Source organism: Malus sylvestris, chromosome 7 (assembly GCF_916048215.2).
Source record: "Malus sylvestris chromosome 7, drMalSylv7.2, whole genome shotgun sequence".
Taxonomy (NCBI): domain Eukaryota; kingdom Viridiplantae; phylum Streptophyta; class Magnoliopsida; order Rosales; family Rosaceae; genus Malus; species Malus sylvestris.
In genome coordinates this window covers 10,678,729-10,750,480 of record NC_062266.1, presented here as the reverse complement: position 1 = coordinate 10,750,480, position 71,752 = coordinate 10,678,729, and the positions used below count along the sequence as shown (strand labels likewise).

Sequence of the window (71,752 nt, the reverse complement as noted above, 5' to 3'; positions counted from 1 at the left end):
CGTTGGACCCTCTACTTCATTTTCATGCATATCAAATAAAGCAAGAAAGAAGTACTTCAAAGTAAAGAAGAGTTTATGCTCTTTTACAACATTTGATCAAAAAACAAATTACTTTAAAGTAAAGAAGAGCTTATACTCTTTTACAATATTTGATCATATCAAATTACAACAAAAATCTAATATACGGCCTTTCAGATAGTTCAATTATCGTAGGCTTAGGTTCATAATCACCCTTTCTTTAATTAATTAACGCTTTAACTAATTAAACTTGAATGCAACATTTTCATTTGGTTTTTGTATCAATAGAATTGATTTAAATGGAGCTAAATGAAATGAAAATCCAATTCTCATTTAAAGATACAAAACAATTTTGTTCTCAACTAATTTGGGCGGAAAAACAATAACCTCAACTATTGGGCTATATTGCAAAACACAAACTTTTGAGGTCACTTTGTAAAAACGCAAAAGTCTACTACTTCATGTAATTACAACTAGAACCCAAAAATTTCATCAAAATACAAAAACTTCATTAAAGGAGCAAAACATTTTGTCCTTTAGTGATTTTGGGCCTTTACGTAAAAACGTAAACTTTTGAGTCAAAGTACAAATACACAAAAGTATCAAAACTTTATGTAATTGCATAAAAGCCCCAAAAGTACCCTACTTTATAGGGTGGCCGGTTTGGGTATTGAAAAAGGGGGAAGTAGGCTTGGTGAAAATTCAAAATTTTAAAGAGTGGAAAAAGGTGAGAGGGATGGGTGGAAAAGTTGATTGGTATGGGTGTTGATTGAAATGTCATACCATTTATTACAATAAAGTCACACCAACCACCATAAACAAAACTTTATGCATAACATCAAACACTTTGAATCAAAACAGCAAACTTTTTTGTTCTTGGTAAGAACTTCAAGAACTCTAAAGAACACACATGAAAACTCATAAGAGCTCCATGAATGTTTTCACTCAATAAAACTCAAATTTTCACTACACAAAAGAGGGTTAACATCCTAGGGCACTTAGGGGTTCCAAAAGTCACTTTAAAACTCTTTTAACAAGACAAACATGAACCAAAAAATCCACCCTTTGGATTTGGCCGAATTTCCCAAAAAACATGGCACCAAATTTTAGCTCCAAAATTCATGCTCATTTGAACTACATCTACAACATTTGAGATGGCAAATTTTCTAACAAAATTTACATTCAAAGAAGCAAGAATAAAGCTTGTAACAATTACAACATTCAAATCATAAACTATGAAAATACAAAACCCAAAAGGATTCACCAACTACTAGACCTAGGCTTTGATACCACTTGAAGGAAATTTTGTGAAAGGCATGTTCATTTGAGCAATATCTATGACATGCAATTAACAATTAAAGGCGGAATCATGCTTGTATGCACTCAAAAACAAAACATTGCCCATGAAATTCAAAGCCTAGTAGAAGGGTGAACCAAGACTCAACTCAAGAACAAAGTGAGTTGAGAAATCTTATACCTTTGTTGATTCCTCTTTGCATAAGCAAAGGCTAATCACCCAAGGAGAGGGCCTTCATTCCTTGCTTCTTAGCTCCATGGATTTCTTGGATGAGGATGGTTGGAATGATTCTCCAAGTTCCCAAAGTTGAGAACCTCTAATTTTTCCACACCAAGGAGAAACTCGAAGAAGAGATGAGTGACCTTGGAGGAGGGAAGATTGCTAGCTAATCTCCTCCAAGGGGGCCGGCCTCCTAGAGAGAAAGGGAGAGACATTGTGTTCTCATCTTTTCTCCAAAAGAAAACCCTAATGAAGAAAATGCTATAAAGTCATATTTATACCTACCCTCATTGGAGTGGCAAACTTGTAATAAGTCCAAAACCTACTCCTTTATCAATATGGTCGGCCATAGGGTTTTATTGGGTTGTTTGGGCCTTTGTGAATTATTAGTCATTAAGTTGTCATACAACTTAAGTCAATGGGCTTGACGTTCGAAGCCCATTGGGCCTTGAGGCCCAAAACTAACCCGAAGTCTTTAACAAACTTTATTCGTTTGATTAATTAACATATTAATTAATCATTGCCATAAATAATTAAACCATTTAATTATCCTTACTCATCTCCGTTGTTTCTTCAATCTCTACCTTACACGGTGTACGATCCATTAGGTTCCTTTTAGCGAGGCAGTGGGCGATTAGAACTCTTTCAAATCGATTGTGAATTGAAACTTACTTTCAATTCTCCCTTTAGTGATTATACACGTTTAAGGCTTCCATAAACCATGAGTGACACCTAGCAGTATGTCATGGTTACCCAAGCTAATCAGAAGAGGTGGAGAACCTATTCAGTTTAGGATTACAATGCAATACGGTCTTTCTCTAATACAATACTCTTGATCATATTGTTTGGTTTGATAGTTTATTCATGTCTACTATCCAATGCGATTCATTTACTTATATGATTACCTTGAATGTGATTTGGAACGACTTCCTTAAATTTCATTCATACTCTGGCCAGAGATTCTTAATCATATCATAGAGTATTTTCCCTCAAACAGTTTGAAGGTTAGAGATCCCTTGTTGCGCATTCACTTGCCTCCATGGCTAAGTGGCTTAACCCTAACTATGTCGTGGACACCCTCGGATGGAGTGACTTTGACATAGTCAAAGATCAAGGACCTAACCACAAGACAACTATGATGCCTCAGGTTAAAGGACTACTTTGCATTATCCCAACCATGAGTTCTCATGTGACATGAGTATGAGAACTCCTTGTTGATCGCGTTCAGTGAACTCATTCTCTATTGAGCACCTACATACTTGTCTTGGTGTCAATCACACCAATGACTTGAGACTAGTCATTCTCCCTAAGAGAAGACATAGCACGTACTGATCTTAACGGACTGTCAATGCCCAATTGGCAATCCTATGATCAGGAACCTTTAGGATATGTATATGAAAGAGAATGGTCTCATGAATCTAACTTCTTTAGATCGCATTCTCCCAATTACATATTTCTTGGACTTATTGTTTAAGCGTATAACATTTATATGAGACGGCTTCAAACAATAATCTTTGCCTTTTAAATTAAACTATGTTAGTTTAACATATGAAATGTCCGTAAAGTATCATCATATGATTGGTTTTAGGGCACATTTCCAACAATCCCTTTCTCCAAGTCGTAAGCGCCTTACCTTTCAATATAATTTCTACAATCTTTTTCTAAACACTTCATGTTCTCATGCCCCCTAACTTCAACCACCACTGAATTATAACCTTTGTTAACCCTTATTCCGGCTTTATCATTCACTTCAAGCTTCTTTTTTACAGAAGAACTAACTTCCAGAAAACACTTCCAATAATGAGTTTTTGTTGGACTCAACCCATGATTATGATCAAGCTTTACATAATTCACTCGCCACTTCTCACCCAAGTATAAACATGCCCTTAGTTGAGTCTTGCAATCATTCTTTATACTTGGATATGACTTAAGACGATTACTTGAAGTACTTTTTGATGTACCTGATCGAGCGCAACACATAGTAATATACCTCAATTTTCCATCATCTCCCTTCGTTGATGATCTTTTTATCACTGGAAATCCTGATTGTCTCCCATATTTTTTGTAATATGTAACCACTTGATCCGCGTTGTCAAAGATCACTGGAAATCCTGATTGTCTCCCATATTCTTCCACATTCATTGTGTTCTCCATGTTAGTCCCATTATTTTGCACTGCATGAACCCCATTGCTTTCTACTTCAGTGGCAGCAGAAGTTGCTTCAATTACATCATCTTCTTCAATACTTTCATTAGAAGTTTCTATTGTATGAACCCTATCGCTTTCTGTTTCATTACAAGAACTCACTTTAACTACATCATCTTCTTCAGTAAATTCATTAGAAGAACTCCTTGTTCCTTAAACATAAAACATAATTATACAAGTTTATATATTACACCACACTATCAATGTAAATACACTAGCCATATGTGCAAGTCTCTTAATTCTAGTGTATGCACTGCAATGGTTGAAAAAACAAACCCCACAACAAAAAATCTTTTATCCCTAACACGAAGTGATGTATAATGTCGATCACAATAATATAACAATATGAAATACTATTTCTTTCATCTTTGCTGTAAAGGTTCAGTTTCTCAAGTGATAAGAAAACCTAATTTGAAAGTGATCAGAAAGCCTAATCTAAAAGTGATAAAATGTCTCTTTATTTGTTTGCCATTAATAGGGTCTCTAATGTATTATTGAGGACCTAAGCCAATTATAGATACTAAGATAATAAAGTCGCTAATGTTTTAGATGTTTATTCATCTCTGATCCATCTTGGCATTAATAAAGAACATAATAAACAATAATCAAACCACGAAACGTATTGTGATCAATGCCTACTGAGGGTCACCAAATCTTGGCTTGGGTTTCGAGTTAATTGACCTATTTAGTGACTTTCTCCTAGCAAGACTCTCATTGCGGGTGGGAATCTTGGGAGGCTAACCGGGATTGGCTGTCGAAAATTCAGGTGGAGGGGAGCTCACTAGGACTGACTTAGAGAACCCACATTTGGACTCAACTGATGCTTTGGCGGGTGAGCCCACTTTGCTTTTGCTTGGGAGTTGAATATTCTGAGTCATTGAAGGGAGATCCTTTTGCTGCATTGATCAAACTTCCAGTACAACTTCACCGTTGGAAGAAAACTTCTCCGACATGCTTACTTCCCCGCCTTTCAAAAGCTTTTCTCTCTCTATGACCTTCATTGAAACCCTACCACATCAAACATTACAAAAATCTTGCATTAAACCCCAACTAAACAAAACACCAAAATCGGAATGGCATTGAAAAATGCGAATTTTTCAAATCCTTTTTTTAGATAAATCCCAAGTTCCCTCTTTTCTTTCAGGATTAATCAAATCTTTATTTTCCTAATTAAATATTGAAGATTTATATCGATGGCTTTCTAACAACACCATAATAAACTAGTTTTGATCAAAGTCTACAACATTAAACATCACAAAAACGCTTTCACTAAACCCCCAAATAAAGAAATGATGGTACACCAGAAACAAAATTTGCTTTAAAAATTATGACTTTTCAAACCCTTTAGGTAGCTATATCCAATCTCCATCGTTTTAACCAAAGATTGAAACTTTACAACAAGTAATCTACTTCTGTTAACGTAATTGGAAAAGAAGTTACCTTGGCGCCAAAAAGATCAAATCAAACAGTACAAAGTGTCTAAAACAGTAAGAAATACTATTCTTATTCACCTAAAATATGTAAATAATCAGACTCACCACACAAGAGCTATTCACAGAGCAGAGACAGTACCCCACCAAGGAAAAAAATGGAAGATCGTTCCAGCAAGTTCTTTGATTCGGTAGTGGAAGAAGAAACGGGAGAAAAACAGGATTGAACGGGGAAGCAGGGAAGGAGAAGACTCCTCGTATGCCACAATCAACATTTAATTTTATTTATTTTTTAATTATTGGTTTATTAAATTATTTTTAATTTAAATAGAATTCTGATTAATTTAAATGATGTGGACAACCACATCAGATGGTATATCCAAACACTAGTCACTTCCAGGGTCCCCGGTATATTGATAATCTCATCTTGAGACTCTTGATGCTCTGTCAAGAAGTCGGCAATTGCTTGGCCCTTGACTGCTTTTTGGGGTACATACTGAAAGCTGAACTCTGATAATGCTAGAATCCACTTCCCAATCCTTCCTGTTAGCATTGGTTTTGACAACATATACTTTATCACATCTGTTTTGGCAATGATGTGCACGTGACAAGGTAATATGTAATGCCTCAACTTACTAGCAGTGAAATACAGAGCTAGGCACAATCTTTCTATTGAGGAGTATCTTATTTCTACCTCAGTCAGAATTCTACTGAGGTAGTACACCGCCTGCTCCTTCCCACCTTCATTGTTTTGGGCTAGTAAACTCCCGATTGATTTCTCTGAAGCAGAAATATATAGTTTTAAGGTTTTCCCCTTTAAGGTGGTACCAACACTGGTGGAGAAGTTAAATAGGCTTTGATGCTGTCAAAAGCCTTTTGGTGTGGTGGTCCCCACTCAAAATTCTCTTTATCCTTCAGTCTCAGCAGAGGAGTCAGCGGCTGGATCTTGCCTGCTAAATTGGCAATGAATCTCCTTAAGAAATTAATTTTGCCTAGCAGTCTCTGAAGTTACACCTTGTTAGTGAGTGAAGGCGACTCCATTATTGCCCGAAACTTGTTCTTGTCCACTTCTACACCTCTTTGATGAACCAGGAATCCCAAGAAGTTGCCCGTTCTCACTCCAAACGCGCACTTCTTTGGATTCATCTTTAGTTTATGGATCCTCATCCTTGTCAAAGCTTGTCTAAGGTCTGTCAGATGCTGCTCTTCTGTTTGGGATTTCACCACGATGTCATCGATGTACACCTCCATGTTATGGCCAATCAAATCATGAAAGATGGTATTCATCGCCCTTTGGTAGGTTGCACCAACATTCTTGAGCCCGAATGGCATGACTAGGTATTCATATACCCCCACATGCCTGGGACACCTAAAAGTTGTTTATGTATATCTTCCTGGGCCATCTTTATCTGATTATACCTGACATTTCCATCCATAAAAGATAAGACTTTGTGTTTTACGACTGCATCTATGGATAGATCAGCCATGGGCATGGGATATTCATCTTTTGGTAAGCGCCATTAATATTTCTGTAATCAACGCAACATCGTACTGCTTTTGTTATGGCTTTTAAAATGGGTACAATATTGGCCAACCACTCTACATATTTGGCAGGTCTAATAAATCCAGCTTTTACTAGTCTTTCAATTTCTTCTTTGACCTTTTCTTCTATTTCTTTTGACATCCTTCGTGGCGCTTGCTTAATAGGTTTATATCCCTCCTTGATGGGCATTCTGTGTTCCACCAAGGTTGAATCTAAACATGGCATCTTAGTATAATGCCAAGCAAAACAATCTTTAAATTCTTACAAAAGACAGACAATCTTTGCCCGATCATTAGTGTCTAACAAGCCACTGATTTGTATAGGTCTTGGATATCAATTTGTCCCCAAGTCAATGACTTCCAAAGGATCCTGAACTTCTGGTGGTGGCTTGTCAGGTTCTGCGCACAAAAATTCGACTAACTTCAGGCTTTCGAGCAAGTCGTCTGGCCCATCCAAGTCATAAATGCACTCGGCCATTCGTATAGCCGCATCCAGTTCTTCTCCGCAAAGCTCTTCTTTACTTTTATCCTGGCTGGTCGGAGTTCCTAGCTGCCATTCCTGCTCTTCTTTTTCTAAGAGCTCATTTTCTTGCTTTCTTCATCTCCCATACACCAACAGTCTTTTGATCAATGACCTAACTGCCATTACCTGATCCTTTCTCTTTTGCTCTGTCATTGATGGTGTTGGGATGTTGGGACGATGCAGGGTCTATCTCATTCTTCTCTAGTGAGGAGCATTCCTTATTCTAAGAGCTTTTGGGCCGTCACCTTGGTAGGGCGACTGTTCTCATCTGCTCCTGAACATTGTAGAATTCCTACATTGGGATTGTAGAAACTTGCCTCCACAACATTGGCTATAGGGAGAAATGGCCGTGATTCGGCCTCCACTATCTCTCAAAAGCATGGTCCATCCGTTCCTGCCTCATGGTAAACAGCAACTTGCTAATATAGAGTGGAGGGTATGGTGAAACTTTGGTGGATCCAATCCCTTTCGAGTAATGCTCCATAGGTGGAAGTGCAATCCACCACAAAGAATGCCAGCATGATTTGCTTGGACCCCAAGTCCACTTCTAAGGGCAATATCCCATGAGTTTTGGTGATAGCGCCCAAAAAGCTCGAAATCGTGAGGTCCGTGGGAATGAGATTTTCTACACATCTCCCCATCTTCTTCATTTGCTTGGCTGGTAATACATTAACAGCCGCTCCACTATCAATCAAAACCCTTTTGAAGAGCACCCCCTCCAAATGAGCTGTAACATATGTTGGCTTAAGATGGTTGGCTAGCAACATGTTTGGGAGGCTGAACACCATTTTATCTGTATAGATCCTTAATGGACCATCCTTAGATGTCTCAGATGATTCAGCTTTTTCCAACTCTCCATCTCCAGCTACTTCAACACTAACATAAGCCATCATTGGCTCCGCTGTCAAATAGTCACCTTCCATAGTGGCGGGCTGATCAGGCTCGGCACCAAACATAGCGGATAACACATACATTATGTTGACATGAAAATTGCTAGGCTCTGGAAAATCTTCTTTCTTGCTCCCGATTTGGCCCATAAACTTATCTAACCAGGCCATCGCATATTCTGGGAGTAGTGGTTCTGGTGCCCCCTCCTCTTGATTTATGCCTGAAACTGGTATCTGCTTTGGCACTTCGCCAAAAGGATCCACCAATGATATAGAAGGGAGTCTCCTTTCAGGCGAAACAGTTCCAAAACAAATAGGTTATGTCCTCCATCCGGGAGTTGGCATTATTATCATATCTTCTTGAGCTCTCCTTAAGATCCTGCTCTTGCTGTTATGTGAGAAGAAGAACTTCGGTGCAATGTGCTTAGTGTTGTCTCATTTGATGTAACCTTTCTTGAGTTGTTATATGCATGTTGCGTTATCTTCATAGATCATCATCGAGACGTCAACAATGGGGTAAAGATCGCAGGAGCTTCAAATATGGTCCACAACTGCTCTCAACCAAAAGCATTCCCGAGTTTCTTTATGAAGGACAATGATTTCAACATGGTTAGACAAAGTGCCAACTAAGGTCTGTTTAGTTGACCTCTAAGAGATTATGGTACCTCTAACGATAAAGACATAACCTGTTTGAGAACGCACCTTGTGCAGATAAAATAAGTATCATGCGTCGACATAACTAACAAGGCAAGAACCGACTAGAGATAAAGGGGTGTGGCATCACTCGATGATCCGTAAGGAGAAAACAAGGCCAAATCCATAGTATCCTTGAGGTAATAAAAGATGTCTTTAACACTAGTCCAATGTCTACATGTCGGTGCATTTCTGTATCTTGCCAAAAGATTAACAGCGAAGGAGATGTTAGGTCTAGTGCATTAAGCTAAGCACAATAAAGTACCTATCGCACTTAGACAAGGAACTTCATGCTCCAAAATCTCTTCATTATCCTCCTTCGGATAGAAGGGATCTCTTTTTACATCTAGTGATCGAACGACCATAGGAGTATTCGAAGGCTTCGCTTTATCTTCGTTAAAGCGGCACAATACCTTTTGGATGTAGTTTGATTGATATACTAAGATTCCATCTGAATGATGCTCTATCTCGAGACCGAGATAATATCGAGTCTTTCTTAGATCTTTCATCTCAAATTCCGACTTTAAGTGTGCGGCAGTTCTCTCGAGCTCTTAAGGAGTTCTGATGAAGTTCATGTTGTCACAAAATCGAAATGTGACTTCTTAATGAACACACAAGGGCACCATTTGTTGTTCACATATCCCTAACTAGTCAAATACTTACTCAAACGGTTATACCATGTTCTTCCGGATTGCTTTAAACCGAAGAGTAAACACCACAGCCGAATTGAGAGCGTGTTTCAAGGTTTGGAAATATTTGATCTAGTCAATGTAAGTCATTCAGAAACTTTCATATAAATTTCCATATCAAGATTATCATAGAGATATGCAGTTAGTACGTCCATCAGCTGCATACTCAGTTTTTTTGAAACTACCAAACTGATAAGGTAACCAAAAGTAATCATATCCATAACATGTGAATAAGTTTCGTCATAGTCAATCCTAGGTCATTGTGAGAAGCCTTGAGCAACAAGACGAGTTTTGTAATGCATAATTTCGTTATTCTCATTACGCTTCCGAGCGAAAACCCATTTGTAGCCAACGAGCTTTACATGTAGAGAAGTAGGAGCTACAAGTCTAAACATCTTACGTTTCGCAAGCGAATCGAGTTCAACTTAGATTGCTTGTTTCCAATTTAACCAATCATTTCTACATCGACATTCATCAACATAATGGGGTTCAATGTCATCGCTTAACATGATCTCAGTAGGTATTACATATGCTAATGCATTGTCGATGATTATCTCATTTCTACACCAAACTTCATCTAAGCTAGCACAATGGACCGAAATATCACGATTCTCAGGAGGTGGATTCGTCTATTCAATGATGCTTTTGTAATCTAGAATTTCCTCATAAGTAGGTGACAGTCGGATTCACAGTAGGCTCAAGAGGAGCCTGTGTCGTGGGTTTCCTCTTCTGGGGGTGTGAATCGTTTGAACTAAGTGGTCTGCCAAGTTTTTCTATAGAGGCAGAGGATTGGCTAGCTGCTAATGTACATGGATCGACCAAGGTGGTGTCTCGGGCTTCCGTCGTACATTTGGTACATCCATCTTTGCAGGCACATTCGCAGTTGAAATATGTGATCTTGTCACTCGCACTAGATCCGTGAAAACATATGGCATGCTTTAAGCTATGCTCTGAAGATCTAATATGCGATGCACTTCAGTTTCAGATTGAATGGCGTGGGGATCTAAATGAGACAAAGTGGGAGTCGTCCAAGATAATTTGTATCGTTCTTCAGGAACGGTGACATTCTTATCTCCCCCTAACGACATGAAGACTATCTCAAAGAAGTGACAATCCATGAAATGAGTGGTAAACAGATCGCCTGTCAAAGGTTCTAAGTAACGAATAATTGAAGGAGAATCATTTCTAACATAGATTCTCATCCTTCGCTGAGGCCCCATTTTTGTACGTAAGGACGGGGAAATCGGCACAACCAAAAGACGCGCAGATGCTATATGTCGGGTTCGTAACTAGTAACCAACTGAAATGCGCTATATAGTTAGGTCACAACAGGCCTCAGGTAGACCAATATGGCTGCGTGCCATATTGCAAAGCCCTAAGCAGCAATCGGGAGCTTGGTACATATGACCAACGATCGAGCAATCATTTGTAAACGCTTAACGAATGCCTATGCCAGGCCATTCTAGGTGTGAACATGGGGTACTAGACGTTAAACTTCAACCCCAACTGACATGCAATGGTCATCAAAAGTTTTAGATGTGAATTCTCCAGCATTATTCAATTGAATAGATTTGATCGGATAATCAGGGTGGTGAGCCTTGAGCTTGATAACCTGAGCCAACAGTTTAAAGAATGTAGCATTCTTTGTGGACAACAAGCACATGTATGACCACCGTGTGGAAGCGTCAATCGAAACTATAAAATATCTAAATGGTCCGCAGAGAGTGTGAATCGGTCCATAAATGTCCCATTGAACCCTTTGTAGAAAAATATGATGATTCGAACGAATCTTGTCATCAGAAGGCCTAATAATAAGCTTTTCCATGGAGTAGGTTTGACATGTGATTCCTTGAATCGAACCTAAACTTTGGGTTAGTGGATGCCCATGTGATGATTTAGGGAAACGGCCCATGCTGTTCATCCAGGGTGTCCCAAACAATCATGGCAAAGTGCAACTTCATGCGCAGTCCTAGAGCTGGCCACATAATGGCTTTCTATAGGGCGTATGGTCGTAGTATACAGATTACTCGGGATACGTTTCATCATCTCTATAATACACTTCGGCCATATTCGTAGGAAGTGATGCATATAAATTCAACTCCATTTTCTACATAAGTTTCAGCGTGGTAATTATTATCTCTAATGTCTTTGAAACTCAACAACGTTCTTCCAGATTGTGAAGAATAAAGTACATCATCAATGGTCAAGATTGTACCATTGGGACAACATTATACATATCTTACCGTATCTTTCGATCAAGTTGGATGAGCCTCTCTGGGTTGTCAGATGTGCATTCTTAGTTATGAAGTTAGTGAAATAGATGCGTTCACTATGTGTGGTTGCACTATCTGCCAGATAACTAACTTTCCCACTAGTCATACCTAGAAACAAAAAATAATTTGAATCGGTCACATGCATAAAATTTGAAAAAAAAATATCCATTCAAAATAATTTAAGTATTCAAGGATGGTAATTAAAAAAAAAAACTTAATACCCAAAAACAAATCACCAAAAAAAATCCAAACATAAAGGAAGTTGTTCAAACTTGAACCAAAAAACAAAAAGGGTTTGGCCACTAGGTGGAATTCGACCCCAGGTGTTCTAAAATGCAACTAAAAATAGTTTATGTCTAAGATTCTAATCTTCCATAAAGGTAATAGCCTCTTGAAAGTCAGAAACCTCCATCCTTGTACTTTCCGGTTCAGCCACTTGCACAAAGTTTAATTAAAACTTCTTACGACGAGATGGATTTTAGCTACAATCTTCTGGGGAGCACAGCAAACATGGGACCAATGGTCCTTTGAACCACTGCAGTAGCACATGTCTACATCTATAGTTTCAGGTGCTTTGCCCTTATTTTTGAAGTTTAGGGCTTAGGAGCCAGTTAGGGTGCTTCTAGGCTCAATTTCTTCCCTTAGATGGGCCTTGGCTCTGTTAACCTTGACATGGTGGCTTCTGGCCGCCCTTACCATGCCTATGTTGGCCTTTTGGGCGTTGGTTTGTGCTATAATGTGCTACAGGCACAACAATCGCCCCAATAGGCCGAGTTTGATATTTTTCATCAATAGTTGACTCTGCTTTTTAGCAAGAAGTAAAACAGAGATCAAATCCGAAAACTTAGTGAACTTCTAAGCCCTATATTGTTGCTCCAAGACAATATTGGTAATAGAGAAGGTTGAATAGGTTTTCTCTAGAAGATCTTCTTCAGTCAAGTTCTCGTTACAAAACTTGAGAAGTGATCAGATTCGACAAACTTCAAAATTATATTCATTCACGGACTTAAAGTCTTGGAAGCGCAGATGTTGCCAATCATGTCTTGCTTCAGGCAAGAAGATGTCATTTTGGTGATCAAATCGATCAGCCAAAGTAACCCAAAGTGCTCGTGGATCTTCCTCAGCAAGGTACTCGATTTATAGTGCATCATGAATGTGTCTTCAGATAAAGATCATGGTAGTGGCTTTCTCAGCTTCGCCAACCAGGTTGCCGTCTCATCTTCAATGGCGGGACACAAATTCTTTGCAGTGAAGGGGAGCTTCATATCTTGGACCCACTTGAGGTAATTTCTTCCATAGACCTTTAAAGTGGTGAAGTTGAGTTTGTTCAAATTCGATATGTCCCTGTCACAAAATAAATGGAAAAAAATCAATCCATTCACATAGGAGGAGAACATTCAGGTTCTAATAGACGTGTATTGGTTTAAATATACATGAAAAAACTTTGAGTTTTCATAGGTGACATTTTTAAGGAAAACTTCAAGTTTTCAAACAAGGCATGTTTCTAGAAACTTTAGGTTGCAAAAGAATTATGAACTTCAGGTTCATATGTTCCTGCAAACAAACACAAATATATTCAAAAATATGAAACAAGAAAAATATGCAAATAGATTTTCAGGTCTAGAATTATAATTGAATTATTTGGACTTCGGGCCAAAATTAAAGTGTGGGTGAAAAATTATGAAACCCAAATTGTCTAAAAATAATAAACAATTAAGCTTGGGGCCCAAAAACAAGGACATAAAGGTCACATATGGGCTGAGCAGATTGGATTGTGTGGCCCAGGCCCAAAAATTGAGCTGGGTTGGGCTCGAGCCTAACATGCAGGCAGGCCCAGCACCACAAAATAAATGGGCTGCAGGCGCAAGCCCAAAAGCATAGGCCTAGAAAAGGCTCTGATCTGGTGCGATTTGTACACGAGTACACCAGTGCATGGGCTGGGATCCAGTGCAACGCAGACAAGGTAAACCGATGCACCATCAATAGGTTGGGATCAAGTGCGACACAGAGTATGGGAACCAAGACAGCTATGCAGGGATGGGTTCCTCTATTGCGCGAGGCACGAGAACACTATGGCCAAAGAGTGTCGGTGTTGGGCCGAGGGAAGCTCCAAAGCCCAAAAGGCTAATGTGTCACCGAGAACAGGCTAAGCCCAAGTGGGCTTGAGTTCATGATCTAGACACCCCAGTGCGAGTTGGGTGAACGTCACCGAAGAAGAAAACCCGAGCCACCTTTTTAGGCGGTTGTGTCGTGGCACAAAAATCACGGCAAAAGAACCGTGGGTTCGTCAGTGACCCATAAGGGTGGATGGAAGGTGGAAACTCTTAATGTTTTAGAAACCCTAAAAAAACTGAATCAAAATTTCAAAAAATCCAATGAGATTCAAAGGAATCTCTGTCAATCGACATCAATGGACGAACTTTTGGCTGTTATGATGGTGACCTAAGGTCAAGGTTGGGCTGCAGGGCCACTTGTGAATGAGAGTATGCCATGGAAGGCATCAGGTGTTTTCTAGATTTCAAACCAGGAGCCAATGGCTCCGGCCCTCATGGCTCGCCTCAACCACACAAGTTGAGGGCCTAGTGTTGGTGGCTCGATGCGGTGCAGCTTGAGAGCCAGCGGCTCGCAAAATGGGATTGTGACGAGATGGGTTTTGTGATAAACCCTAATTTTAATTTTTTTTTTCTTAATTCCCAAAATAATTCAATGCATATTCAACATATAATTTTTTGCATGAGCAGATATATGATGCAATTCATGGCAATATCAATTCACATAATTCAACAATTATGGATATAATGCATACACAATTTATGAAGAATCTAAAATTCGAAAAACGTAAAGTTGGGTCATGCATTATGGTGAATGTTCATGCTATCAAGGCTGCAAAAATATCAAGACAAAAATCGTTGTTTTGACAGAACCTGATTACGTTATGATATTGATGAACTTGTTTGATGCAGAAAACTTCCACGTCAAATTCCTAAGCGTAACGCTATGAGCGTACTGATAACGTGTTATGGCTTATTTTAATCTGACAGGGGAGAGTAGGCCGGCGGCACAAAGAGAGAATAAAGATAAAGATGTGTTTGTAGGGTTGTGTAGATGATTTTGTTATTCCCCTTATTCAGTGTCTTTATTTATAGTAATAAAGGAAGAATTCTTCTCCTCTAAGGAATACAAGTCCTAATAGGAAAGAATAACTAGAATAAAATCTAATATAGTATTTACACAATCACACTTAAATAAGAAGTTTATAACAAAACTAATCAACGGGTTCTTACGATAATGACCCGATTAGTTATCGTGTTGACCCAAAACCCGTTATTTTTGTGTCGTTTACGTCTTGTGTTAACAGGTCGTGCAAGAAATTATCAGGTATACTGGTAGGTCAGCTACCAAACAAGGCCATTATCTTTTGTATATGTATGAGAGTTGTTACTGGCACTCCAAAAAGTCATTGTGCACTCCTTGATATTTGAACAAATGCGTGTGAAGTCTAGTTTTATTGTTTGGCATCCCTTGTCAAATGTTGTAAATTATACCGCACATGCTCTAGTTAGATTTAGGGTTAAAATGCTACTTTTGGGATAATGTTGCTGGAGATATCATTTCAAGAGCTTAACTTCTTTCATCAAAGATTTGTTCATTCATATGCATTTCATGCCATTATTTCCAGTACATTATGTCTAATGGTTCTATCTCTTTAAAACTTCTCGCTGCTTTCACACGAGCTGGGCATACACATTAAGACAACCCACATGGGCCATCTGACAGCTTTTCCTTAAAAATGGCTTATTAACCCTAGATCTTTGCACATGACACATGGATTTTTTGTCCCATTTCTTGCTTGAACATCAAGCCCTCTTTAAAAGCTAAATCTAGGGTTCATTTGTGTTTGGAGATGAGATTGGAAAAATTATAAGAGCTTTATTTTTCATCTCCATCTCATAGCTCCTAGGCGCATCAAGCATTTTTATGGGTAATGTTCTTCATTAAATATTTATAAATCTATCTTTGAAATTGCTTGCTTAAATCATATCTATATGTTCATTTGTTTTGGCTATGAAGTTTACATTTTTTGAAAAGAGAGTTTTTAGCTTTGAGCTACCTCTTGTGTTCTTCATTGAAACCCTAGCCATAAAACCATGTGCATGCATCAAACACCCAATCATTGCATATTAGGTAGCATTGTTTCATGTTAATTTGGTGGTCAAGTTCTTCAAGGTGAAGAGTTCAGGAAGAGTTGTCATCTTATGAAGATTAGAGACAACTCCATTTCAGTGCCACAAGGTGAAGAGCTCAAGAAGAGCTCCCACTTTGTAAATAATAAAGTAATTTGTCTTGTGTAACGCAAGGTTGCACAAAGGCAAAGTTGCTCCGTAGACTAGGTCTAGGAATTGAGCTTTGCATGGTATTTTTTAAGAATCTTGTTTACACTAGTGTGTTGGACTCAATGGTGAGTCCTCGATTTTTTAACCCAAAGATAGGTTTCCCAAACCAAAAATTCTTGCGTTCTTTATCTCTTAAACTTGTCCACATATCTTATTTACTTGCATATGTTTCATGCATCCTATATATTGTAATTTGATATGTGTTAAAGACTAAGTTTACACTGCATATTATGAGGAATGAATTGAATTGTTGTTGACTAGGAGAACTTGTTGTGAACCAAGTTTGAGTCATAGATTTACGTTTGATTCACTGACGAATCTGTACTTAGTTGACTGGTGAGCTTGACTAGTCAATCCAACATACTTTAATTCATAATTGCTTTATCATTGCTATTTGCATAATGAACAAATATGTAAACATGTTCAAGTTTAGGAACTATTTTTGTGAAACTAATCTGGGTATACTCTGATTAGTTAAACATATTGGTCAATTAGGGTTTGTTTATGCAACTGCACTTTATATCACTGAGTAACTTGTAACTAGTTGACTAGCTCATTTGACTAGTCTACTGTGCAAAGTTTAAATTTTTATTTGCAAGATATTCCGCCTTATACACAATTTCAATTAGTATTAGAGTTTGCTTTGGATACACATAGAGTGATCTCTAGAGTTAATGTTATTGGGTGGAATCACACCATGGAACAGTTTACACTGCTTGAAGTGAAAAGTTTCAAATCTTCTTGGTTACTCAGGTTTGATTGTTGTTGATTTTGTTTTACTCTGGATATAGAAGATATAGACTGAAAAAAATGGGATGGATGTTGTTTTCCAAGGGGATCAAAAAGCTAAAACTATTAAAAGGTCAAATGATTTATCATCTGAACAGAAAGGAATTGGTTGAAAATGATGTCACTCTCGAAGATCATGTCAAATAATTAACAGTATATGAACCATTCTATGATGATAGTGAAGTGATTGATAATGTTGTTGCTACTCTTGAAGCCCATGTTCTGGACATGAAGAAATCTCAAGAAAACTTGCTAAATAGATTCCTTCTTACATGTCATCACTATGATGAAGTGGGTCATATTCTTCCAAAATATTGGATGCTTCAAACTGGAAAGAATGTCACCTTGAAAGGTTAGGTTGATCAACTGGTCATTGAAGCTAACAAAATTTCACAACTTGTTTAGTCATCTAGTTTGAATCATGTGAAGCCAAGTGCTAAATGGATCAAGAAATTACCTGATAAATGTCTTGTATTCCTCAACGCACCTTCAATTACCAAACTGAATATGTGACATCTTGACAGTGGGTGTTCTCATCATATGACCCGAGACAAAGATGCCTTATTGTCTCTTGCTCCCTTTAATTGTGGTGACGTTGTGTTTGGTTTTGAGGGCAAGTCTTAATTAACTGAAAAGGGTGTTGTCAATATTCCTGATCTTCCTCAGCTAAAAAATGTCAGCTAGGTGGATGGATTGAAGTCATGCCTAATCAGTATTAGTCAGTTGCGTGACGAAGTGGGTGATGAAGTGAGTTTCTCCAAAAGAGGTTGCCAGATTGTTGATTTAAATGGAAAGAATATACTTGTCTTTCCAAGGTCTAAAGGCAAGTGCTACATCTTTGATGCTTCTAAATTTGGTAAATTTTCAAAGTTCAGCCATTCAATTGATGAAACAAGTGTGTTGTATTATAGACGACTTGGTCAAGTGAACTTCAAGGATCTACAAAGAATATTCAAGAAAAAAAGTTGTTAGGGGGTTGCCACATCATTCTATCTTTGACTTTTGTGTTTGTAGATCATGATTATTGGGGGAAAAAACTAAGGTAGCCCACAAGAATGGTCTAACTTTAGAACATCCATGCCTCTTTTCAAGTAGTACACATGAATCTTGTTGGTCTAATTCTAACTTCTATCTATTAATGGGAACAAGTACATTATACTAATTGTGGATGACTACTCTTTGTTCACCTAGGTGTGAGTTTTGAAAGAGAAATCTAACACTTCACATAAATTTCTCACTAAGTACAATGTTACACTAAAGGAATCTAATCTGGTCTTCCTACTTTAATCAGAATATGGACTAATCACCTGTGCAGGAAAAGCCAAATCATCTTGAATGAAATGTTGTCTGATCTTTTGCTAATCACCCATCAATCATCAATTTTACCGGCACTAAATGGATATTCATCAACAAGTCTATTGGGTCAAGAAATGTAACCACAAATATGGTCAGATGTATTACTCAAAGTTACTCTCAACTTGAAGGTGTTGACACTGATGAAACATTCGCTTTTGTTGCTCAAGTTGAATATGCAAATTTCCTTCATGCCGAGGGCATTATGATAAATTCCGGTCACAGGGAGAAGTATAAGTTGTTTGATTCACAAGCTTAACCTAAAGTATTTTGTGCTTCACACACTAAAAGCCAAGTAATATTTGTTGCCCACAAGCTCATTCTCAACCACAATAAGTACAAACACCTTTTGAACAAGCTCATGCTTGGTAGAGTCAGTGACTCAACAATGTAAAACTTTTGGTTGCAAACTGTGCATATTTGCTTCAAATGATTTTTTTTTTCTTTTCGTTTGGGAAGTATTTAGACAGGTTAGCTTAATGGTTTTTTTTTAGATTATATTTTGTGCAACTGATCTGAGATCATATTTTGATGGGTGAAACTTGTGGTTAGGCCAATTTCAATAATAAAAATATTATGAAATAGACTAATCATGTTTCCTTTCTGTTGTAATGAGTGTCTTTCAAGTGCAAAATTTCAAGCCAATACATGGATGCATGCCTTACAAGTGAAATGACTATAAGAACAAAAATGTAACCCTTATTTTGGTTGATATAATGACTTTGTTGCTCGGAATTTTTCAATTTGTTGAAGAAATTATTTTTAAAAAGGCCCAAAAGTCATGAGTTTGAATTGGAGTTGTCACACATGGAATTGAGATTGGTTTAGTGTGTAGTTTAGAGGTAAATAGATTTGTAAACAGTAAAATGTCTAAAATACCCTTGATTTTAACAATTTTTTAATGAAATGGAGTGAAGTGAGACCAAAAGAAATTGAAAATATCTACTTTAGGGAGAAAAGTGAAACAAAACCAATTTTATGGGATAAATTAAGACTAAATGACTGTTTCAGGGTTATTTTAATTGATAGGCCCATTATTTATTACTCTTCGAGCAAACAGAGTTCCCATCTCTCGTGTATGCGTTTATTATGTGGTTATGGTTGATGTGAAAATTGCACAGGACGGGCCGGGTTGGATAATAAAAAAAGCTTAGGAACAGGACCTAATCGAGCCCATCTGAAATGGGCCGATTCCTAAGGGTCCACGAGTCCAGTTTTGGTTTTTTTTTTTTACATTTTTGTACAGATTGCAGAAACTAGAGGTCTGTGACTCTATACTCCATTGTTGTTATGTTAAATGGATGAAATGAATCACCTGTTCCTTTCTTGCCAGTCGATCTCAATTCAAATTTTGAACAAGTCACATTAACAGGATGAGGTTAGCATGGAAATAGAAAACTTATGTTCAATTTTCTCTCTTTTCTCAAATAGTTTTTTTATTGTTGTATTAGTATTGTATTTTAAAGAGTTAAATTGTTGGGCAAAGGAAAGAAAAAAAAAGGAAGAAACCTCCTTGTTTGGGTTTCTATATCATGGACTTCAAGAGTGTGCTGCAAATCAAAATTGAGGACCAAAATTGAACAGCAGATAAACAATAATTAAATGAACAAACAAGACAATGGAAAATACAAAAAAAGAAGTAAAACTAGTTATTGTTGTAAACACCATGCACAAAACCCAGAGAGCATTTCGCAAACTCGCATGCAAGTGCAAGTGAAACATCAATGAAAATAGACACACGCAGAGAAGCAATTTCCACCCAGGTCTTACAGATTGAGATCTCAGATTGAGGAGCAGTTCCCTCAAAATTTGTCTACTGCTTCATTACCCAAAATCCCTAAATCTAGAAAACCCTAATTTATTTCAATTCTAAATCCCTAAAATTAAATACTTTTTTTTGAAGATTTGGAACATAGATGGACTGGTCAAGAGGAAGATATCCAAGACATTTGAAAGAGGCTGAGGGATGGAGGTATCGAGTCAGAGTCAACCACGAGCAGCACAACTACACAAGCCACAATCTCATGATGAAGACGAAGAAGAACGGATTGAGCTGGCCTAGGAACACGATCGAGAAACAAGTCCGAGAGTTGAGAGGAGAGTCTGACTCAACAGCTCCATCCCACAGCTCCTCTCAACTGTATTGGGTATCTTCCTCCTTCCCACCACTTGATCGTCCTAAGTCTATGGATACGGTCCGGAACGGGTACCCGGATTTTTAGATATTTGGACCCACCCCGCCCTGCCATTACATGGACCCGCCCTGTATCCGGCTGAACTTGCCCCAACCCGTCCCGACCCGCGGGTCCAGGACCCATTTGCCCACTTATAGCTAGCATATAGATATCACAGCGAGTCTCCATTCATATTAAAACCAAGTCTATAACCCCCAATTCTTGAAATATTACTACAGTTATGGCGTAAGGATATATAAAAAAAACATGAATGCCGTCATTCATCGGAATAAACTATTCAATGAGTACTCATGCAATGCATATATGAAAGTTTGGAAATTAATTAAAGATGTTAACTAATTGTAAATTGGACGGCGAACCCTCTCCTTGTCAAACCTCTTGCACCAAAGGGGCCTTCGGTCGATCCTAAACTTAACTTCTTCTTCCCCACCAAGAACTATCTCCGTCATCAGAACTGAACGGAACACAATCCTTCCAAATAGTGGCGGCTTCTCTTCCCTCGTCTCTGGCCGATGAATGTACACCCTCTCAACGCACCATCCTCCATATTGCCTGCAAAATAATATCAAATTTGTGAGCCACGTGATGACCGATATTTTCTACTCAAACCAACCTATGAATTATTCTATGATTTCTTTTTACACGTGTCGTGATAAGGAATGCTAATTATCTTCTTCATTTAAATACGTTGGTCTTTCTACTATAATTATCGTAGTCAACAAACAATGAATCTTTTCTTGCAAAAGAAACCCGTGAATTATTTCTATAAATTCCTTTGAAATAAATCTATGAAACAATTTTCCTACCTGGCTAATCGACAAACAATGAATGAAAAAAATCAAACTTTTTCTTTAAAATAAAAAAAAATAAAAACAAAACTTTGGATTAAATTATACGGGTTTATTATATGTAAATATTCATTACAAAATTATGCACTTTGCTGCCAGTCCAATCTCCATCGATTATGTTCCCTAACTATTAATTTAATCCACTAACGATATCGATACAATCATCATGGTCAACAAACAATATGAATCAAATTTTCTTACACAAAATTCCCATATAAAATAAATGTATGTATAACAACCACTAGAGGGTTTCCCACACAAATAAAGAACAACTACTAGAGTTATAAACACAAATCAAATTTTCCGACAAAACAAAAAGATAAAACCAATTAAATGTTTCTAAATTCAAAAATATTGTATATGATTGAAAAAAAAGAAAAAGATTGTACATGAAATGATTCTTTAGAAGACAAATATTAAGAATAATACAATAATACTTACTCAGTGAAAAAGTTGATAATCTGCCTCTCAGTGAGAGGGTACCCGTTCGAAAACGTGAAGAAACAGCACCTGTCTTCTTCAGGTGCCATGTTCAGAATGGGGTGCCATTCCTCGGCGAACGGATTCAGGTTGCTACGGAGTGGAGCATCAGTTTGATCCGGTAACTCAGCCTGATCATTTCTCACCACCCCAGCACTTGTTCCCTCTCCAGAGGATGTCGTTAGGACGGTCCTTGGATCAGAAGTGATATCTTGGCACTCAACCTCAGCCCCAATAGAACAGACAGCCTCCTTTGGTTCCATATTAATGGAAAGGGTAATGAATGAGAAAGAGAGAGAGGGACTTGTGTGGCTGTGGTTCTTTGGGAGGGAAATGGGAAGGAGACAGGTTGCGGTGAATGTCTATATACGAAGGATGAGGATACAATGTATGACTATATACTCAAGAACTAGGGTTTGTTTATATGGAAGTGAATGTTTAGTCTTTGAAGGCAGGCTAGGATGAGTTGTGTAGAGGTGTATTGTTTAAAGATATACATCAGAAACGAGGGATATGTGTATCTAGTTTTGCTGATTGATGGAATTCTACTCCTTTGAAAGGGTACTTAGTGTTCTATTTTGTTAATTATGATGGGTTTTTCTAGAATTAAGTTTACTTCTACGTTTCTGAATTGTACGTACGTGCAGAGAGTCATAGTACTAGTATAAAGGTCTCACATGAATTAATGGCCACCATACCATATAGCACTGTTATTGTGTTTTTCCATTCTCATACAACGAGATTGACCTAATCTCACGTATAAAAAAATACTATAGTAAAAGAATGTCGTATAATGTATATAATTTTTAGGGCAAAAGACTGTTTACTACCCTCATGTTTCGTGGTTTTCAACATTTAGTACATCAATTTTTTTTCATTCCAAAGTCATACCTAAAGTGTAAATTTTGGGACAGTCTCATACATCCGTTAGTCAAATTGTTAAGTTTCCAGTTAAGTGATGACGTGGCGCCCATGTGGATAATGACTGGGCGCCATATGTCATGGAAATTAAAAATAAATTATTTATAAAATAAATTTAATTAATTTAAATAATTTATAAATAAAATAAATAAATAAATAAAAAACCCCTTCTTCCCCAAATCCCACCCGTGCCCACCCTCCCTTCATCCACCCCTTCGTCTTCCCCAAATCCCACCCTCCCAGTTCCCCTTCGTCTTCCCCACCCTCTACCCCCTACCCACCGACACCCTTCATTTCCCTGATACCCACACAGCATAACCCATTTCATCCCCCAATTTTATCAAGACACCCACCACCCAATTTTATCAAGCTCCGCCATTTCCGACACCAATCTCACCACGCGCACCTGAACCCTCCGGTGTTTGAGTCCGACGGCGCCAACCTCTCCCTCCCTCCTCTTCCCCCGTCGTCCGCTCCCTCGACCTCCCAGCACAACCCAGAAGAAGAACAAAAAAAAACCCAGAAGAAGGAGGAAGAAGAAGAAAAAAAAAAAACTGAATCTGCAACCCAGAAGAAGAAGAAGAAGGAGGAGGAGGAGGAGGAAGAAGAAGGAAAAAAAAATGAGGAACCCAGTTCGTTCCCCCTAGGAAAAAAAAAAAAAAAAAACCGAATCTGCAACCCAGATTCGGAGGAAGAAGAAGAAGTAAAACCCAATCCCCAAAACCCAGAAGAAGAAGAAGGAGGAGGAGGAGGAGGAAGAAGAAAAAAAAAATGAGGAACCAGTTCGGCCCCCCGAGGAAGAAGAAGGAAAAGAAAAAAAAAAGATTTTTTTTCAAAAGTTTTTGGTGGGAAAAAAAAATTTAATACTACCAAAATCCCTTATCTAAAAAAAAAAAAACAAAATCCACGTGGACCCACGTGGCGACCCACTTGGCGCCGAGTCATTGTCCACATGGGCGTCACGTCACAGTTAACGGGAGACTTAACAGTTTGACTAACGGATGTATGAGACTGTCCCAAAATTTACACTTTAGGTATGACTCTGGGACGAAAAAAAATTGATGTACTAAATGTTGAAAATCACGAAACATGAGGGTAGTAAACAGTCTTTTGCCCTAATTTTTACGGACGTTCCATGAAGTACTGACGAGCATTGGTTTAGTTGGCAAAATCTATATATATATATGTTGTATCTGATTCCGATGAGCGTTATTTTTTTTTCATATTGTCATTAATATTTAGTTGTACTGTAAGTTCCGTTATAGTTCCACTTATGAACTTGTGTGATTTTCGTACCAATTTGTATAACGCGCGTTAAAATGAATGAACAATATAAAAATATATTGTACTTTTTTTAATGAATAAATTGCATTTTTTTCTCAACAAAAAAATTATTATTTTGAATTCACTTCTTATATATATGCATGTCAACTAGTTTCTTATTTTCAATGCCCTTGGTTATGTGCATTTAAATCCTTAAAAATGTATAATCAAGTCCCTACTTTTTAAAGACATATGAGTTCTAATGATGAGTTGTATATAAAACCTTTTTCGCCTTGCTAGTTATAGAAACCCTATTATAGTCTTATGGGTTGGCTTGGATAAGAACACATTCAATTTCTGTAGTTTGGCTCTGTTAAAGCTCTTCCATAATTTTCAAGTTTTTCCATAAATTACGAAGTTTTCTATATTATAAATTAGCCAACGATTATATTTGTTGAATTCTCCATACAATACAAAGATGCAGGCAAGTAATGGGTCCTCATATTTGGTAGTATATATGGGTTTGAGTTTAACTTGTTGCCTAATATTGTCAAACAAATTTTACCAGAAAAACGTACTCATTAAAGAACGAGAAATTTCTGATGCATAGCAAGTAATGGTTACTATAGAACGTAAAAATTTTCAAATCTGTCTTCTTCTTTTTTATATATAAAAATATATTAACACTAGACCAACATTAATGGTTGGTTTAAAATTCAAAATTTAAGTTTTAAACTTGTCCAAAACTTCTCCATACATTGGGCTAAAAAGAAATTTTGGGTTGAAACTGATTATTGGGCCCAAGAAAATAAGCTAAGATTAGTGGCTAGAATGTTGTCGGTCACTTGCGGAAAGACCAATAACTTTTTTTTTTATCAGATGGGCCACATGGTTGGATGGTTGGTTCAACCAATGGTCTAGATTCAATTTTTCTTTTTTTTTTTTATAAAAAAAATATCTAATTTACAAATATATTAAATCTAACGGTTGGTGAAAAGACGACCTAAACACCCAAAATTAAAACCAACAACTAAACTCAGTTTGTGCATGTCCCTCGAACCTGTAATGGGATAGTCCATAGATTAGCTCAGTTTGCTATTTCAATTGGCAATGAGGTAGTATGGTTTGAGGATCCTCCTTACCTATTCAGGACCTCCTTATCCAAGATTTAATGTAACATCTATTGGAATATTAATATATCGTCGTTTCTTAAAAAAACAATTAAAAATTTATTCAAATTAAATTCACCCATAAACTCTATAAATACCTATATATTTGTTCAAACATTTAACAAAATCCATTTTCGTCAAACACTTCTTCTTTTTTTCTTTCTACCCACTTATGCATTTGTGTTTAACAATAGAATAGGTTGTATGGTTTTCCATGTTCTTTTATGTGCTGCATATGTGTAAGAATGAGATAGATTTAGTTATTTTTCATTATTTATTAGATTTTAAATATTTTTAAATTAAAATGTTCATAACAATAAATTAAGATACATAAATTTATTTTTTATTTTTTAAAAGTTAAATAAAAAATAAGGCTAAAATTTAATCTTGAATAATTTCGGCCTAAAATTTTAAGTCAAACCATTAAGAGCAGTTCCACCGGACTCAAAATTGCCCAGCACCCTGTCCAAAAATCAGCCCAGCACCCTGTCAATCTGCTCCAGCCCACAAAACAACCTAGCACCCAGCCCAAGCCAGGCAACAGACCAACCCATTTCGAACAGACCCAGAGCCCGGCCTATTTGGCTGGCGCGTGCAGCACACTCGCGACTGGGCGTGAGTAAGAGACAAGGGTGCAGGAGGCGGGGCCCGCTTGTCAGCCCACTTGTGTTCACCCGGATTAGAGCTACGTGGCCCTCCTCAGTGCCGTTGGATTTCCAACGGTAAAAAAAATTTAAATTTGAGTTTTAAGATGGACCGTCAGATCACAGATCAACGGTCCATATTTTTCCCCCCAAAAAAAAATTAAAATACAAACGCCCAACGGTCAGAATTATGATCATTGGCCACGTGGCAGCTCCTTAGCTCTTGGATTTGAATATTTTTCAAATCCAACGGTCCAGATTAATTAACTAAATTAAAATTTATTAAAAATACAAAAAAATTATTAAAAAATACAGAATTTTAAAAAAAAATTATTTTTTTTTCTATAAATACCTAGTCCTCATCTTCCACCTTACACCACATTTCAGAATTATGTAATTTTATTTTAGTGTGTTTTTTTTAAGTTTATTTTAAATTTTATCCGAAATTGGTTAAAAATCTTATCCGAAAATAAAACTATTTTTTTTATTTATTCTTTTGAAAAAGATATAAAATATTTTAAATGGGCTGGGTGTCAACACATTTTGTAGGGGTGGAGATCATTTGTGCCAGTGCATTTTTAGACTGGGTGCTAGCGCATTTTTTAAGGGGTAGAGATGCTTTGGCCTATTACTGTTCACTGGGGTCTATTACTGTTCACTTGAGTGGATAAATGCGTTGGGTGCTAGCGCAAAGTTTTTAGGGTGGACTTGCTCTAAAGGAGAAAAATTGTTTCTGGATTATAACCTAAATTTTCTTAACTAAAATTTCTTAGTTCTCATATAATTGTCATAGACCAATCCCGTTCACTAGCTTAATCTCACGTACTTGAAAGTACCAGGGTTGAAGAGTTTCCAACTTTGTATTAAGTAATACCAGGGCCAGTCCATTGACTTCGAAGACCCTGTGCAGGCAGATAAATTGAGGCCTTATTTTATATGAAATGATAAGGAGAGCATGAGTATTTGGCAAAACTTCCACGATTCAAGTTCTCTATAGGGTGGTGATATCGATCGGACCAAATCAAAGATCGGTCAATCAGCCATGCCAAATACATACAACTCACTCTACATATGCACTCGCTACGTAAACAGAGAGTTAATAGTTATTTGTATTTGAACTATACACTAATTTTGTTCGCTTTGAGTAGCTTGTATTTTTGTCATTATGGAACCAACAAAAAGAATAATCTTTTCGATGGGGAGGTTGTGATTTCAAGCTTCTAAGAAGTGTTTGTATTTCAAGTAGTTAAAATATTTTTTTTTTATACTTTTATTATTTAATTCGCATCTATTTTTTTTTTTTGTATTTAAAAAAGATGTTGTTATTAGTAAGGTTTTAAAATATGGTAGGAGCTAGTCGGGTGGTAAATTGCGGCCTAGCACCTGGGTGGCTAATTGGGCCTAGGCGGACTAGGAGGATTTAGGTAAACTTGTTATATATCGTACAAATAAGTGCATGTTTATACTTAAAAAATACATAATTTGTATTGGAATATATAAATTGAAATATTGAATGACATATATATTAGAAAATATTATAACATAAAGAAAAAATGGAGAACCAGATTATAATGAAATAAGTGTACCAAAGTATTCAATAAGTCTTTTACAATTTATTAAAAAAATAATTGCAAAATGAAAGTTGTTTATTTTCTGCCGAAATGAGAATTATGACTTAAGCGATGTCTAGGCGGATTTAAGCAAACTAAACCAGCGCTTAAGTAGATCTAATTGCTATTCTTAATTTTTAAACGTCCTAAAAATTAATCAACGCTTAAACAGAAATTTTTAAAAGAGTTGTTATTAGTACTGCTCCTAACTGTAAGTGTAATTATTTTTTTAACACAAAAAGTTAAGCGCGCAAAATAAGTTATTTGAATGACCGATAACTTAAAAAAAAAAAAAAAATATATATATATATATATATATATATATATATAATTAACAAAAAACAGAACGACGTCGTAGCCGCCCCAGAGAAGTCAAACTCAAAACACGGCCAAGACAAGACTGATGGCGGCCAGGCATTTTTTGTCTTGTCCCTTTTCACACAACCGAAACGCCGACTCCCCATCCTCGACCGTCAGATGGTCAAAATTAACGGCTGAGATCTGCCAACATCTCAGTCCTTAAACCTAGCGAAACTCAGTGTCGCGTGGCTCCGCTGACGTGGGCCAATCTGCTACTAGAAAACCTACCACATGACCTGCAAGTAACTTTAAACTACTTCCCGGCGCCCTTTCCCTTTCTCGATGGAAATGCTATTTCCAGCCACATTTTGGCGACTAGCAAGAAACATCCAAGTGTGGAAATAGCAATTTCCCCTCCCCCATTCTTATAGCCGTCAACGATAGGATTAGTCCTTTGTGAAGAGGGAACCCTCCTCTCTCTTCTCTCTTTGCTCCTCAAAGACTGAAACTTTCTCTCTCTAAAATCTAAACCTAGCTGAAGGTATCTCTCTCCCTCTCTCAATTTTCTGTAAAGTTTATAGATTTTCTCATTGCTCTTTGATCTGAGCTGCTGAAGTTAATTTTTTTCACTTTTTTTTTTTTACTGAATTTGACTTTGTAGATTCACATGTGGTTGGTATTTTAATTTTGTGGTAATTTAATTTAATTTTTATTTAAAATTTTATGCAAGATGATCAATTGCATATGAGAGTTATTAAAGTTTTGATATATATATTTAAGATTATTCAAAGTCCAATTACGGTTGTGTAGAACTCTAATTTGGTATAGGATTTATGCTTTCTCTGTTGCTTGAGGATAATCGGTTATTGGGTTCTTGATTTTCAATTTATTATTGGGTCCTTCTGGGCTGCATTTTTATAGGCGGATTTTGGTAAAGTTATGATGTTAATCTAGTTAGTTAATTTGGTGCAAAAAGAGTTCATCGGAGTGGTTTACAGCGGAATTTAATAACTCACAGCTTCGAAAGTACGTCGAAGATGTGTTTTTATCAGGTAATTGGGAGAACAATCAAGTTGTTATTTATAGGTTAGATTTTGAAAATAATTGGTTAAGGGTGAACTTAATCAAGTATTGAACTGTAGCTTATATGTAGTGTGACTAGCGTCTATAACTTGACCAAATCGCCATTGTCTCGCACACCTCAATACTTTAGTCAAGGACAGTGCTAAAGTTAAACTCTGTTTATTTCATAAGCGAGGTTTAAACGATAACACTAGTATGAAGCCTTATGCACTGGGTACGACCTTTTTTTTACTAGTATGAAGCCTCCTGGTGCTTGATATTAATTCTTGAGGGTGTACTTGTTCATTGGGCTGTAGAAAGTTATCTTCTAATTTCTAGTATTGTTTCATAGATACGTAATAAAAATATCGAAACTGCTTTTTAGGCAAAATAATAAACCTTGTATATTCAGTAGTAGATTCACTAAATGGGTAGTGGGTCAAGAGTTTTTGCTAGAAACTTCAAGTGGAAATACGGGACATAAAAAAGGGATGCAACAAGGTGGTGTGCAAATTTTTTCCATCATGGAGCTGGATGCACATTCATGTGTTTTTGAACTGCTTTATTACTTGATTTAGTAAAAGCAAACTTTGAGATTGTGCAAGTGACTGAGCTTTATGAATTATGATATTGGTGACTGAAGCTCCAAAATTTAGTAGGGTGACTGTTGGGAGGTAGGGGTGAGTGTAAATTTGTTTTTGACTGGGAAATGAACTCACCTGTATTCTGGCTCTCATCCCATATACATCTGGCGTTTCTATGTACATCTCTAATAGTATGCATGTCTGGCTATCTATATTCTTTTATTTGTTCCATCTAGTTGGTACCATTTTCAGCTACTTATTCTGAATTCCTGTACATACTATAATTCCCAATTTTGAGTTGATACTTAAATATTTTGTGGAGTTTTAATTCTCAAATTTTCTCCTACTGCTGTAGCTGCAGTATTTACGTGCTTCAATCATGTTTGGCGGCTTTGGCCATGCTGCAAGGAAGAGTGATAACACCAAATATTATGGGGTTCTTGGTGTGCCTAAAAGTGCAAGTGCAGACGAGCTCAAGAAGGCATATAAGAAAGCTGCTATCAAGAATCATCCAGACAAAGGTGGAGATCCTGAGAAGGTGGGTCAAAACCCTTCCTCTTTCTTTATTTTATGCACCATGTACATGTGACATATTTCCATGCGGAGGCACTATTGGATACTGTTTGTGGAACTAAAAGTGCCCTATTAAGTGCCCGTTCTTTGGTACTAAATTATGCCCTTGACCACTTTCATGGGATTTGTGTCAGGTACGCAAGGCTTGACATTTTGAAATGTTTGTAAATGGATGTGATATAGCGAAAGCCTTAAAAAATTAGACGACCTTTACTCAAAGCCTTTTTTTTGGAAAATGATGCTCCATTACCTTCTTTTTAATAAGCAACCATTAGCCACCCTCCTTGAAAATTGTTTACTGGTTTCTGGGATGGACACATTGTTGTGATAGATTTTTGAACAATTTCTTTTGACTGTCATATCTAAAAGTTTTTGATGTGTTTGTTGAGATCAAAGCTTTAAAAACTTATTATGTCAGTAGAGTTGCTCTGATTACGAACTTATGCACTCTCAGTCTTCTGTTCCATTAGTTTTGCAGTGTATGATTTTAATAATGGTACATTCAAGTCAAAAGGGGTTTTAGAGTGATCACATATGTAAGCAATATTTTCTATATAATTACTGGCTTTGCTTTTTATGCCATTGACATGGCTCTTGAACTTGTGATATTCCTTTTACTGTAATTATTTCTCTTCAATTTTACCTTAGTCTGCTGGGTTGTGAACCAGTTCAAGGAATTAGGTCAAGCTTATGAAGTTCTCAGTAATCCAGAAAAGAGAGAAATCTATGACGAATACGGTGAAGATGGTCTTAAGGAGGGAGCGGGAGGTGGTAGTACCTCACATAATCCATTTGATTTATTTGAAACGTTTCTCAATCCCCGTGAGTGCTAGCCCGCCGATTTCTGCTCATTGACCTTTTACATTTGGTTTTTTGTTATTTTATTGTTGAAATGTTCTGTGCTGATTACTGCCTTCTGGATGTTCTGATCTTGCAGGCTATCGTTCACATGTAAGAAGGCAGAAGCAAGGTGAAGATGTGGTGCATACCTTAAAGGTTTCTTTGGAGGACTTGTATAATGGCACGACAAAAAAACTCTCTCTTTCTCGGAATATTTTGTGTACAAAATGTAAAGGGTATGCCTCTATGTGTCACTCGTTTTTTCTGTTCTTAGTTTGAGGCAGTGGCTTAACCAAAATCGCGTGGTGTTCTTTACCATCTTTTTTGCTTCAAACTGATTCCTACCCACAAGAAGCAATTTTCTTTTTTTTTTCCTTTCCTTTCGGTGGGGGAGGGTAGATTCGGTTGTTAAGTTCTCAACTTCCAGCTGTTCTTATATTTAAAGAATATGACGGTCTCACATTTTGTTACATCTTGTGCAATCTCTGTTCCCAATTGCACACAGGATGCTAGCATAGACAGAACCAGTGGTTAAACGAAAAAAAATGTGGCATTTCACTGGACAGTAGTTGCCAACATTTTATAGGATAAGTAAGGTACTTTGGCTATGTCTCGCAGTTAGATATGCGAAGTTGCCTTTCCTTTATCAATAATAACAGATACTGCTAGTACTGGGGATAAAATAGTTCTCTGTGTAGGATTTTGGGATGACTAGGGTGGTTAAACTGCTTCCCTTGGTTTCCAGGAAAGGCTCGAAGAGCGGAAACTCAGGGAGATGTTATGGATGCCAAGGTACTGGAATGAAGATTACAACACGGTCGATTGGATTGGGCATGATTCAACAGATGCAACATATCTGCCCTGAATGTCAAGGCTCCGGTACTTAAACTGAAAAGCATGCTTCGCATATCTCACTTCAGCATTATGGGTTTCGTATTCTTATAAACATCTGTCATTGTTACAGGTGAAGTCATCAGTGAAAGAGATAAATGCCCACCATGCAAAGGTAAGAAGATTACTCAAGAAAAGAAGGTGATGGATGTGCACGTGGAGAAAGGGATGGAGCACGGTGAGAAAATTTTGTTCGAGGGACAGGCTGATGAAGCTGTAAGTTAGGTTTTCATAATCAGAATTGTAAATTTATACTTAGAGCATTCTTTCATCATTATTGCAAGGGAAAGAGATCCTCTCCGGACCTCTTCAACCAAGGCCACCGGATCAAGTGATCTGGGCCTTTGAAATTTCATCCAACGGCCCACCTGTTTTGATCCCTTAAAAGCTATAATAATTTTTGGCCGTTGGATGAAATTTCAACGGCCCGGATCACTTGATCTGGTGGCCTTGGTGGAAGAGATCCGGAGAGGATCTCTTTCCTATTTCAAGAGGTGGCAGCATTATGTCTTTGACCAGTTTAATATATTGTCATTAACTTTCATTGTTCTTATGAAAGCCTCGTCTTTTAAAAGGGCAGCATTATGTCTTTGACCATTTTAATTTCCTGCCATATATTTCCAATGTTCCCTTGAAAGTTTTGTCTTTAATGAAATTTTTGTGTATTAATTGTTGCTTATTGTTTGCAGCCTGATACAATTACTGGAGACATTGTTTTTGTATTGCAACTCAAGGACCACGCCAAGTTCAAGAGAAAGTTTGATGATCTTTACGTAGAGCACACTCTCAATTTAACTGAGGCTCTTTGTGGGTTCCAGTTTGCATTGACCCATCTTGATGGCAGGCAGCTACTTGTCAAATCAAATCCCGGAGAAGTCATCAAGCCTGGTAATTTTCATTGCTTTGATATTCATTGCTTTAAATTTGTCCATTATGGATCATCTAACTTATATTCCAATGCAGGTCAATCGAAAGCAATCAATGATGAGGGCATGCCTCATCACCAGAGGCCATTCATAAAGGGCAAGCTTTACATCCACTTCAATGTAGAGTTTCCAGACTCTGGGATTCTTTCTCCTCATCAATCCCAAATGTTGCAGACAGTACTAGACCCCAGGCATAGCAAGAAGTTGACTGACATGGAGCTAGATAAGTGTGAGGAAACCACCTTGCATGATGTCAACATTGAGGATGAGATGAGGCGTAAACCAAGACAGCAGTATCGGGAGGCGTATGATGAAGATGATGAAGATGATGAAGAGTCAATGCCACGGGTGCAGTGTGCTCAGCAGTAAGGCCCTCTCTGTTTTATCCATCTTATAGGGCAAAATTATAGTTCTGCATATGCAGTTGAGTTCTGATTTAAGATCTTTATAGGTTCCTGCTATTTTATTTTCACTCGATATTTTTTCTCCCTGCTGTGTTCTTCTGTTTGTTATAAACTTTATATAAAGTTATATTAAGATGTTAGAATTGAGTTATAATGCTCTTGAATTGATGATATATCTATTTATGGATCATTAGCCTTTCGATTGCCTAAGTTAGTAATTTGGACGCTAAGGGCCTGTTTAATACTCTATTTGAATCTAACTTTGTAAACTCGAAACCAATTTTCAAGTTTTAGGCCTTCAAAACTTGAAAAACTAAATTCGAGACTAACTGAAAATATAGTCTATTATCTAAAAAAAAAAAAAAAATAGTTTTTAGAGTTTTTAAATTTAAACTCTCCTTTCTTTTCTCTCCCTCCTCCCCTCTCACTCTCTCTCTCTCTCTCTCTCTCTCTCTCTTCTTTCTCCCTCCTTTTTTTTTTACCTTTTTCGTCTCTCCTTCAATCCGTTCTCTTCATTTTCTCAGTTATTTCTTTCAGTCATCTTCCTCTCTATTTCGACCGATCCTTTCTCTTTTTTCTCTTTCCTTCAATCATCTTTTACTTTCATTCATTCTCTCTCCCTTTCTCCCTCTCATGCGACCCTCTTTTTAGATATTTTTGTCTAGTTTAAGTCGTAAGATTTACAATTTTTAAATTGCAACCAATTAAGTTTTTTAGTCTTTAAAAAAAATTGTTTTCAAGAAATGTTCTTAGGAAATGTTTTGAGAAATGATAAAAATTTTCAAATATGATACCAAACAGGCCCTGATTTTTTTAGGGGTGTGCTATCTACACACTCATTTTTACTTGTCCCACACCCTTTGTTAATTTCTGTTATTTGATCTTTTTCATTTCATCCGATCCGACAGTCGAAAATTAAAAGGGTGTGAGAGAAGTGAAATGGGGTGTGTGGATATCACCTCCCTTTTTTTAAAGAAAGTTCACAAAAATTGCTCTGATAAGTTGCAGCAATGCTAGGTGCTTGTTAGGAATGTCATAACTAAAGAATGTAAGATAAGATGAGTTGTTTGGACTACATTGGTTGACCAGTATTGGATTCTAACCTAGCATTCGTTCCACCTTTCCCGTTGTGAATTTTGGTTGCGATGAGCATGAAAACTCCGATTCGCTAATAGAGGTGGACTTCACTAATGTATGTGGTAAGTAAACGGAGTCCAAATTATCAGCACTCTTGATTTCCAATGAAAATTCTTTCCCTTTTGTTGTTGATGAAGATGATGAAGTTATAAGAGTCGAAGTGGGATCAAACCTTTGAACTTATTAGTCTATTCTAGTACAGATACTCTCATGCACCAAAATGGAGCTTTCAGTAGACAAATGGTTCACTTTTTGAACACGTGTGTCATGCTCTAATCCCGACATACGTCCAGAATCGACATGTGACGTTACCAAATACCCGTATCTCTAACTAACCTGTCTTTGGGATATGGCAAAACACAACTCAAGATTTGAATTGTGTAGTAATTTCATATACTTTATGGCTGCATCTAACCTCCTCGTTAGACTGCCTACGTACCCTAAACAGGGATCAAGTCATTTTTAGTTTACCATTCATTACACTCGAACATTCATCGCATATTTCAGTACGTCTCAACGTAATACCACAATTCAAGCATGTAGCACCTCAAGGAACATTCAACGAAGCATAATAATATTCTCTAGTCATCTTGCCATTCACCCTCACAAGTATTTCAGCACCATCCAATAATCACACCAATCAATAACCCATATAATACACCGAAATGCAGGGCTAGAGCAACACATGACACAGTTCGGCTGAAGTTTACATCTCTGAAACTGAAATCAAATCCAAGGAACCAACAAGTCAAATGATGCGATTTCGAACCACTCAACGAAATCCATCAACATTGGGTTCTGGACCACTCAACGGAACCAAGACACCAAAGGGGATTCCGGATCACTCAATAGAATCTAAACTAGGATACAATTCCGAACCACTCAACGGAATCATGGAGTAGAAAAGATTCCGAACCTCAACAGAATCCGAGTGGATACGATTCTGGATCACTCAACGGAATCGCAGAGTATAAATGGTTATCATTCCACTCAAAGAAATCCAAGGCAAGGTACGATTTTGGACCACTTGAGGGATTCCACTCAACGGAATCCACACGGAGCAGGGAACCGAACCACTCAACGAAACCCAAGCAAATACTCAGTTTCGAATCACTCAACGAATCATGAATCAAGTGCTCAATTTACAATGGCTCAACGAAATGAAACGAAGCACAAGTATTAAATTAGAACGGTCAACGAAGCGAGAAATGAAATAATGAAATGGAATATGAAACAAGTTTCTAAGCAAACCCCCATGGCAATGGGTTAATGGTCCACTACTAGCCGTCACATTTCATCACATTATACCAATCATGCAAATCAAACCACATCTCAAATATGCACGTCAATCACATTTCACAAATATCATAAGTACACAAGCCAAATCACGTTTAATAAACATAGGTCAATGGCTAAATATATATAAAAATCACATTTAAATAGAAATCACATATATAAAACCATTCATATTCATAAATGATACTACTATAAGAAATTAGGGTAATAACCATATCACATATATTCAAGTCACTCTCTAACCATAGTAGGCCCACTAGACTTCACTTAAGTCTTCCGTAGTTCTAATTTTAGTATTTAGAACATTTCGAGCCATGTTGACTAAAAGTCAACTCTTGGTCAACGGTAGGGTCCACAACCCTAAGTAATTCGATCCGAAAGATCCGCACATTGGATTTTAGATCTGTAACTTCCTAAGGTCCTCATTATGCTCATAAAAGAACATACTAAAATCTCATCACGATCCAACGGTTGGATCTCCGCCAATCTCAAATTCAAGTGGTGGTCAACAATTAGTTTTACAAACTTAGAAATCCAATTCGGGAAGATCCGTACGTCGGAGTCCCGATCCATCAATTTCAAATATCCTCAAATATTAGGTTCTATAACATATTAAAGTTTAATGACGATCCAACAGTCAGATCGTCGATTCATATATTAACCAAGTGGCGATCTTTAACAAAACTATGTTCAAACGACAAGATTTCGTCAATTGTACGCCACATATAGAATCAGGGTATCCAAATTATCCTAGGAAGGGCAGGTAGGGTCTCAGCCCACGATCCGCCACACGTGGCAGCCGGCCGTCCCGACTCGCTGGAAAATTCAACTATTTCCAAAAATTACCAAATTTCACAGAAATGTAGATCTCGATGAATAGAACAAGTTTTATACATGTGACCAAGTCCAATTTGGCCAGGAAAAGCTCCAATTTCCCTCGAACCCCCCGGAAACCCTAGAAATGAGTGGCTTCGATCTATAACTTCCAGTGCTCCGCCGCCCCTATAGTTGTTTGGGCTTTGTTCCAAGCCTCAAGGGGAGTCAATTATGGCTGGTGGTTGAAGGTGGCAATTGCAGAAACGGCAGATCGCTGCCAAGAACTCACCGTACCCACCGTGTAGGTTTCACCCAAATCAAGACCAAATTCTCCAAATTTTGGGGTGTAATTGGTATAGGGAAGGTCGTGGAGTCGAGTGCAGGTGGTGGCGACAATCGATTGGCCGAGAAAAAGTCGAAATCAGCGTCAAAAAATCTCGCAGGGTGTTGGGTCAGAATCAGATCGAGTTTGGGGAAAAATTCCCCCCGGTTTGCTGATTCTCTCCTCCCCTCCTTTCTCTCATTTCCTCCTCCCTCATTGGTCCCTTCTCTTCCTTTCTCCGGCTGTCATTGGCCACCCTTTTTCCCTTCTCCAGAGATGCAGGATGGGAAATAAAATATTCATTTGGCATGAAGCACAATAAATTATTGGAAGACGGATTTATGTGCTGGAATAAAAAGGGTGGTTTAATACATATTGGCTGATCTATTTACTTGCAAGACGTTTTATGGCTAATATCATTACTTTAGTTATGTAATTTTCAATTTTATGTGACTTTAATTCAATTTTATGTCAATTTAATCATATTGTCTTTCAATTTCTGAATGTAAGTTACAAAATGGTTATAAAAACCATCTCTTTCTATAAGATGAAGAAGTTGGACGTTGTTGATTAATGAAAACACTCAGGGTGTTCCTCTGTTTCAGTTTTATGCCTTTCTCTTTGTGAGATTGTTCTGCTTTGTTCTTCTAGTTGTCTACGTTGTAGGTTGGTACTAGAACCAAAGTTTATAGGGTTTTCAGTTTTAGGTGTTTTTATGTTTATTACCTTTTAAATTTCTGAATGTAAGTTACAAAATGGTTATAAAAACCATTTCTTTCTATAAGATGAAGAGTTGGACGTTTTTGTTGGTGAATGAAATATTTAGAGAGAATTCTATCACATATTTGTGCCTTTCTCTTGTTTAAGAGTTTGTTGCTTTGTTCTTACTAATGTCTACGTTGTAGGCTAGTATTAGAACCAAAGTTTATAGGGTTTTCAGGTCTCTCCTCACACTAGGAGATAGTGGCCCCTACCTATCAATCCTATTTTTCGTTTTATTTCATTTCTATCTGATGCGTCCTGCATCATCCAGTCACAGCCTTCCACATGTCTTAAAAGTGACGGGAAGGCTCCCAAACTTTGTTCGTTAATAACTCATTCATTATAACTACGTTTCACGAATGGTTTGCGCCTACGCGTTCGTGAGATCGAGCTCTATTCGAAAATATAAATTGTGACCTTGAAAGGTATACGGATTTTAGATAATTAATTTCCAAACTTCAAACTTCGTAACTAGTTTAATTAAAATCTAAATTCAAATAAATTAGTATAAATTCTCGAAAAATCATATAAAATCTCAATAATACAAATACATAGATTATAACAATGAAATCCAGTCTGACGTGACAACATGGCTAGCATTTAGTAGACTGGTGATGTCACGTCAGACTTGACTTCATTAAAATTTTCTATAATACATAGCGTGTCCCATATTTGTTTGCCGCAAAATCAGTTTGAAAATCAGCCCATTAGCCAGCTTTTGGAGTTACACTTTAATTTAGCTTTCTGCCACCAGAGCTTGTCTCAACCCCAAATAATCAAACCCCAAACGGGCATAGTTGCAAGAAAGAATTTGTGTTACTTCTTGCAGGAGTATTTCACACTGTCGATAATTTCAAGGGTAAAATTATGAGACTAACTCCAATCCTGGGAGTAAGTCTTAAGATTTACCTTTTATTCTCTCCCCTCTCCTCTTCCTCCTCCCAAATTTCCTTCCAACCTTTGGGACAATTTGGGGTTATGAGTTAGAAGCTAAAATTGGACCAAATGTCGGCCAGAAAAGTGGACTAGGTTAGTGGTGTGCCCCACATGTGAGAGTGGTGATAGGAGCATTTTCATGCGACTTAGTTGGCTTGTTCTTGTGCTTTTACATTATTATTTCATAGTTATTTTAGTGTTTAAAGTCATTTTCGTATGTTTTCAGATTCTAAGGACAAAGTGTGCAAGAAGATGCATTATGGAGCCTTTTGGAGCAGTTTTGGGCATGAATTGAATAGCTTATGCTTGGAGCAATATAGATGGACGAAATTGAAGACCAAAGCATGCAAGGAAATCACATTCCCTTAATTTTCTAGTTATTGCCGCATCCTCCTTGCACTTTCCCTTAGTTTTCTGATTTGTTTCCCTAAATTGTAGAAGCTTTAGACTTAATTTCTGTTTACCTAGTTAACCTAGGGTTTTATTTCCTTTATCCCTTTAAATAAACCCCTTGTTGCAGCAAACACATGGCAAAGAAAAGAATGTTGCAGCACACACATGGGAGCACACAGCATGGGCAGAAAAATGGTGTGTTTTGTGGTTGAAATGATGAAGCATGTGTGTGTAAATGTAAAGGGGAAAACATGGCAGAAAATGTGTGTGTTTTGTGGTTGAAATGATGCAAAGAACATGTGTGTGTGCAAGTGTAACAGCTAGGATGATAACATGACAGCAAACACATGGCAAAGAAAGCAAACACATGGCAAAGAGAAGAACATTGCAGCACACACATGGGAGCACACGGCATGGGCAGAAAATTAGTGTGTTTTGTGGTTGAAATGATGAAGCATGTGTGTATAAATGTAAATGGGAAACATGACAACTCACACCCACACAAGCTGCACATGCAAAGGAAATGGAGTGGTCCTCTCTCAAGCCTATAAATACCACCTCCCATATTCATAAAAGAAAACAGATTTTGATCCTTGCTCCTTGGCCGAAATTTTCCACCATCATTCTCTCCAAATTCAGCCAAAAATCACCCCTAGCCACACCACCCATCAACCCTAAACATTTCCATACCATTCCCCATCCATTATACACCATAAAAACCACCCAAAACCTGTCCAAAACCTCTAGTGCCGCAGCTTGCAAGGAAGGAGAAAGAAGAATAAACCTGGTGCCGTGCCTAAGCCCAAGCCTTGGGAGTGTTGGAGCGTTTCTAGGTGTTTTCTATCTTTGTTTTTAATGTCTAAATTTATGCATCTTTGCTTTGTGAGTATGAGGAACTAAACCCCTCTTAGTTAGGGGGTGATTCGAAACTATGTTCATGCTTGCTATATGATTTGATTACATCCAGTTGTGAATTCAATTTACTTATCCGTTCGTATAAAAACTGATTTGTGTATGTTGGTTGAGAGTGCACGCTTAATTTTCATGCATGAATTTGACGATAGAATATAAGGGAGTTTCACCTAATCGTTATGAACTTATATTCACAAGTAGTGAAGGTTGCTAGTCACAATCACGTTAAGTAAATTCTTGGCATAAGTTTCATGCAAATCATAGTAACGAGTGCCTCGTCAATGCTTATGTTTTTCATAGAACTTAATGATTCTTGCTTGTATCTCTATTATGCAATTCATGTAGGGAACTTGTAGGGAATGTTTTGGGTTGTCGTATGCAATCATCCAACCCAATAACTTGTGGAAAAACTGAGGGTTAATTAGTGCAATTCACGGTTAATTTGGGGCGTTGAGTATTCATAGTTTATCGAAAAGCAACTGGAAATCGTTTTGTATGCAAGTGTGACATGTGTGGAGAAGAACCTCCTAGCTAGCCTTCCATCCATAAGTTTCATTCAAATTCATTTACAATCTGTTTTGTTTTACAAAGTTTGTTTTGTTTTCAAATTCGTCAAGAACCAATCTCCCATTTATTTCAAAGTGTTAGATTAGTTAGTAATCACTTTAGTTTGTGTTTTTAAGTGTTTTGATTCACCCAAATTTGTCTAAGAATCTGTTTACTTTGTTCTTGTCTTAATTTAATTATTTTCGTCCAAAATCAACCCCATCTTATTTCTTTGAGTCATATTAATTAGAACTTGTCTTAGATTATGTTTTTAAGTGTTTTAGTTCATTAGAAAACCAAAATTCGTCCAAGTTTGTGTTAGAGTCTCAAAACTGCCCAGAAAGTGTTTTTAAGGCAGTTTTGAGTCTTTGGTTGCTGTTTTGAATCTTTTTGTTTATCCTAGTATTTTAAAGTATAGTTTTGCATTCTTTGAGTCTAGTTTAGTGTTTTAAACTTTGTTTTTACATTTTCAAGTCAGTTTTCAAGTGATTTAGCAATCCCTCCTAATCCCCGGCCTAGAACGATCCCTACTTACATACTTTACTACATTTGATAAAAAGAGGGTTTAATTTGTGTGCTTATATATTTCGCATCAAGTGGAAAACCGGAGGTGAAACCCATTCGCCCAGGCCCACTCACGCACGTACTGGCACTCGCCAACCACTGGAGCAGTCCGATTTCACCCACGTGGGCTTGTTTTCTGCTTGTATAGTGCATTAATGAACCTTAAGGCTCTTTTTTCTTATCCTACGACCATAATTCAAATGGAGCGTTGGTTGATCCAGTGGTTTAAGTTTAAATTTCTTTGTTTTTTTAGTTTTATATTTATAAATTTATTAAATCCAACTGCTAAGATCAAATATGATCAAATTTAATTGTAAAAAAAAGAAAGATCTAAGGACCCAAATTTAAATCTAGCGCTAAAATAATTAAAAAAAAATATTTAACTCAAACTTCACCCAAAAATCATAAATACCTAAGTATTTGTTCAAAAATCCACACAAAACTCACTTTTCTCCTACAATTCTTCCAATTTTTCTTTCTATCATCTTCCAAAACCATTTCTAAAATTTGCAAGATGGCAAAAGATCATATTAGAGGTCGTAATTGGTCATTTCCAAATTCTTCTAGTGTTTCATTAGTTTCATGTGTCAGTTTAGTGATTTTTCAATATTTATCATAATTTAAATATTTTTAGGTTAAAATGTTTGTAAAATTAATTTAGGATGGTCTACATAGTTTTTTTTAAGTTAATTTAAAATAAATTAGCCTAAATTCATTGTTTAATAATTGGGCTAAAATTTTAACCAGAGATGTTGGAGAAGAAGAGTTGTTTCTGAGTTAAAACCAAAATTTTCTGGGCTAAAAATCTTAGGTTTTAACCAAGGGATGGAGATAGTCTAAGAGGGGAAGAATATGATTTTATGGAATAATTATTTGCATTTTGACTACAATACTACACTAAGACCTACTCCAACTCTTGGAGTAAAACTCAAATTTTAAGTTCTAAACCTACTCCAACTTGCTCCAACCCTTGGGGCCAAATTTGAGTTTTATCTCAAAACTCATTTTTGGGGCAAATTTAGCCCATAATTCCCTCCGAGTTAGTGGGCTGATCTACTATATATGTGGATTTTTTTTAGTTTTATATTTATAAATTCATTGAATCCAACAACTAAGATCTAATATGATCAAATCTAACGATAAATAAAAGGGAACTTTAACGAAAAGCACCCGGTACTGTTCACTTTAACGAAAAACCACATTTTTACACTAAAAAGTCAATCCTGGTACTATTCACTTTACCCTTTATTTTGTCCTTATCATTAAAACTCAAAGTTTTCAAGCCATTTTCATTAGTTTTCCTTAAATAAAAAGATATAAAGGTCCAAATTTAAATCCAACGCCTAAAATAACTAAAAGAAAAAATCTTTCGTGTGTTTCATATTATTTCATAGTGTTTCACGAGTTTCATGATGTCCGTTTAGTGATTTTTCAATATTTATCGGAATCTAAATATTTTTAGGTTAAAATGTTCATAAAATTAAATTAGGATAGTCTAAATTCATTCTTCCAAATTTTATGGGTTTTAACGCAAGAGTTGGAAATGGTCTAAGAGGGTGGGGGAGTATGCTACGTCTCACAATAAGTTATTCCTCACTTACAATGAAAAAGAATACCACTAGACCAAGTGAAAATGAATATCACTAAACCATAGTATTAATGAAAGATAATTATTTAATATATGAACGTAAGATGATTGTGTTACAAACGTGCAAGTTGCAATCACTTATAAATTCTAGGGAACTTTAACGAAAAGCTTCCGGTATTGTTTACTTTAACGAAAAACCATATTTCTATACTAAAAATTCAATCTTAATATTATTCACTTTACTCTTTATTTTATCTTTATTGTTAAAACTTAAAGTTTTCAAGACATTTTCATTAGTTTCCTTAAATTCTAATGCTCGACAATTTGACAATTTAACAAATTAAAACCCCGAACACCGCACCCCCACCCCATCCCCCCCCCCAAAACAAGGCCCACTTCTCTTTCTCTCTTCTCGCTCGCTAGCTCGCTTTCTCCCACATCTTGCTCGCATCTCCAACACGCAGAGAGACGGGTAAGTAAACCTCCATCTCCCTTTATCATTTTATCTGTTTTTTGGTACATATCGCATGTGGGTTTTGCGATTTCTGCCGTTTTCTTTTGATTTCGAATGCATGTGGATTTCCGCCATTGTTATTTTCTTACTTTCGGAATTTTCATTTGGGTACCAGAGGAAATAAATAAATAAATAAAACTCTGATAGTTGCTAATAATTCTGTATTTCGGGTCGCAATTTTCATTTGTGATTCACCTGCAACTACCTCCGCCACTAAATCACAACTGCCAGACGGCCACCACCGTTAGACCTCCACTCGAACAACCATCAACACCCAGTTCGAACCCAATCGAACCACCAACACAAACCCCACGTATACCCAATTGAACAACCATCGCCGCCTATGAGATTTTTCGCAAGTGCACTATGAGATTTTTCGAGTTGCCTTGTAGGATTCAATTATTTGATAATTCTGTATTAACCATTATCCCTTTCTGTTCAAGCATTGTGCCTCTGTTTTTTTTTTAAATTTTCCGAGTTTTCGGTGTGTTTTAAGTAATTGTTCCGGCTTTGACTAGATGTCGATAAGTGCATCATAAGCAAATTAAAGTAGCTTGAATGTCACATTTTATTGATTTGTTCAAAAATAGTGAAAGTTGATGAATTGAAGGGTGCGAGCCGTTATTTGTGGAGGAATCCGTGTGCTCTTTTTAATCTGGTCGGGTGCACATTGATTCGTAGTGTGCTGCTCTTATTCTTCTGTTCTGTGTCTAATGAAAAGAAAGTTGATGTGCTCTTCCTTAAGTTCCCAGATATTCTTTTGTAGCTCATATCGGAGACAAACCCCAACTGTTCTAACCTCTGCAGTCACGGAACACAGTTGAAGATGGCAAGGCGTCTAATTGCAACCCTCAATCGTGGCCTAGTTGGCAAACTCTTCTCCGAGTCCTCTACCAAGGTAACACTACCTTGTTTCTTGTGTATATGTTTATGAATTTGATGCCATTGCGCAGCCCTAACAGTGGTATGTGATGGCTTGTTGGTGTTGTTTGGTTTGGACCATTTGGTATAGCTGGACTCAGGAAAGCCGGTGGTTGCGGGAATGTGTGGACTGGACAAAGCAGGTTACAGTACCCAAGCCAAGCAAGAGTATGTTTCTTTTACAATGTTGCTTTTTTTTTTTTCACCATGAATATATTTCACCAAGAGGTCGCACTTGGTGCAATGGCAAGTGCCTTCGCCCATGAGCGGTAGGTCTCGGGTTCGAGACTTGGGAGCAGCCTCTCCATAAATGGGGGTAAGGCTAGCCGACATTCACCTCTCCCAGACCCTGCGTAAAGCGGGAGCCTTGTGCACTGGGTATGACCTTTTTTTTTTTTTTTTTTATGAATATATTTCACCATGGTTTATGTTTCAATTTTTGTGTCCTTTTTTGGCTACTATGCGGTCACCATGGTCGTGTTTGAGTATCTGCTTCTACATTTTTATTGGGAATTTTTCCTTTTTTTTGGCATAAGGTATTTATAATTTTGTTGGATTTGGTTTCTGAGCAGAACTCCGCCTATGTCTTACATGGCCGGTCCCAAGCCCGGATAAAGGAGGAGGGGGAGGGCGTCAGGTAGTCGACAGCCGGCACTCCATGATCACGTCGAATCCTTATGAAAATGAATCCAGAACAAAATCGCGCTAAAGCTAGGGCGTCACCCGTAAGTGGCGCGCTGTGTGGCCTGAGCACAGTGATAAGTGAGCAAGGGTCGCTGTATCTCCATCGGCACCCGGATGCAGTGTTAAATGAGCAAGGGGGCCATAGAAACTTCTTTTCGAACGACTCCACTCAAAGTTGTTTGGGAGCATATGCTCCTATCAACTTTACCCGGGACACACAAAAGAAGTACTTTGATCCTATTAGACGGGGGAGGGTGAAGAAGCTAGGACAGAAGGGTAGAGTTCAAGAGAGCAAAATGCGTTTAGGAACGTGGAATATAGGAACCTTAACGGGAAAATCTATGGAAGTAGTGGAAGTTATGGTGAGGAGAAGGATAAATATTATGTGCCTACAAGAAACTAAGTGGGTTGGTAGTAAGGCAAAGGATCTAGAAAACTCAGGGTTTAAACTTTGGTATTCGGGCACAAATAGAACGAGAAACGGTGTTGGCATCATCGTGGACAAGACCTTGGTACAAGATGTTGTAGATGTCAAGAGGGTAGGAGATAGAATCATGGCAATCAAGATTGTAATAGGACAAGAACTTATCAATGTGATTAGTGCGTACGCACCTCAAGTAGGGTTGGATAAGAGTTCGAAGGAGAAATTTTGGGAAGATCTTGGAGACTTGGTGCAAGGAATTGCTCAGACGGAGAAGTTATTTATAGGAGGAGATTTAAATGGACACGTGGGCAGGGAGACAGGCAACTATGGAGGTTTTCATGGTGGCCATGGTTTTGGGGAGAGAAACGAGGATGGGGAAGCTATCTTGGATTTTGCAATGGCATATGATCTCTTCTTAGCCAACACCTTCTTTAAGAAGAGAGAAGAACATGTGATCACCTACAAGAGTGGGTCGTCAAAAACACAAATAGATTTTCTTCTAATGAGGAAAGGGGATCGTATAACTTGTAAGGATTGCAAAGTTATACCAGGAGAGAGCGTGACTAATCAACATCGCTTGTTGGTGATGGATGTACATATCAAAAGAGTAAGACAAAAGAACAAGACTTGGAAGTGCCCAAGGACTAGATGGTGGAATCTAAAAGAAGAAAAACAAGCCATTTTCAAAGAGAAGGTAATCACCCAATGTGTGTGGGATAGAGAGGGGGAAGCTAGCCAAATGTGGGATTCCATGGCTAGTTGTATCCGAAAAGTAGCAAAAGAGGTATTAGGAGAGTCCAAGGGCTTTGCCCCACACCAAAAGGAATCTTGGTGGTGGAATGAGGAGGTACAAACAAAGGTGAAGGCTAAGAAGGAATGTTGTAAAGCCTTATACAAGGAGAGGACCGATGAAAATGGTGAAAGGTATAGAAAAGCGAAGCAAGAGGCGAAGAAAGCTGTCAGAGAAGCTAAGTTAGCGGCTTACGACGATATGTATAAACGACTAGATACCAAAGAAGGAGAGTTGGATATCTATAAACTATCTAGAGCAAGGGAAAAGAAGACAAGGGACCTAAACCAAGTGAGGTGCATCAAGGATGATGATGGAAAGGTTCTTGCTACAGAAAACGCGGTTAAAGACAGATGGAGAGGTTATTTTCATAATCTCTTCAATGAAGGACATGAAATGAGTGCTTCTTTAGGGGAGTTGAGTAACTCAGAAGAGTGTAGAAACTACTCTTTTTATCGTCGAATCCGGAAGGAAGAAGTGGTTGTAGCTTTGAAGAAGATGAAGCATAAAAAAGCAATAGGCCCAGACGATATACCAATCGAAGTGTGGAAACTTTTGGGAGAGACAGGTATAACATGGCTCACTGACCTTTTCAATAGGATTTTGAAAACGAAGAAGATGCCAAATGAGTGGCGAACGAGCACTTTGGTGCCTATCTACAAGAATAAGGGCGACGTACAAAATTGCATGAACTATAGGGGTATTAAGCTAATGAGTCATACAATGAAGCTCTGGGAGAGAGTCATTGAGCATAGATTGAGGCAAGAGACACGGGTTTCGGACAACCAATTCGGGTTCATGCCAGGGCGCTCAACCATGGAGGCAATCTATCTCTTACGAAGATTGATGGAAAGATATAGAGATGGGAAAAAGGATTTACACATGGTCTTTATAGATTTGGAAAAAGCGTATGATAGGGTCCCAAGAGACATTCTTTGGAGGATTTTAGAGAAGAAAGGAGTACGAGTAGCATATATCCAAGCTATAAAGGATATGTATGAAGGAGCAAAGACTGCCGTAAGAACTCATGAAGGACAAACCGAAAGCTTTCCCATAACTGTAGGATTACATCAAGGCTCATCCTTAAGTCCTTACCTTTTTGCGTTGGTAATGGATGAGTTAACAGGACATATTCAAGATGATATTCCTTGGTGTATGCTGTTCGCAGACGATATAGTGTTGATAGATGAAACTCAGGAAGGGGTAAATGCAAAGCTTAACCTTTGGAGAGAAGTGTTGGAATCTAAAGGTCTTCGCCTAAGCCGATCAAAGACAGAATATATGGAGTGCAAGTTCAGTGCAAATGGAGGCCAAAACGAGTTAGGGGTGAGGATCGGAGATCAAGAAATACCAAAGAGCGACCGTTTTCGTTACCTAGGATCTATCTTGCAAAAGAACGGAGAATTAGATGGAGATCTCAACCATAGAATACAAGCTGGATGGATGAAGTGGAAGAGTGCATCCGGCGTGTTATGTGACCGCCGTATGCCACTGAAGCTCAAGGGAAAATTTTATAGGACGGCAATAAGGCCGGCGATGCTGTATGGCACAGAATGTTGGGCGGTGAAACATCAACACGTACACAAAATGGGTGTAGCGGAGATGAGGATGCTTCGTTGGATGTGTGGGCACACGAGAAAGGATAAGATTAGGAATGAGGATATCCGGGGTAAAGTAGGAGTAGCCGAAATTGAAGGAAAGATGAGAGAAAATCGGTTACGGTGGTTTGGACATGTGCAAAGAAGGCCTATTGACGCTCCGATTAGAAGATGCGACTATGGGACAGAGGTTCAGGGCCGAAGGGGTAGAGGAAGACCTAGGAAAACTTTGGAAGAGACTCTAAGAAAAGACTTAGAGTACTTGGATCTAACGAAGGACATGACACAGGATCGAGCACAATGGCGTTCTAAGATTCATATAGCCGATCCCACTCAGTGACTTGGATTTTCCAAGTCTCCAACCGAGAAGTTTTCCTCACTCGGAAAATTAAGGGAACACTACCCCAACCTACATGCTCCACTCAGAAAGCTTCAACATACAAGCTTCAACAAAAGAAAATTCAAAGAGCTTAGCGAAGAAGGCTTTGGTGTATTTAACACAATACGTTGAAATGAAGGAAAGCTTATTTATTGATATCCCCGATAAGCTACAAATATGTATATATACATGAGTCAAAATAAACACACAAGAGGGAGCCTTCACAAAGGTTGCTTAGGAGAAGTCTCAGCAGTCGGTAGAGCCCCAGAAAGAGAAGGCACCGGAGGGGGATCATTTGGAGCCTCAGTACTGGACAGAACCCTAGAAGGAGGAGGCATCAGAGGTTGATCATTTGGAGCTTCATTACGCGGTACAGCCCCAGAAGACGAAGGCAATAAATGCCTTTGGAACAAACCCACAAATCTCTGATGATCAAGTAAAACCTGACCATCAGTTTCCTTCATCTGGTCAAGCTTCCTCTTCATGTTTGTAGCATAGTCATGTGCGAGCCGGTGCAACTGTTTATTCTCATGCTTGAGCCCTCTAATCTCCTGTTTGAGACTCATCACTTCAGCCGCCAATGATTCAACTTGGCGGGTTCGAGCAAATAGGCGTTGGGCCATATTAGACACAGAACCTGCACACTGAACACTGAGAGCCAGCGAATCCTTAACAGCTAACTCATCAGACCGTTTGGAAAGTAGTCTGTTATCTTTGGGAGTGAGAAGGTTCCTGGCCACCACCGCAGCGGTCATATCATTCTTCATCACGGAATCCCCAACGGTAAGAGGACCAGTAGGGGAGACGAAGGATGGGCGCCATATGTTGTCTGGAGAAGGCGGGGCTGCCTCTTCAACAAGGTTCAAGTCAAAACGACGGTCGGAGGGGCCAGACATTTTCAAAGGTGTTGAAGAGAGAAGAGGTCGGACAAATCAAGATCTTAGAAGTGCAAGAATGAAGCTTCTACTGGTGGAGATTCAAGTGTGCTTTGGAACTTAATGCCAGCCCCTATAAAAATCTGCACTCGACGAAGCTTCAGAAATCGAAGAGGCGCCTGCTCAGAAATCGAAGAGGCGTTTGCTTTCTCAAAAGCTAGGCTGCTTAGAGATCACGAGGGTTGATCTCAGAAATCGAAGAGGCGTTTGCTTTCTCAAAAGTTGGGCTGCTCAAAGACCACGAAGGCCGATCTCAAAAATCGAAGATGCGCTCGCTTTCTCAAAAGCTGGGCTCCCCAGAGACCACGAGGGCCGATCTCAGAAATCGAAGAGGCACCTACTTTTCCAGCCTTTTCCAGCCTTGTCAGCACCTGTCACACGCACACTCAGTTTTGCGGAAATTATGGGCATTCTGTCAAAGACTTCTGGGGAAGTAGAAAACACATGAATCTTACTGTTCAATCACCCACTTCCCACACGCAACAATAACTCATGGGTACCACAGATAACTTTGCCAAAGTTCTCTGCCAAAGTTGAGCACGTGAAGCTTGCAGCTCCCACTACATCGCTCTGACCAAGAAGGGTAAAAGAATAGCAAAGAAACAGCACTAACAAAGTTTAGACCCATAAATTTTGAAGGTCTAGCTACCATATTATTACCCACAAGGGTAAAGGAACAGTACCACTGCTGGATAATTGGAAAGTCCCTGTGTGTTAACCTCTGTGCTTCGTGGCAAGGTAGACTAGCAAACATGCCCAACCTTTACTCACATTCGAGAAAACACTCCCAATAAGATTGCTTGCTCCAAAATCGAAGAGGCACCGTCCTCCGAATCTCGAGAGCCAGACTCCCAACATGACTACTTTCTTAAAAATCGAAGAGAGGGTAAAGGAACAGTACCATTGCTGGATAATTGGAAAGTCCCTGTGTGTCAACCTCTGTGCTTCGTGGCAAGGTAGACTAGCAAACTTGCCCAACCTTTACTCACATTCGAGAAAACACTCCCAACAAGATTGCTTGCTCCAAAATCGAAGAGGCACCGTCCTCCGAATCTCAAGAGCCAGACTCCCAACATGATTACTTTCTAAAAAAACGAAGAGACACTGCTCCCCGAATCTCGAGAGCCAGACCCCCAGCATGATTGCTTTCTCAAAAATCGATGAGGCATCGTTCTCCGAATCAATCGAAGAGGCGCTCGCTTTCTCAAAAGCTGGGCTGCTCAGAGACCACGAGGGCCGATCTCAGAAATCGAAGAGGCACCTACTTTTCTAGCCTTGTCAGCACCTGTCACACGCACACTCTGCTTTGCAGAAATTATGGGCATTCTGTCGAAGACTTCTGGTGAAGTAGAAAGCACATGAATCTTACTGTTCAATCACCCACTTCCCACACGCAACAATAGCTCATGGGTACCACAAATAACTTTGTCAAAGTTCTCTGCCAAAGTTGAGCACGTGAAGCTTGCAGCTCCCACTACATCGCTCTGACCAAGAAAGGTAAAAGAATAGCAAAGAAACAGCACTAACAAAAGTTTAGACACATAAATTTTGAAGGTCTAGCTACCATATTATTACCCACAACTGTAAAGGAACAGTACCACTGCTGGATAATTGGAAAGTCCCTGTGTGTCAACCTCTGTGCTTCGTGGCAAGGTAGACTAGCAAACATGCCCAACCTTTACTCACATTCGAGAAAACACTCCCAATAAGATTGCTTGCTCCAAAATCGAAGAGGCACCGTCCTCCGAATCTCGAGAGCCAGACTCCCAACATGACTACTTTCTCAAAATCGAAGAGAGGGTAAAGGAACAGTACCATTGCTGGATAATTGGAAAGTCCCTGTGTGTCAACCTTTGTGCTTCGTGGCAAGGTAGACTAGCAAACATGCCCAACCTTTACTCACATTCGAGACAACACTCCCAACAAGATTGCTTGCTCCAAAATCGAAGAGGCACCGCCCTCCGAATCTCGAGAGCCAGACTCCCAACATGATTACTTCCTCAAAAATCGAAGAGACATTGCTCTCCGAATCTCGAGAGTCATACCCCCAGCATGATTGCTTTCTCAAAAATCGAAGAGGCATCGTTCTCCGAATCTCGAGAGCCAGATACCACAGACCACTTTTTCAAAGTGCTCTGACAGAGTTAAAACATGTGAAACTGGCAGCTCCCACTACCGTGCTATGACCAAGCAGGGTAAAGGAATAGCATTACTACTTGTTGTTAGGGAGACTCCTATATATGTCGACCTCCATCCCCAACGGACAGGCAGACCTGCAAAAATGCTCAACCCTTCATCATATCTGAGAGGGCACTCCCAACGAAGCCTTTCGAAATATTCAGCTTTCTTTCCCCCCGATAATACCTCTGCAAACAAGCTATACTAGAGCAAGAATATCTCATATCATCAGGGTTAAAAGCAAGAGTATCCCATATCATGCTTTTTCCCTGTCTTTTCTTTTGGCCTTGTTTTTACCTGCAAGACAAGGAGAAAGAGAGCAATCAGTCAGCACTTGGAATGAAGCTTCCAGCCAGGAACTGACTGCCTGGAACCCCTTACCTGATCACTTACCTGACATTGCTCTCGAGTACTCATCTTCAACATCTTATGTTTCCAGGGAAGATTCCGCATCTGCTTGAGGAACAGATAGGGCAAGTGCGAAGGATACAAGGAAGCATGTGGAGACAAGCGTAACAGCACACGTGCCGATACATTCATTACTCTGTCAAAAGCAAAAGTATCCCATATCAGCAGGGTGGAACGTACTCTAGATTTGATGGACTTGTTTTGACCCTCAAATTCTTCAGTCGGCCTTATACTCTGGAGGAAACCAGAAAACCCTCCAGCTCAGTTCAAGAATAAGCCTGTGGAAAGTTACTTCTTCAAAAGCAAAAGTATCTCATATCATCTCTTCTCATTTTTCTTCTCTTTATCCTTCATGCTGCTGCAAGATGGGGAGAAGGTGAACAATCAGTCGGAGCTCTGATTGCTTACCTTGTCTGTCACCTCTTTCAGCAGACCCCCTAGCTCGGCGACTTGGGGGACTCCTACTACATGGTTTGTATCGCGCTTGACCAAGCCTGAAACTACAAGTAAGCTTCAAGTGAAATTGATACATTACCTTGTGCATCTCCACCAGTTAAAGATACCACCCCTGGATGGAGGAAGAGTACTTCCAGAGAAGATGCCACATCTACCTATGAGACAGATAAGGCAAGTCAAGACGACACCACACTCCGATACTTAGAAGTTTCGTGATTACGAGATCATTCTCCCACAATATTTCCTAATGTCATTTGTACTAAATCATTCACTTATACTCACTAAATGAGAGCTTGAACCTATGTACTTGTGTAAACCCTTCACAATTAATGAGAACTCTTCTATTCCGTGGACGTAGCCAATCTGGGTGAACCACGTACATCTTGTGTTTGCTTTCCTATCTCTATCCATTTATATACTTATCCACACTAATGACCGGAGCAATCTAGCGAAGATCACAAAAAGCGATCGTTTTCGCTACCTAGGATCTATCTTGCAAGAGAACGGAGAATTAGATGGAGATCTCAACCATAGAATACGAGCTGGATGGAAAGAGTGCATCCGGCGTGTTGTGTGACCGTCGTAGGCCACTGAAGCTCAAGGGAAAATTTTATAGGACGACAATAAGGCTAGCGATGTTGTATGGCACAGAATGTTGGGTGGTGAAGCATCAACACGTACACAAAATGGGTGTAGCGGAGATGAGGATGCTTCGTGGGATGTGTGGGCACACGAGAAAGGATAAGATTGGGAATGAGGATATCCGAGGTAAAGTAGGAGTAGCCGAAATTGTAGGAAATATGAGAGAAAATCGGCTCCGGTGATTTTGAACATGTGCAAAGAAGGCCGACTGACGCTCCGGTTCGAAGATGTGACTATGGGACAGAGGTTCAGGGCCGAAGGGGTAGAGGAAGACCTAGGACAACTTTGGAAGAGACTCTAAGAAAAAACTTAGAGTACTTGGATCTAACGGAGGACATGACACAAAACCGAGCGCAATGGCGTTCTAGGATTCATATAGCCGACCCCACTTAGTGGGAAAAGGCTTTGTTGTTGTTGTTGTTGTATTTGGTTTCTGAGCAGATCTCATTTTTACGATGGCGCTTTTGTGGATGCATTCCTGATGAAAGTGAAGAACAACAAGGATCTCCTTAACAATAAGAAAATTTGGTCACGCAGATCTACTATTTTGCCAGAATTCGTGGGTACTACAGTCCGTATCTATAATGGAAAAAATCATATTCGCTGCAAGATCACTGAAGAGAAGGTTGGTCATAAATTTGGAGAGTTTGCAATGACACGGAAACGAAGAGTTCAGGCTAAAACTACTGCACCAGTAAGACCAGTGAAACCGGGAAAAAAAGCAGGCAAAAAGTAAAAAGGCCTATGGTGAAATTCGTAACATATCGGATTCCGTCTCATTCAGGAGAATTCTGAAACACATGAATGATCTGGTTTGATTTATTTTTTCCAGCAGAGGATTGCGTTTGATTTCGATTCTAGCCTGTTTTAATGAAGTGTTGAAAGTTTCTCAGCGGATGTTTATGTTGGCTAATCCTTTTGCTCAAGTGAAGCAACCTTCATGACTCGTTATTTTTATTATTTGTATTGACACAGTGACTCGTTAGCGCAGCTTCATGAATTATTGAGAAAGGGTGCTCAAAGATTGTGGTTTGGCCTCGTCAAATGAATTTCTGAACATTGTTTATGTATATCGTGTCGGGATAAATGTAATGGCAGAAGTAGATTTTCCAAGTGAATTCGGCTAGGGCGGGAAGGGATGGGGCTGAGATGTAGAATAAGCTGGTTGTGGGTTACAGAAATTCAATCCTATGTTTGCCCAGCACGGTGTTTGGTAAAATTATAAGTAACCATGAAATTAAATTTCAAAATTGATATACATAATTCTTAGGCCATCTCCAATGAAGACGGCTAAAGTTTTAAAAGCCAAAAAATGGCTTAATTTGCTCTAAAATTCATCTCCGATCGATACTTGAGCTATAATTCTATAGAGCTCATTAAGTTATTATTTAGCCAAATGGACATTAGGCTGGCTGGTTTAGTTCAGTTCTCCAGTTACAATATCTAATAAATTATTGAGAGGGCTATGTTTAGCTCCTTCATTTGGAAATGATCTATGAGTATGGTCTGACACTGTTTGTTTAAAAATAAATTTTTGCAGGATTATAATTCTGGACGAAGCTCTATTTAGCTCTTTCCGTTAGAAATAACCTTTATAGGGATAAAGTTGTTAAAAATAGTTTACTTGTTCGACTCATTTTTGGCTTGTTCACGCTTGGATTTGTAAGTGAAACAAGCTAAAGTTATTCAAAATATTAGGCTTGCAGAAAATTGACCAACTTGAGTTCGGTTCGAACTTGGCTTATTTGTTAAAGTTCAGCTAATGGCTTTGACATTATCCTTATTAGAAGTTCATTAATGGCTTAATAGTGTTATGTTATTTTCTTGGCCACGCACATGGATACAAAGGGGTTATATGCTATCATCCACAGTCTAGAAAGTTGATTATTTCTAGACATGTTATTCACAATGAGGATGTGTTTCCTTGCAAGATCAATTCTGCAATGTTCACAGATCAATCTCAGGGTTTGTCTTCTACTCAGGAAGCTCATAGTCGTAGATCATCTGCCCCATTTGTTCTTCTAGTACTTTCTTCACCTGCTATCACCATATCTGATATTGTGCCTATGTCTCCTAGTACTGAGGTGCAATTGTCTGGTTCTGAGTCTCCTGGTCCAGTGGTACCGTCACACTGTCAGGGTTCCAGCACTACATTTGATAGCTCTACATCATCTACACAATCTGAAACAACTCTCCTAGCTCCACAAACAGCCTCTGTGTTACCTGTCCTTCATCTTGCACAAATGGAGGTAATTCTTCCCTTTGATCCATCTACTCTTGATAATATCTCACACTGTGATCCTCCTCCTCACAGGATGCAAACCAGGTTGCAAACTGGTGCCATTTCTAGAAAAGACTACTCTAGTTATATTGCATCTTTGCCTGAATTGTCCACTTTGAGACTGGATGATATGGATACATGTCACAATGGTTTTTCTCTTATGGCTCATATTATTGATAGTGCTGAACCAACATCCTTTCGAACTGCTGCAACAAACACACACTGGCAGAATGCAATGCAAGAGGAGTATGATGCCCTTCAAAGTCAAGGAACTTGGCATTTAGTGCCTCCACCTACTGACATGGCAGTTATTGGAAGTAAGTGGGTGTACAAACTAAAGAAGAATCCAGATGGTTCGATTTCAAGATATAAGGCGCGTTTGGTGGCTCAGGGGTATTCTCAGGAACATGGTTTGGATTATTTTGAAACTTTTAGTCCTGTAGTTCACCATACTACGGTGAGACTCATTCTTTCCCTTGCAGCCCAACACAAGTGGGAATTGAGACAACTTGATATTAAAAATGCATTTTTGCATGGTGACTTGGAAGAAGAGGTCTATATGCACCAACCACAAGGATTTATTGATCCTCAGTATCCTAATCACGTTTGCAAGTTGGTTAAGTCTCTCTATGGCCTTAAACAGGCACCTCGAGCATGGAATGCCAAGTTCACTGGTTATCTACCTGATATGGAGTTCACCATGTCACAATCTGATACTAGTCTATTTGTGAAATATGATGGTGTGGATGTTATTGCTTTATTACTCTATGTTGATGATATCATTCTAACCAGTTCTAATACAGCAAAGATTCAAGCAGTTGTTACAGAATTGGGGGATGTGTTTGATCTCAAAGATATGGGCAGATTATCGTATTTTTTGAGACTACGGATTACATATAAATCAAATGGTGATATTTTTCTCAGTCAAACTAAATATGCCAAAGATTTACTTCACAAGGCCGGCATGGATAATTGCAAATCTATGAATACACCATGTCGACCTCATTCTCAGTTTCTTGATTCAGAGGGCATTCCCTTGCCTGATCCAACACTCTATCGCAGTATAGTCGGAGCCTTACAATATCTTACATTCACACGACCCGATTTGGCATATGCTGTTAATACTGCGTGTCAATATATGCATACTCCCACTGAAGTGCACTATGATCTGGTCAAAAGGATTTTACGCTATGTGCAAGGTTCGCTTGAATATGGACTCACTTATTCATCATCCAATGATCCGTCTCTTGTTGCCTTCTCAGATTCTGATTGGGCATTTGATCCTAATACCAGGAGATCCGTTACTGGCTTTGTTATTTATCTTGGTTCTAATCCAATCTCATGGCAGTCTAAGAAGCAAGCTTTTGTTTCCCGAAGTTCAACTGAAGCCGAGTATAAGTCTCTTGCTCATTGTGCTGCTGATATTACATGGATTCGGAATCTATTGAAGGATTTGCATCAGTTTTTTCCTGATCCTCCTCTTATACACTGTGATAACTTGTCTGCCCTTGCTCTCTGTTCCAATCCTGTATTTCACACCAGAATCAAACACCTTGATACTGATTTCCACTTTGTTCGGGAAAAAGTTCAACAGAAGGACATCCTGGTTCAGTATGTACCCATTGAGGAGCAGACAGCTGATATTTTAACCAAAGGTTTACATAGTCCAGTGTTTTTCACACATTGTTTCAATCTTAGGCTTGGAACCCCAGCCAAGATTGAGGGGGGATGATAAGTGACACATGGCAGTATTTCAATGGTAGCTGACATGTCAGAATTATATGGTTGGAGATGGGTGTAATTGGTTGTGGTTAGTTAGAATCTTAGAGATAAGAAAGGGTAGTTTTGTAAGTAAAAAGTGTGGGATAGTTATAAAAGCATTGTAAACAATATACATTTTATTCATTCAATACAATCAGTAGATTACTCTCTATTTCTCAAATACTTTTCTTCTTTTCTTCTTTCGAATCCTTTTCTTCCTTTTCATAGCTATGAATAGCTGGAGATACATATGTTATCAAGCAATAGCTTAATTCATTAATAAGAGAAGCACGATTACAAGAAGAGTGTCAACTAAATACATTTTTTTCACTAACCAAATCATTGATATGAAGAGAAAAAGCCCACAACAAGAAAACATAGTAAATAAAAAACACGTAAGAACCAACGATGTAGATTTGCCACAGTAAATCAAAGCTGGCAGATTCAAAACCTAGGAACACACGGAGCCATTGCTAAAAAGTGAGGCCACACATACCGCTAGGTAGCCTAAACATACACAAAACACAATTAAGCCGAGAAGAAAACCACTGTCAGCTTATCTCCAAAATGACAAAAAAGGGCATGCTCACCCGACCATGTTACTCACAAAATATGGAGGGTTGCTCACAAAATAGTGGGTAAAGAGGTAAGGAAGGGAAGGTGCGGGTCAAGCGATGAAGGAAGGGAGTAGAGGTAGAAGGAAGGAGGGATGACGCAGACCTTAAGCCGTGGCAAGGGGCGGCGACTGGAGCCTAGAGGAGCTTTAATTAGGGTTCGTTGTTTGAGGTGAGAAGTGTGTAGAGATACCAATAAGCACTTTCGGCCATTGACCCAATTACCACACTGTTGTAGATGACCGATTGTTAAGATCCTCAGCTTTTTCCTAAAGAGCTCATGTCAAAATAAATTTTCCAAGTTGTTCGGAGATGGTGGGAAAGCGCATGAGAAGAGCTTTGGGGCACTTGTGAACAGTTTATAAGAGTGCATCAAATGGCTTGAAGTGAAGAAACGTAATTATAGCAAAAAAGATGGACAATGGGAAAGAAGAAATCAATTGCTTGGATAATCAGGAATAATCAGTGATTCCAAGTCATCTTTTCTATGCGAGTTCATATATACCATTCCCTATAATATTGTATATGTACTCTTTTATTTTTGTTTATTCATACAACATGTATTCATGTGATGTGTAGCACACAATTTCAATTTATATACTGAAAACAACAATATATGGAGAAGAATAAAAGGGTAACACTGATTATAGGGAGAATATAATATGTCTTCGGTTGATCAGAAAAGGGTAACACTGGAATTCTCATCAATTTTAATTGTGGAGTGTTTTTAATAATTTGTGGAATGTCAATAAAACAACTCTTTTTTAAAGAGAGCAGTTATTTCCACACAATGTCTTATCTTTCCACCCACATTTTTATGAATTTTTTAATTACAAATTTATCAATTTGTAAAATGACTAATAAGGACCTTAATTACCCATTTTGCATTACTTTTTTTTTTATAAAAAATAAAAAAGAAAAATTTGGGCGTGATAACTCTCACGCTATATTTAGACAATTTGTCTCCCTTAAACCCTAACTCATCATTCCCATCTCCTTTCATTCAGAGAAAGCAAAATCATTCAGAGAAAACATAAAGAATAAACTTAGAAGATGATATTTCTATGGAAAAAGTAGATGATTATTGTGAACACGGAAAATTCCTGAAACGAAAGAGACAAGAAACGACGTGCACAAACAAATATTTGTATTTGATGATTTTGGGTTACAATCTCTCTCTATCTTGATCCTCTGATTCGATCTCCGTAAGGTGTGTATTTGTGGGTGTATGATTGATCCAAAGGGCCGTTGGGCTTGATCTAAGGATGAACGTTTCTTCAAGGGCTGTGGACTTGATCTTGAAGGTGGATTTGGGCGGATCTTCAAAGGGGCTTTTGGGCTTGATCTTTGAAGAACAGTGATGAACGGATCTCCAAGGGCTTTTGGGCTTGATCTTGAAGAACAGTGATGAACGGGTCTTCAAGGGCTTTTGGGCTTGATCTTGAAGAACGGTTGGATGTATGGATTTGTCGACGTTCGTTGATCCAAAGGGCCGTTGGGGCTTGATCTTGGATGAACGGATGATGAACGATGGTGTTTTCTTCAAGGGCCGTCGGGGCTTGATCTTGAATTGGTGGATGGTTGATCCAATGGCCGTCGGGGCTTGATCTTGGAAGAACGATGAACGAAGAATGAAGAACACTTTCTTCAAGGGCCGTCAGGGCTTGATCTTGAATTGGTGGATGATTGTTGATCCAAATGGCCGTTGGGGCTTGATCTTGGAAGAACGATGAACGAAGAACGAAGAAGGCTTTCTTGATTCTTTGGGAACCTGGATGCTTGAGAGCTTCGGAGTTTCAGAGCTTCAGAGCTTCAAGGTGTAATATGAATTGGTCCCCTTAAATGAATGAAATAGGCTTGTATTTATAGAATTTTCCAATGCCTAATTTTGAATATAATATCCCAGGTGAAATAAGTCGTTTCTGCCAGGTGTTGACACGTGTCCTATTTGATGACTTTTCCAACTCATTTCAATTTTCGTTGAGTCACACGCTACGTGTAAAATTTATGTAATACATGAGCGTTGACACTTTGATTTATCGGTCAACATTTATTTACCGAAATTTCGATGTCTACAAATGCCCCCACTTCAAGGCGCGTCGTATACATGTGATTGTCACGTGTAGGAGATGCGTTTTGAAGTCCCTTACTGTAGATGTCGATCCAAGGGCCATTCGAGGCTTGATCTTGGATTGGGCTGGAGATTTCTTCAAGGGCCGTTTGAGGCTTGTTCTTGAATTTTTTGTTTGAAATTTCTTCGAGGGCTGTCGAGGCTTGATCTTGAAGGTTGAAATTGGACCACAAGGAGCTTCATGTGGTAGATGATCTTTGGCTTTGGTAGTGGGTGAATCGACACGTATTTTGTTGCGCTTTGTTGACTTTCCACAGCTTTGATCTTGAACTGGGTTGAAGGATTTTCTAGATTCCTCCAATTGTTGATTTTCCACAGCTTATTCTTGAACTAGGTTTTGATTCAAGGGTGGTAGACACTTAATCTTGAATCGGACTTGTGATTTCTTCCAGGGCCGTCGAGGCTTGATTTTTAATTTGGCTGAAAGCTTCTTCAAGGGCCGTTGAGGCTTGATTCTTGAAGGCTGACTCGAACACACGGCAAGCAGGCACGAGGTGAAGGTGACGACTTTTTGCTTTGTTCAATCTTTCTAATTCACACCTGAGTAGTTTGGTCAACGGTATGATCTCCGAGATTGATGGGCTCCTCTTCCAATTGGTGACTTGGTCTTTAAGGATTTGATTCAAGGGTGGTGAATCGGCACGTGCAGCCCACAACGCCTAGTAAGTCGACCCAAGAATTTGAGGGTCAAAACGAGTTCACCGTCCTCAGGCAGATGCGGCATCTTCTCGAGTTCTTCATCTCAGACTCTTTCTGCTGAGTTGACTGTGCATGCTGCATTCTTCTCTGCTTGTTTCTTTAGGCAAATGTGGCAGCTTCTCGAGTTCCTCAGTTCGGACTCCTTCTGCTGAGTTGATCGTGCAGACCGCATTCTTCTCTGCTTGTTCCTTCTGCACCTTGTCTCCACATGCTGCAAGGTATCATTTTCACTTGCCTTATCTGTCCTCCAAGCAGATGTGGCAGCTTCTTTGAAAGTACAGCAGCAGTGGAAGGCGAGTACTCGAGAGCAGTGCTAGGTAGGCAATCAGGGAAGGGTTCCAAGCAGTCGGTTCCTTACCCGAGTTTGAGTGGAAGTTCCGGCATATTGTTTTCTTTATCCTTGTCTTTGTAGGTAGGAACAAGGACAAAGGAAATGACAGGGAGAGTGCATGATATGAGATACTCTTGCTTTCTACCCTGGTGATATGAGATACTTTTGCTTTGGAGTCATTGGCTTGCAGAGGTACTCCAAGGAATAAGGAACACTGAATGACTCGAGAGGTTTCGTTGGGAAAACGTTTTTTTGAGATGAAGAGAGGCTCTGTGTTTCTGCCTTGCTATGGAAGGCGAAGGTAGACAATTATAGGAAGTTCTTTGATATCTGTAGAGGTACTATTCTTTCACTCGTGTCGGCAACCGATGCGTGATTGATCTATATGGCTTCACGTGCTTGTTTCTTTATCAGAAATCTTTGACAAATTGTCCGTAATTTCCGCCAAGCTGAGTGTGCATGTGACAGGTGTTGACGCGGCTGAAAAAGACCGGCGCCTCTTCGATAACTGGGATCGGCGCTTCGACAAATTACCCGTGATTTCCGCAGAGCTGAGTTTGCGTGTGATGGGTGCTGACGTGGCTGAAAAAGACTGGCGCCTCTTCGATATCTGGGATCGGCGCTTTGACAAATTGCCCGTGATTTTCGCAAAGCTGAGTTTACGTGTGACAGGTGCCGACGTGTCTGAAAAAGACTGACGCCTCTTCGATACCTGGGATTGGCGCTTTTAACAAGTTGCCCGTGATTTCCGCAAAGCTGAGCTTGCTTGTGACGGGTGCTAACGCGTCTGGAAAAGCAAGATGCTTCTCCGATTTCTGAGATTGCCTCTTCGATTTTTGAATCGGCATTTTCAAACTTTGAGCTCACCTCTTCGATCTCTGAAATCCCGTTGAGTGCTGATTTTTTATAGAGGCACGCAGTTCGTTTCAAAGCACACTTGAATTTTCGCTTGTAGAAACTCTTTTCTTGCACTTCTAAGATCTTGATTTGTCCGACCTCTTCTTTCTTCAACACCTTTGAAAATGTCTGGACCCTCCGATCGTCGTTTTGATTTGAACCTTGATGAAGAGGTAGTCCCGTCTTCTCCAAATAACATATGACGCCCATCCTTCATATCCCCTACTGGTCCTCTTACCGTTGGGGATTCGATGATGAAGAATGATATGACCGCTGCGGTGATGGCCCGGAACCTTGTCACCCCCAAAGATAACAGACTACTTTCCAGGCGGTCTGATGAGTTGGCTGTTAAGGAGTCTCTGGCTCTTAGTGTGCAGTGCGCGGGTTCTGTGTCCAACATGGCCCAACGCCTATTTGCTCGAACCCGTCAAGTTGAATCGTTGGCGGCTGAAGTGATGAGTCTCAAACAGGAGATTAGGAGGCTCAAGCATGAGAATAAACAGTTGCACAAGCTCGCACACAACTATGCCACAAACATGAAGAGGAAGATTGACCAGATGCAGGAATCTGATGGTCAGATTTTACTTGATCATCGGAGGTTTCTGGGTTTGTTCCAACAACATTTGCCTTCGTCTTCTGGGGCTGTACCGCGTAGTGAAGCTCCGAATGATCAAACCTTTGGCTGCTCTTCTTCCTGGAGTTCCGCCGAGTGGTGAGGCTTCAAACAATCAACCTCCAGCGCTTCTCATTTCTGGAGTTCTGCCGAGTGGTGAGGTGGCACCTGATCGTCCTTGAAGATCCCCTCTTGTAAATTTGATTTGATTTGATTTTTTTTTTTTTTGTATGTACAATGCAAATTTATGTAAAAATTTCCAGAAAGAAATAAATAAAAACGGACTTTATTTCTCTCGATGCATTTTTTTTTTTTTGCTATATACATACATATATTATGTACATACATGTATATGTATATTTACATGGTGCAATCCGCACCATCCCACCTTCCTACTTGCTTTCCCTTTTTTTATTCTTTATTTTTTTTTATTTTTAGGTATGGTGCCAGATCAATCCAGATTTCCTTTTTCTTTTTTTTTTTAATTTTTTTTATTATACTTTCCTGCGGTGCCAGAGGCACCATTCCTTCTCCTTTATATATATATATATATATTTTTTTTTTCTTCGGTGGTACTCACACATGGTGCCATGATGAATCAAGATTCCATTTTTTTTTCACATGGTGCCAGAGCACCAAAGACTCCACCATCCCTTCTTTACTCACGTGGTGCCAGACGCACCACCACCCTTTTTTTTTTTTTTTTCTGTATAAATTAGGATGGTGGGAAGAGGAATTTGCAGGGAGCGGACGAAGACGGACGGAGAGCTGGAGTTTGAGGAAGCGCTTCTCGGCCGGCTAGTCGTTTGACAGCGGTCTTTAAAGTTGTTGGCAGCTGCGAGGCAAGAGACGGAGGAGGGTGCAAGAGAAGAGCGGTGCAGCCTTGAGGTCGGAGACTTTGCCGTCGCCGTTGCTGCAGAGATGGTGATGAAAAGTCCTGCTCGCGACTACCGCAGCTGTTATGACGATGGTTGCCGGTCGTGGCAGAGCTGGAGTTGTAGGCAGCGGTGCAGTGGTGAGGAGAACAGAGGAGGACGTCGCCGCCGCCAACGAAAACCACCAAGTGTTCATAGCCTTAACACTTGTTCCTTCGCTGCAACTTTAGGCTTCGCCGGAGCTGCTTCTTTCTTCTTCTCATCTCCTTTGAGAGTCTGACCAAAGCTAGAAGCAGCCGCGGAAGGTTTTGACGAAATGGAGCTCCTTTTGATTTTCCAGATATATTTTCTTCTGTTTGCTATCTTAAGTACAAATTGGACTCTTTTGATCTTAAAAACAATCATATCCCAATTGGTCTTTCAATGAATAAATCTTCACGGTCATCTTTTCTTTCGAAAGCAAAGACAGCCCTGAGACTGATCTTGAGGGATCATACCTCCGCCTTTCGATGTGTCGATCGCCTTCAACATTGTGACTACCTCATCCATCTCAGGCCGCTTGTCTGGGTTCACGTCCCAGCATCGCTTCATTACGTTTGCAAGCGCCTTTGGACAACATCTTGGTATCTCCGGTCTCAAATTCTGGCGAACCACAGCTGAAGTCACTTCCGAGAAACTAAGGTCAGGATATGGCATATCACAGCAATATATTTCCCATAAACAGATGCCGAAACTGTACACATCACATTTCCTGTTATACGGGTTGCCATTGAGGACCTCAGGAGCCATGTAACCTAGTGTGCCAGTCTCCCCAGTCATGTCATTGGGATTTGAAGCTTCAACACGAGCAACACCAAAATTAGCAATCTTGACCGCACGAGTCTTGTCCATAAGCATGTTCTCTGTCTTTACATCTCTGTGGACAATCTTCTGTGAGTGTAGGTAGCTCAACCCTCTAGCAAGATCTAGTGCCAGCTGGACAACGACTTTAAAAGCTAACTTCCTTCTCCTATTCTTTATGAGGTACGATTTTAGAGCACCCCCAGGAAGATATTCTACAACGACACAACAGATATTTGTTGGCATGCCAATTTAACCATTTTCTGTTTGTATTTGTAGATCTGATGAACCCATTGTCGCCCCAATAAACTTAGTAACATTAGGATGATCTAGTTTATGCCAAACAACAACTTCTTGAGTAAAAGCTGCCCTTAGAGAAGCAATCTCGGAGTCTGTCCTGTGACCTTCTTCGCCCCAGTCAAGCAATTTAACGGCGACATCTTGACCGTCGTAGATGCCACGGTGGACGGTGCCGAAGGTGCCACGAGCAATAACAGACTTGATGAGGAGCTTGGAGGGGTCGATCTCCCACTCCTGGCGGTGGCGCCTGGGGATGGAGAGGGTCATGGAGGAAGTGGAGGTGGTGGTCGGTGTCGCGATCGGAGAGGGAGACGTAGGTGGAGTTGAGGGAGTCGGAGAGCTGGACGTAGAAGCCCTGGTTTGGACGAGAGGTCAGAGCCGGCGAGGGCGGGGACTACGCCGATGACTTGGGGGAGGGCAGAGCGGTGGTCGCCGGTGACTTTGGTGGATGCGAGCCAAGCTGGGTCGGGTCGGACATAGCAGAAGGAGTGGCTGAGTCCCTCGTCGTATTGGTTCGATTCTAAAACTGACTCGTCGTGTTTGCCGTGACGGCGGCCTTCCTTGATGCCGGTGAAGCACCCGCTCACTTTCCCGAAGCTGTTCTCCATAATCCGATCGAACCCAAATCAAAAAATTAAAAATTGAAGTGAAAGATTATCGAGTTTTAGCTTTTTGGTTTAGCTCTCATGGCCGATTGAGAGAGAGAGAGAGAGAGATGGGACTGGGATTTTGGTTTCTTCTTCTTGGAGCTGGATTTAGATAATAGGTTTGGGCTTGGACAACCTCCTTTTGATGGGCTTATTGCTGCTAAATAGAGGGCATACATACATATATATATATATGTATGAATATGTTCTTTTTCTCTTTTTTTTTTTTTTTTTTTTTAATTGTACAAAGAAATTGTAATAGCATCAAAACTTTTAATTAAATCTTTATTCCTTATTTTGGTGTGACTGAACTCAAATTTTGAATATTCGAGCTGCCTACATACCCCTCCAAAGAAGAGATCAAGTCGTAACGTAGTTCAAATACATACATATTTTTGGTATTTTCTTTTTGTGCCGTTTTGCAGTTTTAACTCATGCAGGCAATGAGTGTTGGTGTCGTTTGCAGTTTCAACTCGTGCAGACAATGAGCATTTGGTGCCGTATTGCAGTTTCAGCTCGTGCAGGCAAGGAGCGTTTGGTGCCGTATTGCAGTTTCAGCTCGTGCAGGCAAGGAGCGTTGTGCCATGCAGTTTAGGCTCATGCAGGCGAGGAACTTCGGTTCGTGCAGTTTAGGCTCGTGCGAACAAGGAGAAGGAATTTGTTGCCTTTCAGGGGTAGTAGCGCTTCAAGAATCTGCCGTTGATAGGGCCGATCTTCAAGCCGTCCTCCGCCATGATTAAGTAGGCGCCATTGGTGTAGACTTCTTGTACTACGTATGGTCCATCCCATTTTGACGTGAACTTGCTCTTTGTCTTGTGAGTTGTGATGATAGGCCTACGCAATGAAAGGACGAGATCTCCCATTTGAAAAGATCGAGGGAGAACTTTCTTGTTGAAGGCTTTAGAAAGTCGCGCTTGATAACACTTCAGGTGTTGCTGGGCTTCGAGTCTTTTCTTATCCAGTGCCTCCAGTTCTTGAAGACGTAGCTTTGCATTCTCTTCATCAGTTAAGCCTTCTTGTATAGCCATCCTTAGCGAGGGGATTTGACTTTCGAGTGGTAGAACAGCTTCTACGCCATATACAAGAGAATAAGGTGTGGCTTGGGTAGGCGTTCTATATGTTGTCCTGTATGCCCATAGGGCTTCGCCTATTCTTTCATGCCAGTCTTTCTTTGTTCTACCGATTACCTTCTTCAGGAGGTTGCACAATGTCTTGTTGAATGCTTCTGCAAGACCGTTGGCCGGAGCATGATACATAGAGGATTTGCGCTGCTTGAACTTGTACTTCTCGCAGAGCTCGTCCATGAGTCGGTTTGAGAACTGCTTTCCGTTGTCGGTGACAATGTAGCGAGGCACCTCATATCGATGGATGATATGTCCCTTGATGAAACGGACGACAGTTTCCTTCTTGACTTCCTTCAGGGGTATGGCCTCAGCCCACTTAGAGAAGTAATCTGTTGCAGCCAGGATGTAAGCCTCTCCTGTAGATGACTTTGGCGCAATTGGTCCTACGACATCCAATCCCCATGCATCGAACGGCCATGAAGTAGCTGTGAGGTGTAATGGTTCAGGCGGTTGGTGTATGAAGTTGGCATGAAATTGGCAGGCTTGGCACCTTTTGGCGTATTCTAAGCAGTCCTTTACCATGTTTGGCCAGTAATAACCCATTCTTTTGAGCTGGAAATGAAGCTTTGGTCCGGACTGGTGCGCTCCATATATTCCTGAGTGTGCTTCTTCCATGGCTTGATTGGCTTCTTCCTCGCCTAGGCATCTCAGAAGTACCCCTTCAAAAGATCGCCGGTAGAGTGTCCCTTTGTAATAGAGGAAGCGATGTGCTCGTCGACGTACTTCAGAGCGGTGTTTCGGATCATCTGGAAGCATTCCATGCTCCAAGTAGTTGATCAGAGGCTGTCTCCATTCTTCAACGTTGACCGGAAGTATTGAAATAACGTTTGTATCACTTAGTACTATTTCAGTGACAAGTGGGATTACCCATCTTTGGCAGACTGGCACGTTTGTAGCTTCGTCTTCTCCTAATGTCATGCTCGAGGCTAGGTTGGCGAGAGCGTCTGCCATTTGATTCTCTTTTCTTGGCACGTGTTCTAGTGTTACGGCCTCAAACCTTTGTAGCAACTGCGTTGCCAGCCGGAAGTATGGGACAAGGTCGTCTTTCCTCACCTCATATTCCATCAAGAGTTGATTGATTATGAGCTTGGAGTCGCCGTATATCTCAAGGGCTGCGATTTCCATGTTGATTGCCATTTGGAGTCCGAGGATCAGTGCTTGGTACTCAGCGACGTTGTTGGTGCATAGTTCGCTTAGCTGGAATGAATAAGGTAGTACTTGCCTTCGTGGCGACATGAATACTACTCCTGCCCCCGCTCCGTCTGCTCGTGCAGATCCGTCAAAGAACATCGTCCATGTCGGGAATATGTCGATGCAGAACACTTCTTCGTCGGGCAGGTCGTCTGCGATTTTCCAATCGGCTGGGATTGGATGGTCGGCAAGGAAGTCTGCTAGCGCTTGTCCTTTGACGGCTTTAGCTGGGACGTAGATGATCTCGTATTGATTGAGAAGTAATGCGCATTTAGCTAGTAGCCCTGTCAAAACTGGCTTAGACATGACGTATTTGACCGGGTCAGCTTTAGCAACCAAGTGGATGGTGTAAGCATGCATGTAATGTCTGAGCTTCTGGATGGCAAACATCAAGGCCAGGCACATTTTTTCTATTGGGGAGTAGTTCAATTCAGCGCCGGTAAGCGTTCGACTGAGGTAGTAGAACGCTTCTTCTTTCTGGGCCTCGTTTTCCTGTGCCAAGAGTGCTCCAACTGAACTTTCCTGAGCAGCAATGTACAATATGAGCGGTTTCCCTGGTACAGGTGCCCCCAGGACAGGTGGACTTGATAAATACTTCTTTATGCTTTCAAAAGCATTGTTGCATGCTTTGTCCCATACGAACGAAACATCTTTCTTCATGAGTCGACTGAACGGTTGACAACGCCCTGCAAGGTTGGAGATGAAGCGTCTGATGAAGGCTAGCCGACCTTGTAGACTTTTCAACTCGTGCAGGTTTCTTGGCTCGGGCATGCTTTGAATGGCCTTGATCTTTGATTGGTCCACTTCAATGCCACGATGCTTGACGATGAAGCCAAGGAACTTTCCAGATGTGACGCCAAATGCACACTTTAATGGGTTCATCTTGAGGTTGTATTTTCTCAACCTTTCGAACACTACTCGCAAATCCTTCAAGTGATTTGATCTTTTCTTTGTCTTGACCACCACATCGTCCACATAACATTCTACGTTCTTGTGTAGCATGTCATTGAAGATCTTCTGCATCGCGCGTTGATATGTAGCTCCAGCATTCTTCAGACCAAAGGGCATCACCTTGTAGCAGTAAATACCTTTTGGAGTGCGGAAGGCTGTTAGTTCCTCATCTTCAAGAGCCATGCGAATTTGATTGTATCCAGAAGAGCCGTCTATGAATGATAGTGCCTCATGGCCAGTGGTTGCGTCCACCATGATCTCAATGATTGGCAAGGGGAAGTCATCCTTCGGGCAAGCATTATTGAGGTCTCGAAAGTCCACGCAAACACGTATTTGTCCAGATTTCTTAAGGACTATGACGATGTTGGAGATCCACTTGGGGTATTGCACCTCTCGAATGAAGCCTGCTTCGATCAACTTGTCAATCTCGGCCTCGATTTGTGGGATGAGCTCGGATCGATAGCGTCTTTGAGTTTGCTTTACTGGTCGCGTTCCAGGCTTGACTGCAAGATGATGCACAGCAATGATAGGGTCGAGGCCGGGCATTTCCTTGTAGGTCCAAGTAAAGACGTCCTTGAACTCTAATAGCAGCTGGTAATACTTCTTTATCTTGCCTGCACTTAGTAATGCGCTTACGAAGATAGGCTTCGGTTCCTCACTTGTGCCTAAGTTGAGCTCTTTGAGATCGTCAACTGTGGCTTGCCCCCCATCTTCGAGTTGTGACGGTGCTGCAATGACATCTTCTTCGAGGCTTTCATCTTCTTCACCTTCTTGGATTGTGATGTGGAAGACGTCTTGGGCTTCTTCTTCGGTGTTAACCTCCCGAGCTAGTTGGCATGAAGATTGTCCAGTGTGAATGATGGTGCGCCTTTTCACTTTCAGTGATCCAACTGTGTCAACCTTCAATATTGCTTGGCGCTTCATTCTTGAAGGAATGGAACTTCGAACGCCATCCTTTTCTGCCAGGCGATCGATCTCTTCTACTTCTGGTGTCGTCTTTCTCCTTTTGGAATGCTCTTTGGCTTCTCCAAGTCTTTCCATAACTGACTGTCGTGGAGGAAAGCTAGTCGTATTGCTTTGCTTTTTAGGTCTTGATAACCTTTTGAAAACAGAGCCTCGAGATACTGACGTGTTAAGCCTTTTGAAGACGGAAGTTTTGTTTTGACCGCCAATGAGTTTAGGTGCCGAAACTCTGGGCTTTGAACAATTCATTCTATCGAATACTGATGTCCGGGGGGCAGGTTGAGGCTCCTCTTTATCTTGTATAATGTGTACGCTGATGTGTTGAGCGCTAGCATTTTTTGCCTTGCTGGAGATTTTCACCGGTGCATTTGGTGTGAAGCCAAGCCCAGCTTTGTTGTTGCTAACCCCGTAACCATGCTTCTCTAACTTCTTCTGAGTTTTAGTGAGATCACGTTCGTTGTCTTTGACGGTGTTCAAATCATTCTTTCCCAAATTTGCAGAGGAGGTGAAGTTATACCCAGCTTTCGACATAAGTTTGTAGGCGTTTGGATCAAAACCTTCTTCGGTCCTTTTGGTTGGGAGAAAGCTTGGTTCTACCCCCTTTGGCAGGCCTTTTATGAAGCCCTGTGATGGTTTTGCAACCTTAGTGTCGCCTAGCTGGGTCAGAGGCAAGACTGCATTCGTTTTGAGCAACTTTACATTATCTATGTGCCGCTGTGCATCGGCTTTGCTTGCTGCAGTTTCGAACGGGGATTGACCATTCTTTCTTCTCGACGTCGGGATGTACCGGAAGACGGGTACGCTTGGTCCGTTTGAGGTCGTCCTACTTCCTCTGGTTGTTGCAGGTTTAGAAAGCTCGTCGTCGTTTTTGCTTGAAGATGGCATAGCCTATTCTTCTTGCTTCTTGGGCATAGCTTGCCACTCCTGTTTTTTAGGCGCTGCTTTGCTCATGGATTTAATCTCTTTTGGAAGAGTTTCGGGCACCGTGTCTTCATTTATGTAGAACTTGGCGTCTGCGAAATGTGATTCGGCTTCGGTGAATGGCTTGGTGTCGCCATAGATCACCTTCACTCGTTCTTGGTAAAATTTTAAACATTGGTGAAGGGTGGACGGTACCACTCCGTTCGCATGGATCCAAGGCCTTCCTAAAAGCAGACCGTAGGAAGTTCTTGCATCAATCACGTGGAACATCACGCTTGACTTGAGTTCACCAATGGTCATCTCCACTCGGATCATGCCCATCGCTCTTTGTCCTCCTTGGTTAAAACCTTGGATTAGTAGACGGCTTAGGGATAGTTCATCCACCTTGATGCCGATTGCGGTCATTGTTGACTTTGGCATGATATTTATGGCTGACCCGCCGTCCACAAGCATGCGGCTGACTTTATGCTCCCTTACGTACCCAGAGACGAAGAGAGGTCGGTTGTGAGGCTTGGATCCTAGCAACAAGTCTTCATCGGCGAAGTGGATTGTGTCCTCGGTGGCATAGCATGTGGCACACTCGTGTGGCCGAGGCCTCAAGCCTTCGTCCTTGCTTTCTTGCACTTCGTGGTCATTTGGACTCGCTAAAACCGTTGCCAATGCCCTTCGTATCTTCTTTGGCAATTGTAGCGCTTCCTCGATGCTAAAGTGTATTGGCAGACCTTCTTCAGGTGTCGGAGTATTTTCTCCCTCAGCGGCGACAATTTTGCCCTTTGAGGGTTCTTCCATTTTTACTTCGACCACATGACATGCGGTGATAGTGCAATGTTGGAAAAAGTCCTCCGGGAAGTACTCGTGTAATGAGACGGGAATGCATGGCTTTTGCTCCGCAGGTTCCCCAGCATATATTGGCTTAGCAGCTCTTATGTTTCTCTTAGGCTTCCTATTGCCGCGACGGCGGTGCTTTCTCCCTTGTTCCCCCTTTTGCTTTATAGCTTGCGGTTTTGGTTTCCTCGTCCTCTTATAGGTCACCAATGTCCATCCTTTGTCATCGTCAGTAGGTGCGTCCTGGTTGCTTGCCCCCAGTGACGGTGGTGCAGAATGTGCAGTGTGGTTTGAGTATTGCCGAGCATGGTCAGGCATTTCTTGAAGAAACACGGGATCAAAGGATCCGAACACGACCGTAGTGGTGTGCGTCGCAGCTGTGTCTTCTAGGTCGAGCTCAATCCGTCCTTGTTGTGCCAACTTCATGATGAGTTCTTTTAGGATGAAACACTTGCCCACATGATGACCCACGATACGATGGTACTTGCAGTACTTGGGATCATTGATGCGATTCATTTCTTCAGGGCGTTTGCATTCGGGTAACTCAATCACCTTCTTCTCCAGTAGGTCGTCCAGCATTGCGTCCATGTCGGAGTCCGGAAAAGGGTATACCTTCTGCTCCAATTCCCTCAAGGTGTTTTTGTACCTATCTTGGGTGTGGGAAGGCTCACCTTTTTTCATCTCCCTTGCTTTATTGAAAGAGATTTTGACGGGCACAGACGAGATCTTGATAGGGGTGGTATTGGTGGTAAAAGCTTCCTTGGCAGGCTTTTTCCCATGATTGTCTGCTCTTGAAGTGAACACCTTATCCCTTTTGAAATCGGTGATTGGCTCATTCTTTCCATGGTGGGCGATGCTCAACTCCATGTCGTGGGCACGGGTGGCTAATTCTTCAAAAGTTCGTGGTTTGATACCTTGAAGGATGTATTGTAAACCCCATTGCATGCCCTGGATGCACATCTCGATTGAAGAAATCTCGGAGAGTCTGTCCTTACAGTCGAGGCTTAGATTACGCCATCGGTTGATGTAGTCCATGACTGGCTCGTCCTTCCACTGCTTTGTGCTTGTTAGCTCTAGCATGCTCACAGTGCGGCGGATGCTGTAGAAGCGATTGAGGAATTCCCGCTCCAATTGCTCCCAACTGTTGATGGACTCAGGCTCCAGATCCGTGTACCACTCAAAGGCGTTTCCTTTCAGCGAGCGCACAAACTGCTTGGCGAGGTAGTCCCCTTCGGTTCCTGCGTTGTTGCAAGTTTCAACGAAGTGGGCAACGTGCTGTTTCGGGTTTCCCTTTCCATCAAATTGCATGAACTTTGGTGGTTGATAACCCCTCGGCATCCTTAGGGCGTCGATCTTCTTTGAATACGGCTTTGAGTATAACCCGGAGGTATATGAGCTCCCTTCGTACTGTGCCTTGATGGTGTTGGTGATCATCTCTTGCAACTGCTGGATAGAAAGAGATCCCATGAGTGCCGCTGCTTGGTCTGGTTTCGGCTTCCCATCGATTTTCTTCACCGGGGGTTCTTCGTCTCCGCCAGCTCCTCCCTTTAGTGGATCATCCTCTA

The 71,752-nt window shown here is 39.9% G+C and overlaps 2 protein-coding genes and 1 pseudogene across 8 annotated transcripts; 2 read left to right on the top strand and 1 right to left on the bottom strand.

Moving 5' to 3' along the window:
* The first annotated feature begins 28,119 nt into the window (after positions 1 to 28,119).
* LOC126629401 (chaperone protein dnaJ A6-like) lies at positions 28,120 to 33,232 on the top strand. Of its 2 annotated transcripts, none has more exons than XM_050299434.1 (8): positions 28,120 to 28,283; positions 29,744 to 29,926; positions 30,630 to 30,783; positions 30,899 to 31,037; positions 31,547 to 31,680; positions 31,766 to 31,908; positions 32,382 to 32,580; positions 32,656 to 33,232. In XM_050299434.1, the coding sequence occupies exons 2-8, from the start codon at positions 29,768 to 29,770 to the stop codon at positions 32,985 to 32,987; spliced, it is 1,260 nt and encodes a 419-aa protein (XP_050155391.1). In that variant the 5' UTR covers positions 28,120 to 28,283; positions 29,744 to 29,767; the 3' UTR covers positions 32,988 to 33,232. The 2 variants fall into 2 exon arrangements, with proteins under 2 accessions (XP_050155391.1, XP_050155392.1); XM_050299435.1 differs by having other exon boundaries at positions 28,134 to 28,283; positions 29,750 to 29,926.
* Positions 33,233 to 42,650: 9,418 nt separating this feature from the next.
* Positions 42,651 to 53,268, top strand: LOC126629905 (ribosomal protein S19, mitochondrial-like). 6 transcript variants are annotated; one of them, XM_050300054.1, is made up of 4 exons: positions 42,651 to 42,766; positions 43,561 to 43,706; positions 43,821 to 43,897; positions 52,665 to 53,268. In XM_050300054.1, exons 2-4 carry the CDS (start codon positions 43,635 to 43,637, stop codon positions 52,957 to 52,959), a joined length of 444 nt encoding a protein of 147 aa, XP_050156011.1. In that variant the 5' UTR covers positions 42,651 to 42,766; positions 43,561 to 43,634; the 3' UTR covers positions 52,960 to 53,268. The 6 variants fall into 6 exon arrangements, with proteins under 6 accessions (XP_050156011.1, XP_050156010.1, XP_050156013.1 ...); XM_050300053.1 differs by having other exon boundaries at positions 42,659 to 42,770; XM_050300056.1 differs by having other exon boundaries at positions 42,666 to 42,766; positions 43,575 to 43,706.
* Positions 53,269 to 62,751: 9,483 nt separating this feature from the next.
* Positions 62,752 to 70,613, bottom strand: LOC126630081 (uncharacterized; annotated as a pseudogene).
* Positions 70,614 to 71,752: the final 1,139 nt, after the last annotated feature.

What these genes read in the sequence shown, in the direction of transcription:
- LOC126629401 (XM_050299434.1), top strand. Translation starts at nt 29,768, where the DNA reads ATGTTTGGCGGCTTTGGCCATGCTGCAAGGAAGAGTGATAACACCAAA. An exon ending in AAGGTGGAGATCCTGAGAAG is followed by an intron (nt 29,927 to 30,629) that starts GTGGGTCAAAAC and finishes GTTGTGAACCAG; the next exon opens with TTCAAGGAATTAGGTCAAGC. An exon ending in AGGGACAGGCTGATGAAGCT is followed by an intron (nt 31,909 to 32,381) that starts GTAAGTTAGGTT and finishes TATTGTTTGCAG; the next exon opens with CCTGATACAATTACTGGAGA.
- LOC126629905 (XM_050300054.1), top strand. Translation starts at nt 43,635, where the DNA reads ATGGCAAGGCGTCTAATTGCAACCCTCAATCGTGGCCTAGTTGGCAAA. An exon ending in TCTCCGAGTCCTCTACCAAG is followed by an intron (nt 43,707 to 43,820) that starts GTAACACTACCT and finishes CATTTGGTATAG; the next exon opens with CTGGACTCAGGAAAGCCGGT. An exon ending in AGTACCCAAGCCAAGCAAGA is followed by an intron (nt 43,898 to 52,664) that starts GTATGTTTCTTT and finishes GTTTCTGAGCAG; the next exon opens with ATCTCATTTTTACGATGGCG.